The sequence below is a fragment of the Argopecten irradians genome, chromosome 4, assembly GCF_041381155.1.
Source record: "Argopecten irradians isolate NY chromosome 4, Ai_NY, whole genome shotgun sequence".
Lineage (NCBI taxonomy): Eukaryota > Metazoa > Mollusca > Bivalvia > Pectinida > Pectinidae > Argopecten > Argopecten irradians.
In genome coordinates, this window is record NC_091137.1 from 26,567,741 (window position 1) to 26,639,829 (window position 72,089).

General features: G+C 35.7%; 1 protein-coding gene across 1 annotated transcript; it reads left to right on the forward strand.

Annotated features, from left to right (window-relative positions):
• Window positions 1-21,014: 21,014 nt before the first annotated feature.
• LOC138321121 (NFX1-type zinc finger-containing protein 1-like) lies at window positions 21,015-50,202 on the forward strand. The gene is given in 5 exon segments (XM_069264565.1): window positions 21,015-21,198; window positions 33,992-35,971; window positions 35,973-40,257; window positions 41,511-41,587; window positions 41,846-50,202. Coding segments are annotated over 4 exon segments (7,125 nt in total). The 5' UTR covers window positions 21,015-21,198; window positions 33,992-34,072; the 3' UTR covers window positions 42,710-50,202.
• The last annotated feature ends 21,887 nt before the right edge of the window (window positions 50,203-72,089 follow it).

The window sequence follows — 72,089 nt, forward strand, 5'->3', positions numbered from 1 at the left end:
TTTGATAATAAGTAGGAATTAAATTTCGGAAATAACCCAATACTTTGTTAATCATATATAGCTACAATAGCAATACATTTTCTCCATATTGAACACTTTATAACCAATTATCATTTCCCCCTACTTTACATTCATTTTAAAGTTATTGTTGAGTGATACTATCTGGTGAATCATGGGCGTTATTTCATTTCAGGATACTTTCGTGACTTAGTCACTAAGTTCATTATAGCAAGGGTATTAGTTTACGCTATAGATCACTGAACATAATAATGGCAGTCGTCAACAGCCTTTTAAAAGTAAAACTTTGTTATTTAACAACAAATGATGACCGAGTAGAGAACATTACCTAATTGGTAAAGTGATATATAGCTGTGGATAGGTAAGGAAAATTATGCTGTTTGGTGTTTTGAAAACTATTGACAATATTAACATATTTGTTTTAAACACAAACAATGGAGGGATGATTAACTAAGAAAGTAAATAAACGCCGGCGATTGTTGTGTTTTTGAAAAGAAATATACATGTACAAAAAAAATAATGTTTTAATTGCTAAAGTAATTAGAAGCACTTAAATAAGATAAGATAAATACACTATTTTTAATTGGCCAATAACCAATGTTTAACCCCCTACAACGCAAAAACAATACCAATAATTGTTTTGTTTGTCATGTGAATATCACTATAATCGTCTTCCCTAATCTCAGAACTTTCTATTTCATTCCTTTGTGATAATGGTATTGTTAGAATTACAGATATGATAGAACTTGTCCAACGGACACGATATTAGCATGTAAAACTAACAAAATGACACTTCAAAGCATCCTATGGTTAAGTTTTAAATACAATGTATGTTTGAATTACTTAATTGACTTTAAAGCATTACCACAACAATTAAAAACAAAGTACTTATCTAGTAATTTATTTGCATTTTAAAACAATATAATTACCTATAAACACAAACATTTGTTTCACTAAATGTACACCTGGTATGAATATATCTATTGTGGACTGGTTCAATTACATATGCTATGATTCAGCATGTTAGCGCCGTGGTTTCAATCACATTGACTCGAACAAAAAAGGATATTTATTTGAAAGTTGATAAAATCATGCTCAACATTTTCTTTTATTATCCTTATAACTATGTGTTAGCCGTTAGCCAAAAATGAATAACAAGATAAACACATGTATTTCTTAGTGAAAGTTGATTTCGCAAGGTTATACCGTAAGATTTATAAAACTCATGGAAATTTTATTGTTTAGATTTCTATAGACTCTGGTGTGATCCTGAAAAATTCACACACGAAGTAATAGGTAAAAAAGGACATTCTGTTAGCCATATCACGAAGTTTTTATTTATTGCTCATATAAATTTTGTTTTCGTTATAATCGCGAAATGTGTGACCCGCGAAAACATCTATAATGTATATATATATAGGATCTTACATGAGTGTTCATTTCATATGAGATTATATGAAACGAGTCTAAGACGTTTTTACTTTTTCGAGCATTGCCGAGCAAAAGTTAAAACTTCGAGGCCAGTTTCATAAAATCTTCTACGAAATTAACACAAATTTAAGATACTTTTTAATCACATAACTACAAATACCTACATAACAAAGTGTTCCACATCAAAATGGATTTCAAAATCCAACAGAGACCGCCATTTTGTCCCGCCGTCATCGTTATCCTCACGTCACGTCATTTTCCCTGACTTCATTATATTGCTTTTGTCTGACGTCACAATGAATTCCCAACCAATGAAAATCGTTCCAGGTCATATTACGATAGTTATATACGCAAAAATATTACATGGAAATCACTGAATATCAGGCGGATTATGTGATAAATAAACGTATTGATGTCGTATATGTCTGAAATAATTTATATAGATACAAGTATAACAACATATACATGGGAAATATGTACTGTCAGTAAACTGTTCAATAAATTAGAAATAATAAGGATATCGCATAGAAAAGTGACAACAGTGATCATGATATCTTGAAGTATTATATAAAATCCAATTATTTTTTTACTGATATTTCAAATTACATTAATCAATTTTATTATAGGCTAACCTATTTATCCCGGTGTGATTATTACTCATGTACATTGGTCAGTAGCAATGGAGTAGGTATATATAACATTTTTGTTAAGTGCTATCATATACGAATGTAATTTAAGGTAGATTTATCAACGAAACTAGAACGCCGATGCATATTGTATCCAAATTTTATTTGATAACAAAATATTGTATGATTTATACCGAATAAGTGCGAGAAAAAAACCTAACGATTATTATGTCTTTCTGCCTGATTTAAGAATAAAAGTAATGGTACTGCAAAGATATAACATTATATGACTCACTGTTACAAATGAATATTCGGGATAACTACAATAATAAACCACATCATGACACAAACGTTAAATGTATTAGTCGTTGGTGTGATCAGTGATCCATTTTGCAAAATTCTTACAATGATTTTGTTACAACGCTGGAGAAGATTCTATCAGAAAACCAGTTAATATAGATTGAAATATTATTGTCGTAAAATCATCATTCAATGAAATGATTCAGTCTATAAAATTTCTTTATTCATTTCCATTGATACATGTGAATATGTAATGATAAAACTTTGTAAAATTAATGTTAAATCATCAAACATCACTAATAGAGAAAAATAAAGAAAAAAAGGAGATACAAAACTTTTGTTAATGCCTCCATCAGATCATACAAACTTTCCGTCCCCCAACAAAATAAACAATACATATATTGTGTTGGTTAACCCTTATCAAAAATATATGCGAGACTATTGCAAGAATGTTCTAAGTAAAAAAAAAAGCATATGCCTTACTAACAACGATTTTACGGAAGTTTTGCTCTTTACCCATGGTCGATTGGGGTCTCGGCCTAATCATAATATAATTCCTCCTTTTTGTGTTAAAGGTAACGCCTTTACCTGATCATACTGCGGTAGGTAAATTGGACCAGGTTAGAACCTCGAGAATATCCGTTTGGACGATGTGCTTTCAGCATAATCTATCGAAGGTTGAATAGTATGAGGATGAATTGTAAGATTCAGAGTTCAGATGTACGCATGTACAATTCGTGATCAATTAATAATTAAGTAAAACACAGAAAACAAAACGAAAAAGAATCGAAAATATATTGTTTCATTATTTAGATAGGCAAAATATAGTTATGCAATCGATGTTTTCGTTGCAAAATCGAAGCGATAAAAAATATAGATGACAGAGATGATAATCATATTATTGCTTCGGTTATGAAACCTCCTGAATATTTTAATTCATTGTGCGTCCTTCTATTGAATCATTAAAAAGATTAACTAGGTGAAGCCAAATGTATCATTTGTATATTTTCTTATTTCATTATTTCTTTACAAGGGTAAACTCGTTGGACATGTCATAGTACACTTCCTGGAAAATAATATATGTTTACTACAAGAAATACGTTAAGGAGTGGGATTTACAGGCTGTTTATAAAAAAATATATAAACTAATATTTCAACTGTAATATTTTACCTTAGAAGGAAATGAAAGACAAAAATGTTGGTAGCCATTTATCGTAGATTTATAGATTAAGACATTTGTTGAATAAAATATTTCTTTTATCTTCGGAAAATTTGATGATGGATGTTAATACTTTTACTACACTGCCTGTAACCATGGTATGATTCTTGGATGATTGAATGCAGTATTGTGTGCCAGCGTAATCCAAATCGTAATAAAAAAACCAAGGTAACATATTGTCAACCTTTTTCTCAGGTCTTTAACACATTTTAGTGAAAGTGTACCTTTTAACATAATACAAATTGCTTTATAACGACTAAAAATGATCAGCAAATACGTGACTTCATATTGACTTGATTTGATTTTTTTCTATTAAAGGAATACCATTTACCTACCGCACTGCCGTTCCCTGGGGGTCATCTCGTCAAAATTGTTAAACGATGGGACCAGTTGTCCTAGCAGGCGAGGTGAAGGTATCAAACGCTTTGTATTGAAAACTACAGCAATGTTGTAACGCTATTTGATACAAGAGAATGAGGATGGTCTATCATTTATGGAAATTAAATTACATAAATACTGGTGCTATATGAAAATCCATGTTCAATAAATTGGTCCTCAATTCAGCATTTCCTTTTTCAATCATGCAATTTTCTAATATATAACGTTGTTATCGTCAGGTAGAAAGCCAATCGCTCATCTGTTAAATGGTTAGCATTAAAAACCATTTATGCAATAAATATGTATAATTGAGATACACAAGTCTTCCTTTTGGTTTATTTGCCAAGCATTCTATACATGTTGGTGCAAATTGTCATGACTCATTCACATTCTATGAAATCTCATTGTAATGTTCACCAAGTCACCTTTCGCTGGCGTGAAAACACAAGTCGACGTTAGGAATTCATTACTAGTCGATACAGATTAACAGAGGTTGAAATGGATAGCTTATCGATCTCCTTTTATTCAATACAATACAGATTTAAAGGAAATAGCTTTCTTTAGAAATCAACTAAATTAATTCCAGGCGAACCCTGAAACAGCTTATGGTATCTTGACCTATTCGTGAAGATATATTAATAACTTGGCCAGATTTGTATCTCATTGATACATATCGATGATTTCATTGACAAAATCACTCGCCGTTAACCATTTACATACATAACAGACATAACTCTACCCATTTTGATATTGTTATTTAAGTGTAAGAAAAATATATGAAAAAATAACATAGATTTTACTTTTTTTGTTGGAAACTTTATTAACTAAATGTTTCCTTTATTTCAATTTTGATCCTAAAAACGTATACCTATTGTTGTGATGACACCATACCAATTTATTCAGAATTCATTATTAGTAGTACATGTAAGCATTAAAGTTATATGTGCCGTATTTTTCATACTCACGAATCAAGATGAGCTTTTAATATGTTATTCATCACCAGAAATTACCAACATTTTTTAAAATTACAGTGCTTTCAATGCATAGGTTTTAATTTTACATGTACAAATAAGAACTGAAAATGATTTTTGGCAGTACTGCCAAAAATCATTTATTTATATCAATAGTGACGTAAAATGAGTACATACGCTGAGACCATGAAGCCAAATTGTGGTCTACAATTTCATTACACATTTTTACAATGTTTTTAGTAATTGTTAAGTGACTTCTGCAGGTATGTTTTCATTTAAACATATTTAAGGCATAAAAACAACAATTTTACAGTACAAAATTTCTGTGTTATAACTAACGACTATAAGTCATCTGAAGCCATTTGAATGATTTTTACAGCTTTATTCATCAAACCTTATGGTTTTTAATAAATTGATGATGAAAAAATAGCATGTCAAAATTATCGCCCAGTTACGGCACATATAACTTTAACAGACAAAAAAAAGAAAGAACGTCAAATAAAACGGTTATGCGATTCTTATGAAACCGTTTCTGTATACCTTAAATATCTTCAATCAGATATATCGTGCCAATTGCGTTATTGTATTACGGTTAAAATATTGTCGCGGGAATGATATTTTGGTAATTCCGGTGAGTGTTGTAAAAAAATTATTCGTAAAATAACACCTGATAAATAAATCATATGTGCTCTTATAGTCGTGTCGCGATTTTTTAATTCGCTAAAATTTACTTGTCTCATTTTATGTCATTTTGAACATTTTTAGCGAATCAAAATTTTAGAACTTTCTACCCACAAAAACAACCAGGTATACAATAGGAATTGCGATACACTAATCGTTATTTAACATTGTAACAAACAAGTATCAGTTTAAAAATAACTAAACAGGGTAGCGATGGTTACAGCATTGACATCCTTGTATGGAATACATGACATACACGACTACTTTGATAAACCGGCTGCATTTACCGCCCCAGTACAACTATCAAATATATGTTTTCAGCCGATTAAGCTATGCCAGTGTATATCCGTAATTATGTTGACAGCATTATACGTTTCATATGTCCATTAAGACATCAGTGATGTTATAATTCTAGCTAAAGCGTGCGTGAACATTATATAGGCCATTAATGCTTTCGGCTAGCTAGTGGCAAATTTCCTGCTGTTTCCGCCTTTTAAACGAAAACGATGTCGCAGTTGAATGGTTCGTGGTTTTATCAAATATCCGACCGGTATTACTACACTTAATCCCAGTACTAGGGCGGAAATTCTTTATACGAAACTGCGGCATTGGTTTGGACAAGATAATTGAGAAGATCTTTGCAACAAAAAGTATAATTGTTAGTGGGAGATGGTTGTAATTATCGGAGTGAGAAAGGTCTGATTAAGGAATGTCAAGCCACGCTCTTTAAGGATAAATATAAAAGTAACCAAATGTGAGTCGATCATATTAGATATTGTCTTGAATGCTGATTCCTGATTTGCATAAATATATTGGAAAATGTGCTTTTATAACTAGTTGTGCTTGTACAGAATACTTTAGTTTAGATTACCGCGTGGGTTCGGTAATTTGATATTGCAACCTTGATCTTGTTTAAATTATCGTTATATTATAGTTCTAGCCAAGCATTTGTGGTGAGATTTTGACCATCCAATTAAATCCCTATACAGTTAATACTAAATGTTAGGTAAAGGAAAATGCTCAAAGTACGTAATATATGTAAAACATAACTTATTGTCTATGTTAAAGTGAATAGTCGGGCAAAGAAATCCAGTCTAAATGCGTTCATTGGCCTTCTAAAAGTTCTCACATATTAGTACGACGGTCAAGCTCTGCTTAGTTTCCCAGTTCTGACCATTAAAGTAAAGAAAAGTTGAAAGCATTGAAAGCGAGGCTGCGTGGAAATGTAACCACGGACATAGTGAGCCGGGAGGACGTTTTAGAATGTCCATACTTTAAATTAATTTCTTCGTACGCAGACAGATTTTGACGAGAGATATTATTTTTCCATTTCATAAGAAATTATACTGCATACATTCACACCATTTTTACCGACTTTAGCCATCCTTGCCCGACTGTTCACTTTAATTGTAATGTTTCTTAAATGTGTCCTGCTGGTAGAGCGTAATATTTTTACCTCTTACCCACATAATATTGCATCAACAAAAAGGCGACTAAAACTAGTATCTGATCATTTTCTGTCGCCTTCCATATGAGTATTCTCCTTTGTGAAGGTTCTGTCCCCTTGACGAGACAAACAATAGCCTGTGAATCTGTTGGCTTCTACTCCTGATTTGTGGTCAGCATTAATGGAGAGGAACGATCGGTTTGTCTGTCGTCAGAAGATATGAGTAAATGAAGTATGCTTATTTCAGTCGTAGTGCACTACAACGCCTTACGTGACCGGAGGGCAGGAACTGCATGACCGCTGGTTTTTCTGTCGGTACACCTACTTTCCTCCACCTTAAATCTGAACGTGTTGTCTTGTATAGTGGATTTTGTTTTCTTTTTATTAGTGCTATATCACTGAAGCACGCCGTCGCCGGAACCCAACAATGCACCACCCTTAATGTTGTATTTCTTGCAATTTTCACCGTCACATACTTTTATAAAACATACATTGTGTGAAAATGGATGCTTATATATGATGCTAATATGGTGGTTCAGATACATAAAAGCACCAATATGCCTTATCATTGACATAGTGGTAAATGTCGCATGAAATAAAACACGTTTTGAAAGAACCGTAACAGTCAACGCCATGTTTTTAACTTTCGGGTAATATAGGAAAACGATGGTGCTTACAGTTATTGTATTCGAAACTGTAACCGCTGGTGTTGATTTGGATACACTCACACACACACACATCTTCTCATACACACTCTCTCACAACAAACCAATAATTTAGAAACAGGCGAAATTGTATTTTACAAGTATATTCTAAATTAGGCTTACCTTCATTTAAATGTTTGGCGAATTTGTGAAATAAGAATAACCAACATTGCAATATGATTATGTTTGAATCAGAAATGTTTAATACAAATTGTTCAAATAGTGATATGGTTATTCACAAAGCGACAATTTTCAAAGCAAGATGAAAATAATTTCTTATTAAGCAAACTTGACGAAACTTTATGATTTTTTTTCAATATTCCATTCTTAACAAGATAATCACGGTTTTAGCAGTAGAGGGAGAATGAAAATTTCACTGATCATGTGATTAAGCTAATAACCGACTGAACAACAGGGCTCACAGTGTTAATTTCTGACGATAGTTTTAAAAAACAATGTTTGTCAATAAAACTAAAGGCGGTTATTATACTTTCATATTATAGTAGGGACGTAAGACATTCATTTTATAATACATGGCATCAGCATGTATTAATTAAAACATGTGAATTTGCGGACACCAAACCCACGATACACTACAGTATCAATATCATCGTTTTGTTTCACTCTCTGTGACAGACGTCCTTGTATATCTGACAGCTATAGATAACGTTACAACAGATAATCAGCCTACATGGGTAAACACTGAAGCGTGTGGAAATTAACAAAAAGACGGAATACCAGGCGTGAAAAGGAGCACAATCGTCTAATTACTGTATTGTTATTTAAGTACTCTGACTCAGTGTTAACGTTTTATAAATAAAGACAAACAGATATGAACAATTTTGATAAACACACAAGACAATGGACCACAAATAGATAATTATATATCAGTTAACGTGCGTCCATGAAACATACTACAATTTAAACAATATAACATTTTTTATCATTGTGTGTGTAAGAGTAATTATAATGCCTTAACATCATGGTCATCACTTTCACTGACTCATCGTGGGAGATAATACAGAGACATGTTAAGAACTGACCTTAACGCCTGTCGATTACTGAAAGTTGTCACTAAACAAGCTTTCTCTCTAAAATATTTTGAAAATGGGACCATATTCTATAAACTATAGTTAGTCTCAGTTATTTCAACTATAATTTAGAATGATAATGATTCGGTCAATATCAAATAAAAAAATATATATATACAATATAATACAACAAAGGGGCCTGTATCGCTCACCTGGTTTAATTCAGTAAAAACAAACACGTACATGTATCTTGTATTCCAGTTATGGATTCAATTAATTTACATGTCTCATTTAAATGAAAATATAAAGCATTTGAAGTTGATATACATATAATATTATACATTTTATGAACTCGTATCGTTCAGAAAAGAAGTCTGGCCAAATTTGTTCTACCAGCAGCACGTTCACGAGATACAGAAAAACATATTCCATACTTTTTGGCATTTAGGTGATATAAATTTATTATATTATTCCAAACTGTACCGTGTGCATGCTTATTATTGATTCCAATATGAGAAAATTCGAGAGGAAATCATTTCAATAGAAAAAAATGTAAAAAATAAATAAATAGGTAATACATGGAAATCGTGTAGAATATTAAATTAACGGTTCTTTGGCGGCCTCATGTATAGCACTCCAATCACTTACATTAAAACATATTTCGTCGTTATAGAAATCTACGACATACGTGAAACACTTCTTTTCATTTGCAGTTTTTAATCGTCTGAATTAAATTTAATATTAATAGATTGCCTTATACGCGATCTCTGAATGCTAGTAATAGGGCGGGTGTTATGAGTTAATGAAGAGGTGATTGTATCGGATGTCGCCTGTTGTCAACCTTTCCTGGTTAGTGTGTGACACAAACCAAAGCACATCAGAAATAAACAGGTCTAAATTTTTCATAACACTGATCTAATTTATGCAGTACTAATTGGCTTCGCTAATGTTAATGAATTGGCATATTTTAGGGATCACCGCAGAAACATGTTTTTAAAACCAAAAACAATTACTACTTTACCTTTAAAGTATTTCACGCTTGAGCGCCCCAGATATTGGCGTTGACATTTGTTTCCGGTTCGTTGGTTATAAGTATTATAGATACCATTGTTCTAAAATCTGGTATTATGGCCAAAGATAGCATCAACACATTGATATTATAAAAAAACACATCTAGAAACAATATGGGGTTTATTGCACAACTGTTGCGAAGGTTCTACATCAATTATTATTTGCTCATGAATACAAGACGGAATGTGTAAACAGGTTCAAGTCTCTTAGGGATACCTTCCAATTTTATGGTTTAAAATATATTTCAATGCATTGATCCATAACGTCTTGAATGATTTGTGATATTTATTTATAGGTGATTATGGTAATACATAAAACACATGGTTGGTTTTATTTTGTAATGAGAACGCCTGTCGACGGCGACTTTGGGACATCTTTCCTGATGTACTAGGTGCACACGAATCCCATGAGTAGTGAAATTGTTCAACCCTACTTCATAAAATATATATTTCAATTGATATACGCGTTTTGCCATAAACAGCTAGTACTTTATCTTGTTTTGTAAAGGTATAAAATGGCAGCCAAATAATCCTTTCAAATGACATTGTCCTATCACTACTAATAAATCTTACGATGACTGCTTAGATAAACGTATACCAGTAAATATCGCTGTTGTATCGGATGGGAGCGTACGGATGATCTTACTGTGGAGGAAACTGGAGTACATGGGAAAAACGGTCGGGAAATTATTACACACCAGTTAACGTAAAGAACAAACAATGGCTGACTAGGTATCCGATATACTAAACGTGAAGCAAAACAAACATCGAATCAAAAAGAATTTGAAAATGCTTCATGAAAAGAACACGTTTCCACTGTAACACATCACACAGGTTGTAATAATATCTTCTACGGTAATATCAAAATATTTTAATCTTGGACATGTATATGTTACATTGGGCCCAGCATTTCACTGATATGGCTTCAAATATTTTAAAGGGACAATTAAGTGAGGCTAATTCGTTACATAACCACGAAGCAAAATATGACATAAATGTATTGTTCCACATTCCTTATGAAACATATGACAAGAAATAGTGACAAATTCCACAACATTGTTAAGTATTTTAATTAATATCATTGAAATTCCGAATTTTTAATAAATACAATGAAGCAGGTATTACATGTACGCAGTACCTTTACCCGATTCAAAGTCACTTACGTTTACAAATGAAATACATAACCACTGAGGAGTTGATGAAATTTTTTTAGACAATAACATGCATCTAATAATGTTGACACAACTGTAACATCGTTTTGAGTAGTTCTATACAAACAATTCTTTACAACACAGGCAAGGGTCAGGGTTCGGCATACAAGGCTATGTGTAATGGCGATTGAACATTTCACATACATTTGACTACAGTGGGCTTTTCTGACATATCACAGTTAAACTAACTAATCTAATTTCCATTAGAACTGGTTTGTTTCCGAAATATGTGCAAGTTTTAATGTACTGTTAGACCGAATTTTCCATTTAAACATTTTTATAAAACAAATAAATTTCTGAAATTATGTCTTTTCCTTAATACATTATATGATATTATTATTTTACACTAACATACATAAGGCATAAAAACAAAGTGCATACATTCTTTAGTGTAACTAATGTTCAAATGTATTATGCATGTTTGTGCGTCCATTTGAATGATTTTCATTTCAAACCTGGTGGTTTTCAAAAGTTTACTAAAAAATAGTATGTCAAAACTTAACAAAAAAGAACAAGAGTAGCTTCATTGCTTTTTTAAAGATTGTTTTAGAAAACGTTATCAGGATGGGTAAGTAAAAGAACACAAGACTCAGTGACGTAGTTATCCACAGTTACCCAAAACCAGAAGGTGCCGTCCTGATACGTAAATTAGACTACACTAGGCCACTTGTGTCGGGAAGGACTGATGTGGAAATCCATGTGATATTTAAAGCAGCAAATAATCCTAAGATGTTTTGGAATGGATTGGCGTTCACCAGGAAACACGCAAGTTGATAGGTCTGATTGTTATACAAACAGGCAGGGCGAACTCTTTCGTGTTTGGAGGTAATTTAAATGATTGATGACAGCTGCTACTATGGTGATCCCAAAAATGAACACAGAAGAGAAATAGTTAATTAAAAGCCGATTGGGAAATTAAAACACCTTAATTATCTAATATAAACGTATGAATAGCGCTTAAGAATTGCCCGTCATTCAATTCATTTTCCTTCCTCAAATGACAATTAGACGCCGCCAAGTTCTTTTGATATCAGATTAATTGCTCGCTGGTGTTTCTAGGGAGAAACGATGCAGGGTGAAGGGAGTCCAGTAGTACAGATGGTTTACATGGCCCGGACTGCTGCACGAACATCAGACACGGAACCAACAACTTACAGAAGTACTCGGCATTATTTGGGGTCGGATTAACTGTATTCTGATAGGAAAGTGTTGAATAAAGGTTGTCTATATTTCTTTAGGTTAACACACCAGCATTGCACTATAATGTCTCATACATTAGCAGACAAAATGAGATAAAAATACAAAATTGCGGACTCAAGAAGTGCGTGAAAGGAAGGAAGAAATTAATGGTGACCCCTAAATGCTTCCTTGTTGCATGTACTTCTTCAGAAGACGATAGAATAAACGTGCAAGGCATTGGTGTGTACCTTAACATAACATCATTATATTTTAACACGGTTGCAAAACAAAACTACGTATCATACGTGCGTATAACCAAATACAATATCACTTTGCAAGACCACACAATGCATAATACTGATTATGATAAAGAAATTTTGGATCACCAAAGCTTGATTTTCATATCTCCTTTTCCTACACATCAAATAAATAGTCAGTACCATTTAAGTCCGTGGCAAGTTTTGTCAATGGAGGTAAGCCTAAGGTCATGGAGAAAACCATCGACCTACGTCTCTTCACCAATTTCATTACCTTTATCTTGAATTCACTCAGCAGCAGGTCTGTATAACGGTCGAAGACAAAGATTACTTATACAAATTCCTTCTTTTTGTTGGGGGGGGGGGGCAGAGACAAAGTTCATTATTTCGGTTTCAATTAATCTGCACGAATATATGTAAGCGAAAACATATCAATACGTTTAAATTTTGATTTGTTTGTTTGTTTGAATAATTAAATAAACGTCCTATTAACTATTAACGTCCAATGTATGCGGTGGGTTGTGTGTATGATGTGCAGGGGTGTGTTTTGGGAAACTTTTGGGAAACTGCGGTATATTCGTGTTGTATCTTCCTGTATAGTGGAATTCTTGTCCTTTTTATAGGCATACAAATAATTAGACAATAGATGCATGGCGCTAAAATTACATCGGAACAGTGCAAAGCTGACTTCACAAAAATGTCAGCACGCACAAATACTCTGTACAGTACCCATCAAGTGAGAGGAGGTAGCATTACATTGATAGGGGAGTGGAGACAATGATATCGAATGGGAGATAGAAGTCACGCAATATAATACTGTTGTCAATCATAATTTTAATCCCACTATAAACCGTTAAATATGACAAAATTCTCAAGATTTACACAGAAGTTGGGTGACAATTCATACAGATATTACTCAAAATGACGCGATCATTACTTTACCGCAATGCTCTTAAAGAATGGAACTGAAATCGGAGCGCAGGATAAAGCGTGGCATTTTAATTTCCAGACGCATCCATGTAGAAATAACTCATAATTACCCTATTTGTTTACAGTTTATTTTATGACCCTTATCATTTAAAAACACTGCGAGGCTGGCGTAATTCAAGGTCTCTCACACTTGTTCAGTATCAAAAGCCAATATGGCGTCGGCAAGGGGTCAAGCGTTGAACCGAAACTGGATTAAATGTACAGAAAAATTTCCGCTTTCATCAAGTTCCATTTTCTATCGGAATTGGACGCGAACCAATTCTATCAAGCTATCGTTTGAAGCTATTATTGGAGAGATTTAGCATCATCGAATTTTGGAAAACGAATGATTTAAACGAGTAATATGGAAAGAATGGTGCCATAGGCATTTCCGTGATTGCATGAAGAGAAGATTGATAATTTTGAAATGTGACAATGAATATGAAAAACGGTGTTTTATGTGCACTTTATAAATAACTATCGCTGGGAGATGTTACCAGCACGTCGTGTTAGTCATGATACCGGCAGTTCTTCACAATATGTAAATAGCAACCTCCAGACATTATGTATAACTGTTCAACAACATATACGATCAAATTAAAATTGTTATCAAAACCTCCTATTTTAGATTCGAACAATAATTACAGACTTGCGAAAGACGTAGAAACAATGATCGTTTTCCTTGTGTATATTTCTTCAAAAAGTACACAGATAAATGGTCCACCAACTGTCACAAACTCGTGTTTCGTTTGAAGAATCAAAATAGAGGATCAAAATAGACTCTTGACAAAGGTACAACTGACTAATTACCACATGGGCGTATAAAAAGACTCGCTCACTCTCTTGACCAGGGTATACTGATCCAGAGGATTAGATGTTTCTTATTCACAATACAACAGTAAAATCCTGTCTAGGGTAGACTAAATATTTGTTTCAGATTTTGGGAAGACTTAAAATAAGGGTAAATGCAATCACCGAAAGACGAGAGATGAGGTTAGATTTAATCTACTTTTTACAGACGTCGAGAGGAGCTTAGTGATTTCTGTTTAGAAATAGAGGTACAAAACCGCCATTCACGAGTTATGAACGAGATTGGAAGACTAGACATTTCTGTTAATGCACTTGTTAAAGACTACCCGACATTAAGTTTCTTTAATATTAAACTCCTAGTACTGATCTACATTCCAAAATAATCGTCAGAATAAAACCTTATCCTACAGTTCTTGAGCTTTTTCACACTTGAAAAGTATATCATATTTCTCTACACTGCTGACGAATTCCTATAAAGCTAATATATATCTTGTCATTAATTGATTTTATCATCTCCATTTGCCGCTAGGACGTTCGAATTTTACCTACGCCCTAAAAGGCGACTAAATCCAGGATATCAAATTTTCTCTTCTTCTTTCTGACTTTCTCCGCTCTAACTTCACACTTGACTTCAAGTTTGGTCTCAGTTGAGCGCTCGCCCCTGTTAGTTAGGCCCTCGCTTCTGTCCCCTTGGCTACCCACCATAGTTTATAAAAGTAGTCGTTTCTGCTTGCTTAACGCTCAGCAATAAAGGAATGGGATGACTGACTTATCTTTTGTCAGTATACTGTGTGGTATGCCTTTTTGGGAGCATGTTTGAGTGAGATAGCACTATCAAAAAAGGGCAAAAGCTTCAATATAACAAGGAGACAACAACACCAATATACCACAGCATCCCAAACACAGACATCCACACTCTGCAAGCACATATGACAGGCCGTGCTTAAATGACCCTGTCTGTGAAAAAGGAGATTTAAGTGCCACTTTTATCCCCTGAGGTGTGTCTTGGTCAGGGGACAGAACACGATGACTTTCAAACGGGGGACAGCGCTAAGCTCACCACCAGACGAAGAGTACAAATGATAAACTTTCATATTTAGTCGCCTTTTCAGTATTTTCCTGCAGAGGTAAATTTAATTGAAATGCATATCCTTAATCTTACACTGTGTTCTATCAGTACCCCAATTACATTGTGCAGGTGTTATTATATCCATGTCTTACTTTAATATCTATTTAAGGATTGAATCTTGCTTTGGTCGATTTTATGGGGCCATAAGGTGATGGATTGAGTGCCTCTTGAAACAAATTGAATGAACTGCGAAGCAGCAACTCATTTTTAAAATTAATAACAAAGTGCAAATATTACAATTTGTCACACATTTATTTAGAAACAATTATCTAATCAGTGTAATCCAAATGAAAAATAAAAACAGTAAGATAAATTTAGATATCATTGCAGAATTCGTCCGCCAAAGCTGCGGAAGGATAATGTCTAGATTGTGTGATACGGTTGTCTGCCGCTTCGATTCAAAATTGGAGAGTCACCGTAACATGATTGGAACAGAAAGGTTCTAGTGGTTTATGTAACCTTAAGCCTTAATACAAGTTAAACAGCTGATTAAAGGTAAATCAATATTCATTGACTTTCATATAGCTTTATCTATGGTCGTTTTGTCTTCATCACGGGCTTTTTACAGAGACGGTCTTAGTTTTGACATACGTCACACAGGGGCATGGCACATTTTATTCTTCTTCGGTACCGCAATGTTGCTCGATTCGAACGATAAACATCGATCAGTAAAACGATAAAAGGACAGAAATTGATCCGTTAGACACACTCAAATCATAACTTAACCTTAAAAAGTGTATAATATACCTGATGATTAAGCGCATCGTGCTTGTCTTTTATTATGAAACAGTCTCGCTAGAACACAGCTTAACGAAAGGTTAATTGAACTAATATTATTATTGCTTTGTTAAAGAAACAAGTTTCCTTGAAAATTTCATATAGTTTGCGCCACATTTTTACAATGTACTGACATCTGAGTATCATTACCGCGTTGCATGTATATACATAATGCGTAATTAAACCAGTAATGAACAATGTGAATATATGTTTTCTAGATATCATTGTCATTGTCCCTGGTCTCGTATCCCCAGTTAATTAGTATAACACACTGGACGATGTTTTACCGCTGTAGTATACCATGTTAGCTATGGTATTCTCTGTCTCTACCATGCTACATGTATTAACCCTAACTGGCTTCTTTTGAGGAGAGTTTGTTTGATGTCATTGTGTGTATACATCTTATAGATAATAAGTCATACCAGGGGACTAACAAAACAAAATGTACCTATTTGTTCATTTAGCTACAATTTACTCCAATAAGAAGGAGTGAGATTTTAAAGGTTGTTACGTTTTCAAAACGATAATAAACATTCCACGTTTGGTATTCATAGAAAAATAATTGACAAATACTCTACAGAATCAGTTTCTCTAGCTCATTTATGTTAATTATTGCTGGTCATTAAGAAAATTGTGTTGATGAGTTAATTACGGTTTTCATATTTGTTAACAAGGCTAAATACCTAAAGGTCTTATTTGTGTAAGTGTTCAAACAAAGCAAAGTAGAACTACACGTCCCCTGGGGACTTGTCATATACATTGTGATTGTTATAAAATGTTCATTATAAAAATCAAAACTTAATAAGACATTAAGGCAAATTCCTTCATTTGGTCGCAATGATTATACAGATTTAAGTTATAAATTACTTCGAAACGTCGAGTTGTGAGTTTTAAAAAAATTACGACATTTCATAATTTCACAAAGTCTTGTCTGTTGTCCTATTCAAGGGCAGGATCATGAAAGGACGGCCTCTCATGTATGTAGTGTGTTGCGTGTGTGAAGTGCGAGTGTGTGTTTTGGGAGACTGCAGGATGTTCACGAATTCATGTAAAAGTCAATCTTATAAGATGTGTAAGATACTAAGAAAAAATTAATCATTCGACCGAGGCCGATTACATGTGATGTAGTAAGTCCACATCTCACTCATTGTTTTTTTTTGTTTTTGTTTTTTTTTTTTTTCAGTTAGACGTCAATCTTTATTTTCGCTCTGATACAACATATATATACGTGAAAACTTTGATAACTTTGTTAAAATGTGTTACAGATACGGTTGTCTAGCATTACTTTGATTACTTAAATTGTATATTAGTATGGTTTGAATTACTTCTTTGTCCCCTATATATAGAAGAAAATGTAGCTAAACAAAGGTTTTTAAGCGTTGGTTACATTAGGTATAACATGGAAAGAAAAATATATAAGATAAGTATTAGAAGAAAAATCACGATGATCCATTGTTTAGTTTTGTTTATCCTACATAACAAGAATGAACGGGTCACGGGGAGGTAACTCTTACAAACATAACTAGTGATGTTTGGTATGTCTGTATACCTTTAGTATGTATTTATTATGTTATTATTTTTTGATAATACTGATGATACTGGTTGTCGTTTCTCATTGTAGCAATAATCACTAAAGTAAAGATAAAGGTTTGTTAATTACCAAACAATTATAATTTGTAAGAACGATATATATTAATCGCATACCTTAGTCTAATATTGGGCACTAATAATCACTTGCGTGTTTTGTAGATAGACATGCAAGTTATTATTAATGTCATTCAAATGATCATATTTGGAGTTTGGTGTTTGATGTACATTTGGATATACATCCATATTGGTGTTGATTTTACATTAGTAAAAACCATGTTCAGCGTTTCATCATTTGACGTCTTTTCAAATAAAAGTGTATCCGCGTTTGATGTCGGGTTACTAGGTGTAACACGGCCATTATAAAATCCAATATCACTTAATGATAATGCTGTATAATGCATGTGATGTTGATTGCTGTTTGTGAATCAAATAAGATAAGTGCCATGGGAGGCACGCTAATTTGAAAAGAAAACATCTTTTAAGATGTCTATTTGCTTATATGAACCAGACATATAATATTAATGTAGCAATTAATTTCTAATCGTTTCTTTCATTTTCATTGTTTTGTCCCCCTTTTTGTCTCTTTATATTTATGAGTTTATCTGGATCAACTGTAAAAATTATATTCCTGGGAAGTTTCTATCCTCCAATATAATGGTATTTAATTAGTTCAGATTTAGGTTTGATGTTATCAACAATTTTAACACCTAGTCTCAATAAGGTTTATTTACTTATAAAGTATATTCAGAATTTTCCCCTACTGACTAAGTTTTTTAATTCCTTACACTTTATAAACACGTCTATGTAATAGAAGTTGACTAATACAGTGCTTCGATTGCGTATGAAATTTTGAGATGGCCGTCGCCAAGCAGTACAGCGTCAGAATGGCCATTCGTACACAGTAGTATATGGCACTGATCATATAACCGATTAGAACGAATATACGTACATGTACCTAATCTACTATACCTTTCCATGTAAATTCCCTTCAGAAAGACCATCATATGTATTATGTAAGAAAGGTAATACCTCGATGAGAATTTGATATTTTATGTTGTTCAGTTTTATTGCCTAGCAGGTAAGCTATATCAAACAAGTACGATAAAATGCAAACAATTTCTTTGCTCCAGTAGCAGTAATAGGCATCAATTGTAGCTCTAAAGACGACAATGTTTTCTGTCTTAAAGTCTTTTGGGCTACAAGTTTGCAGCTAATAGCCGATATAATCAGCAACTATGTGACAGGAGGTCACTATACATGATATGTATGTATAAAAGGTACATAGCGTGATATTACATAACAATCTATACAAGTGATTTTCAGAAAAACAGTTTTTCAAGATTTAAAAACTATATATTTATTTGCCTTTTTTCAAAACAGTTAGGCCTTTCATTTTGATAACACTCCTTATAATAGAAATACTAGTATATAAAAATTTGACATGTTATTTTTGTTCAATTATCTATAAAACCATAAGGGTTATTGAATAAAGAGGTGAAAATTATTTGAATGGTCAGAAAATTATGTATGATGTATTGTAAACGTTAGTTACAACATAGACTTTGTGCACTATAAAATATGCCTTATATGTGTTGAGATAGAGATATGCTACAGTAATCACTTTGCAATTACTAATAACACTTTAAAATGTGAAATGAACCACAATTTGCTTCCTGGTCTGATTGTATGTACTCATTTCGCTGCACTGTGCATGTAAATATAAAGATTTTTGGCAGTTCCACTCTTATGCGTACTTTAAAGATAAAAACCCATGCATTGAAAGTATCGTAATTCTCACACTATTGGTAATTTTTGATGATAAATTTTGATCAAAATTACACATTACACATTTTAACATGTAATTATCCTAATACTGATAGACGCTTTAGGTGATTTAAAATCAAAATCATCAAAACACATTTGGCTAAGCAAGTTACAGTAGAATACACTGCAACATTCGAGGAATTTTGGTGTTTTTTTTATTATATAAATACACATTTTACAAAAATAACACATACAAAGTGCATGCATGACATTGAAAAGATGTTTAAATGATGTCCAAAGTGCTGGCACCTCATTTGTTACTGGAGTCCCGAATCTCGAATACGGTGCTGGCACCAAAGTCATTATTCAAACTGAATAACTAAATACGATGTAAGATGGTGTTTTACGGCTTTCAAGTGTTTAGATGAATTCGATATATGTTTTACTGAATAATGAATAAAATGCTGGCACCACATTTGTCACTGGAGTCCCGAATCTCGAATACGGTGCTGACACCAAAGTCATTATTCAAACTGAATAACTAAATACGATGTAAGATGGTGTTTTACGGCTTTCAAGTGTTTAGATGAATTCGATATATGTTTTACTGAATAATGAATAAAATGCTGGCAACACATTTGTCACTGGAGTCCCGAATCTCGAATACGGTGCTGACACCGGATTCATTATTCAAACTCACAAGAATTTATCGAGGTATGAAGTTTTTTTGTGGTTGTGAAATTATGTTTCGATCTGTTTTTTATGTTTCGAAATTGTTACTGATGTGTTCATTTTGAATCCCGAATAAGGTGCTGGCACCGGTTCGTTATTCGAATCCCGAATCCAGAATACGGTTCTAACTTGATGTTGCCCTCTAGGCAACTCTATAGATGTACGTACTGAAGACAATACACATGTTTACATCCTTAAGCAAACTAGAAGTAATGAAAACAGTATTTTGTGAGAGATATATTTATCAGTTAAAGACACAAATATGTGCAAAAAGCATTAGATTATTATGTATGTTCTTTTTGACTCGTCTTACATCTATTCAAAACAAAAACAACAACAAAAGAGAGGAAAAAAATACCAACCATAGACTGAAAACCTTAGGGATTTTGATAAGCGCTCCATTCACTTAATTTAAGTTGAAAACCAAACAACAAAATTTCATCATGTTCATCTCCAATAACTTATAACTTTTTATTAACTTTTTGAAACCTAGTCTACATTAAATTCGTTAAAAGCATATACCGCGGTATCTATCTTGGTACTATGTGTATACAGTCAAGATCGCGTATCTGGACTGTTGTATGGGAGATAACTCGTACATAATACGTCATTTAATGTGTATTACTGTGAATCCTATATATAGGATTGTCTATTTTCTGAAAACGTACTGCTGATCGCGAAATTATTAAAACGAAAATGAAAGTAGATTTACCGGGAAGCTGGTGGAAATACCAAAAAGGAAGTTATAACAAAGAACTCTGACTTTGAACAACATGAAGAATGACCATGGTTAGTATGGTGCATGTCTTTGGCTGAACTTTGGCTGAAAACTGCATCAAAAGGAAGCCTGTCTTGGCTTGTGAAGATGCCTGTTGAATGTCATGGCTCGTAGTAGATTGGAGAGGTAAGTAAAACTGTAAATTGAATATTTCTTGTTAAAAAGTGGCTAAAAGCTTAAAGGATAGTGGGGTTCATGCGTAAGTGTCTCTAGTGGTATCCATGGATACACATATGTTAACCTATATTGCGTTTGTGTCTGTGGCACAGGCGCACGGTTTCTTTAATGCATATACTATACTCTCTATGACAATAATACAGATGTATGATTTGTTTAATTGTTAAAAAAGTGTCTTCACGTAGTTTGTAAGTTAAAGTGTACACGGAATGGTTTGGTATATAAGGCTTGATAAATGCGTCATTGGATAAAATTTAGAATGGCGAAAGTACGAGTTTCATAGCGATTACGGTATTAGAGATAATGCGCCGTTTCTCTAGAACACACCTGAAGCCCCAAGCCACTGACCCCGATTCAGGACCCCTGACCTGTGACGTCACGAGGACAACGGGATCGACTCTACTCGCATAAATAAATCGATTTTGAAGACACAAATAGCTGTGTACATGTCCGATACCTATTTAATATTATCCTCAATCACAGATATGAGTTGGGAATATGCTTGGAAATAGGGATTTATACCATACATATATTGATGTACCTGTTGTAGATAAATATTATATACAATAAAATGTACATAATAATCCATGCACGTTGTATATCCGCGGTGTTTGGGAACGTATATACATGAATATTATATCAAGGACGTATATGTTCTTGATTATGTTACCCAAAACTCAACTCGGGTCGTCTAATGTCTACTGGTCAAATAAATCCTTGAACCCACTTTACAAAATTCTGACTTTTTCATAAAACCTGCCCATACGACTTAAGCTATGATTCTAAACAGAATTATTTGCGTATGTGCTAATGCATCTACTAATTGTGTTATGTCTGAAATCGATCGTGTGACTTACATGTAATACACATTAAATACCATTGTACCAGTAAATATGTTTGTCATTTAATTCTACTGTGAGTTGGTGAATTTAATTCCATATACATGTACCAAGTTTTGAGAACTGTAACACATATTTAGAATTTAGATGGAGTGATATTTTCTGGTCTAATTGTTTTTTGACGAAATACATTCAGCTTTCATATATATGTATACGTAATACAGTACATCCGACGACTTATTGACATTTCGCTCAAGTTGATTCATTAGTGTCTTTACTAGAACAATAAATCATGCACGGGTCAGACGAACTGAAGATGTCTATGTCTAATCCAAATATCAGATATCAAGTTTCAAAATCAGAATACTTTCAATGTCGTGCCGCGTTAATCTCTATACCTGTATACTGCAGTAACTAAAACGCGTGATCAACCCTGGCTAATGAGGGGATTACGTAAGAAAGGTGATTAGTGACCTGTCACGCTTTGTTGATTAGCACACGTCACGTGTCAAAATATCGGTCCACAGGTAAGTAAGCGATAGGCCATCATGTTATTGTTGTATCATGTCATATTTGTAAACACTTATAAATTTTTGGTTTAAAAATAAAAGTAAAATATACCGTTTGTACGTAACATATAACAAGTGTATCAAGCACTACATGTATATACTTCAGAAACACCCATGTATACATTTGTACATCATAAATGTTTCTGGTTACATGTATATGTATTTTTATAACAAAAACTGCAAAATTATTTACAAATGGCATGTCGAGAATGAACAATGCAAATATAATGCATAATATCAGAATTTTCATATATCTGATAGTTACTAGATTTCGGAAATCCAATTCTTTGTGAATTTTGGTCAATATCGATCATTATTATGATACCAAAAATAATAATCTATATGATCAATAAATCTACTGTTGAAGATTGTTTAAATAACACGTGTCGACATAACTTAAAAGAGAAGAGAAACACGTTATAGCTTTACATGAATTTTATATTATAAGTTCAAACTCTCAAATTTTGTTTTATTGCCCCCCCCCCCCCAATTTATGTCTATGATGGCTACGTGTATTGAACTATAAAATACATTCAACACATTTTCTTTTTTGTTATGTTGGTTCTTGAAATTCATAGCAGCAAGGATTTATAAGTGACTTGATAGCAGTGATTTTTTATTTATACATAAACATATTCAAATGGATAATTATATGACCATCATTTTCCGAATTTGTCTCTTTTAAGATTACATAGTGAAAATTGAATATTCCCGAAGTTTGATAATTTAGTAATTTGTTGAAACAGAGAATAGATCTCTAGTAAAAATGTACCGAGTCGTGCATATATAAAAGTTTACACAAGGTACACAAGGTGATGCCTTTAGACTGATTATAAATATGTATTTTAGCCTTATTTCAGTTGCAATATTTCCTAATATAATATGATCAAATCGTCATCATAACTGTATATATATTTGTCAAATTATCGTAGCCCCATTTCAGGAATATATATATTCAATTCAATTCATTTTATTCCGTGGACCTTACGGTCCATAAGTACAAATTACATCATGTAAAATATACAATTGATATAACAAATGAGATGGAGAGTGATTTATATAATAGATAATAAATTTCCAGCCAAATGTCTCAACTTTTTAACTTTTCTGTCCTTTTCTTAATAGCAAAATGAATAAATTTACCAGTATTTTGTAATTCTTTAACGTTGTTAACGCTTAATAATTTAACTAATTTAAAAACACTTGGTCTTCTGTAATAATATTTCTTAATATACTTTTGGCGTAAATCAACATAAAATGGACATTGTAATAGAAAGTGATATTTATCTTCAAGTTCATTTAAATCACATCATGTACACAATCTGTTCTCTCGTGGGATATTTTGTTTTCTACCCTTTTCAATATTCAGATAATGTGCCGAAATTCTTATTTTGGTTAAACATTTTTTATATACAGTGTCAATAGGCTTTCTTAAATAAAATTGTAAACAAAAATTATCATTTAAATGTTTATACAGTATACCTCGTGTTGTATTACCTATATTGTTGATAACCTCTTGTCTATATACCTCATTAATTCTATTTTCAATAATATTAAATGTATAACAGTCAACGTATCTATCATTCCAGAGGTATGCTAATCCAATTTTTGCTAGTTCATTTTTAATGTTAATTGACCACTCATCATTAGTTTCAATTCTAGTATCTAAACATTCTTTTAAAATACAGTTGGAAGTACCTTTTAGTTTTATCCAATACTTCAAAATTTTAATTTTTCTGGTTATATACAAAGGCAACCTTCCTAGTTCTAAATAGACAAAATCATTACAAGTTGTTTTATTTACTCCAAGAACATTTTTGCAAAAGTTAATGTGCACCTTTTCTACCTCAGGAGCTTTATGATGTCCCCAAATTTCACTTGCATATCCCAGTATACTATTAATATATGTATCAAAAATAGAACACTGAGTCGAAATATTAAATGCATGATTTTTCAACTTACTACATATGGAAAAATAAGCTTTTCTTCCTTGATTTGCAACATGAATTTGCGTTTTCTTAAATTGTATGTTAAATTGTAAATTATATGTCCACCTTTGTGCTATAACCCCACTCCCAAACATGTACAGCTCACACTGCCGTTGTCCTCGTGACGTCAGATCCTGTTATTTCCCAAATCAGGGTGCGCGGCCGATACCCTGATTAGCAGTCGGACTCGTTATACAGGTGAAAATCGAGTATTTCGGAGGGCGGTATCTCGGTACTGAAGCAGCCGATTTTGATGCGGTTTTCAACATTCTTGTCAGAAGATCAGACAGAATAACATATCAAAATATAAGTTTCTGTTCCGTGTACACTTGAATACATGTGTAACAGGAGAGAAAAACATGTAGCGGCCAGATAGGGATTTGAACCCGGGGCCTGCGAACACTATTTGATTGATACCGACTAATTGAGCTACTAGGGCCCAGTTGTTCAGAACGTGTTTAGGATAATAACAGTTTAACGACGGATTCAAATCCAGATAAAATAATTTCAGGTAAAACGAACTTTAAAAAAACGAAACTTTACTTAATTGCTGAGTTGAGTGAAGATATAATCACATGTTGTACAGGAAATGAGAAATGAAAATTTCACTAATCACGTGATTAAGCTAATCATGCTTTGAACAACCAGGCCCTGGTCATTATCCTCGGTACCCCCGGGGTTACTATCACTGACGTTACATCAATCCCGGGACTATGTCATAGTGAAACTGAAGGCAACATACGACACAGGTTATTTAAGCAGAATGTACATCAAATGAATCGAATAACGGTACGATCCGCGTGGCTTTGAATTCGGGCGTCGGTTTATCTGGAAAGAAAGTATCTGCAGGCCTATGATTGGTCACGTTTTTTCTAGTAACCCATGGAGCATCGAGGATTCATGGTCACTGATAATCAACCTAGTCCAAATTCGTCACACATATAAACACTTGAATAAAGTGTCTCACATGAGTATTGAGTATATAGTTTAATATAAGTTCAATAATTTTATATCCCATGCGTAATTAAGTGATTGGAATACATAAAGGTATTGTGTTTGAAAAAGTATGACCTACATAGCAACAGTGTGAGATTTCATTTCTCATTTACAGCCAAACCCGAATTGTGTTGGAAATGGTCGTTTGGGACCATATAACAGTGGTTTTATTATGGTTTTAGCCCCTGTTTAAACTAGAGATTTTTTTGTATGCCTATATATCACTTCTTAGGTGTACTTGAACATAACTTAGTTGCTAGAAAGTGAGTCCGTCTTAAACTTAGATATTATTGTTGACTCTTAGATAGTTGTGTTGTTTGTAGATTTTGACAAACTATGCAAAACATTCTAGCAGAAGTATAGGTAGTGATTCGAGTGAACCATATATCGATGGCAAATGGCGGCTATAGATTATAACATGCAAATATGGCATATGTGTGGCGTCCCAATTAATACCAATGTACATATTTGTGACGGCGACTGACAAAATGGGCCCAGATGAGGAAAAATCACATTTTCATTTTTTTACATTTTTAAATACTTTATGGTGTGTAGATCACGTTTACAAAATATTAAAGTCGTAGGATGAAGCATTTCAGAGATATGCGATTTTAAATGAGGCAACATGTACATTTTTAGCGACGTCAGATCATCACGTCATGATCATTGACGTCATGTCACAAGGCTGCCAATGATGTTATATAAAAACATGTGCATATGGCTATGCTTTGGACTGGTCTTTAATACTGTACTTGCAATTTATTAACAAATTTTTGCTTTAGCTCTATCAGTGTTACATGTAACTACATTAATTAATCTGTGACACGTAAATTTATAAATCTAATTCTACGATTTGACGGGATGACACGCAAAATATTCGTGTGTACTTTAATTTTGAGGTTTAAAACTTTCAAATGTTTTCGTGTGTAGATATAGTTCGCCAATGATACCATTAAGACATCAAATTTTGGGTTTTTTATATTCATGGTCCACAGCAACCGCCAAAAGAACAACTTCATGAGGAAAATTCCATGCAATGATATTAATTTGTATGTTCGTATTCAAAATTTCACGAAAACCGAAGATCAGTGCATTTGATTAAAGTGTATATGCTTTCAGATTCTTTTAACTAGAATGTTGGTATACGAATAGCACTAATGGGGCGACCGACGAGATATATTTATGTAACAAATAAATCAAATAATATTACATTTATGCATGAACAGATATTATCTACATGCACACACATGCGTATGCGCTCATGTGCTAAGACGAAGTAATGTAAACAAAACCGTCAAAAATTAAATTGAATGTAGATCAAATGATCAAATAAAAAAGACATATGCATGGGATATCATATTCAGGTCAGATAAGGTTTTCAAAGCATACACTTCATATGTATGATTATATAGACGAACTACACAGGAGAGCTGACCATGTACTAGTGAATCGAGCCCGAACCCTCCGCCCTCTTTGCGATCACACTTGGAAACCAGAGTGTACATGTCTAAACACCCGTCGCGTAGGCTGATTACGTTGGTAAACAGTCCCTATGTTTCTTTCCGTATAACCGGAATAATGTCGTTCTATCTCATCCGCAATACGGCATATAATATCTAAAATAGCTCCATCTTGGTTTTATATCAGTGTTTCGTAATCTGATTGTAGTGTGCTGGTTTGTTAACTGCTTCAATAGCCCATGCATGCAAGCAATCGGGATCGAGCAAAGACTTGTCATAATACATAAGTATATACATTTTTTATAGCACTCAGGGAATGGTGGTGGGAAAGGGGTGGTTATGGTAAACAACGGTAATTCAGTTCAATTATTGTGGTGTTTCTTTTCTAGATTAACACTTAAAGCACTGAAACGATGTATGTCTTAAACTGGGTTTTTTTATGTTAAATGTGTGTTTTGAGTCGAATATTAACATATGTTAAACTATGAATCAGGAAGTGTTCGCAGTTCAATCTCCCAATGACCTAGCCACATTTTTTATTTTACATTTTGTATATCATGTAGATAGACAGACGCCTCTATTGTACATGCATACATACTGCTGAATTTAGTAATACTGACCCAATATGGCACATAAATCAAAAAAAAATTGTTGATGGAGTGATCGAATTTAAGAAACGAGTAATCGCATATACATTTCAGACCGTTCCTTTCTATATATCAGCTAGATAACTCAAGAACTAAACCTAATTGTTAGAGTTCTACTTTATTAAATATATTTGGAGAACGTAAAGAAAATGTGCTGTAGACAGGGTCTTTAGATATTGCAATCAACGCGATTGAAAAGAAAAAGACGCAAAGCATGTTTCAAACAGAGGATTCTGAGAATTAGTAACAGTTTATATCAATTTGAACCCACCACAGTGCCAAAAGATCACTAAAGAGGTATAATAGTCTAGATCAAGTTTCGCCGTTTAAACCAAAATATGGACATCCTGGTACACAGATACAAATTGATATAATTCTCAGACCCCTGAGTTCCTGAGACAGTTTTTTTCTCCATAAAGCTCCTAAGACATTAAGGGGATTTAAAATTTCCAGATGGTATAAAGAACTGTAGATGAACTGAGAAATAATGCTTCACCCTAAGATTTCAGCATTGATTAGTGAATTAACTAGACCGGGTGGGGTTGGTGTGCGGGATCCTCACAAAACTGTACAAATGTATATAAATTATCTTCGTCGCTTGACAACTCCCTACACCATGTACTGTATAATGTCATCAGAATTAATTCTTTGGTCACAATGGTCGGCCGGTATCTGGAGATAGGGGGTAATCGGGAGTACACCGCTGGTTTTTGGCCATTTTCCCACATCGGGCAATACCGGTAAAAAATTTGTCCGACATGATTTACATAAAAAAGGACGATGCGGTAATCGTACGGCGTCTGTTTCCACAGATTTTTTTTTTTTTTTTGGGGGGGGGGGGGGGGGGGGGGGGGTCGACGAGGCAGTAACTATCGACCTAACATATATATTGCTAATCGGCCGATTATCATATGATGGACGGGCGATAACCGGCCTATTCACCGGACATCGTACGAATATCGCCCGAGTATCTAATGGACAACGAATTTCTAAGGAGAGTTGTACCAGGCCCGGCCCACAGGGCCATGTATAGTTTCTATATGAAAAATAGCCAGAAATACATATAAAAATAGTGTTATTTTATATGTATTTCTGGTTATTTTTCATATAGAAACTATACATGGCCCTGTGCCCGGCCGAATGTCGGGCGATGTGATTGCCGCTTGATTCCCAGCCGGGTATCGGACTAAGACATTAAGGGGATTTAAAATTTCCAGATGGTATAAAGAACTGTAGATGAACTGAGAAATAATGCTTCACCCTAAGATTTCAGCATTGATTAGTGAATTAACTAGACCGGGTGGGGTTGGTGTGCGGGATCCTCACAAAACTGTACAAATGTATATAAATTATCTTCGTCGCTTGACAACTCCCTACACCATGTACTGTATAATGTCATCAGAATTAATTCTTTGGTCACAATGGTCGGCCGGTATCTGGAGATAGGGGGTAATCGGGAGTACACCGCTGGTTTTTGGCCATTTTCCCACATCGGGCAATACCGGTAAAAAATTTGTCCGACATGATTTACATAAAAAGGACGATGCGGTAATCGTACGGCGTCTGTTTCCACAGATTTTTTTTTTTTTTTTTTGGGGGGGGGGGGGGGGGGGGGGGGGGTCGACGAGGCAGTAACTATCGACCTAACATATATATTGCTAATCGGCCGATTATCATATGATGGACGGGCGATAACCGGCCTATTCACCGGACATCGTACGAATATCGCCCGAGTATCTAATGGACAACGAATTTCTAAGGAGAGTTGTACCAGGCCCGGCCCACAGGGCCATGTATAGTTTCTATATGAAAAATAGCCAGAAATACATATAAAAAATAGTGTTATTTTATATGTATTTCTGGTTATTTTTCATATAGAAACTATACATGGCCCTGTGCCCGGCCGAATGTCGGGCGATGTGATTGCCGCTTGATTCCCAGCCGGGTATCGGACGATGCTTAAACGATAAGTGAAGGATATGTGGTCGATTATGAAATTCAACGGGACACCGGAGATATTTTAACTTCGAATTGAAACTTTTAGGGCACCGGCGGCCATGTCTGACCAGTGTCCGGCCGGAGACCAGGCAAAAATGACTAAAATTTATGCCGGGAATATATACATTGTACGTACATCTTAGCCTAACCGGAAGGGGCTGTTACCAAAGCATAAGCACTGAAATATACGGACGTCCACTATAAATACCGTATTAAAGTCACATGATTCGTTTCTAAATGTTAACCGGACGATGTATTCCTTGTTATTATCATCGTCGCATAGTCCGGCAAGAAAACTTATTCTCGTACAAGATTAAAGATTATCCACAGGTGTTCTATAGATCATATCTCCCCTCTCTCTCTACTAGAATTGCATATCTATACATGTAAAGAGAAAAAAATATTTATAGAGCCAAACGCCTGTGTTTCATCTACAGAATTCAATTATCGGCTGATGAAATCTGCATCCTTGTCCTCTAAGATTTCTGAAGAAATATTTCTAACACATTTTTCTTGCCTTTACTTTGTCATTAAAACAACATCCCATTGTTTGCATTTTAAGTTTCCGCACTCATGATATTTTTGATACATGCATATTATTATGTATATCAACGTATTCAGTATAATTTCAGTGACTTTTACGGCTTTGATTTTCTACATTATATTTCAAATATGTAACGACATATTGCAAAATATTATTAACTTACGAAAGAACAAAGCCTTCGGAAGTTCCATTATATCCGTCGAGAAACAATATTGCACCAAGTGTATATAAGATAAAAAAATGTTGAACTGTATTATTAAATTTATTTCTAAATATTTTTGAATGGATCCCATGACATGTGGCATATTGGAATTTCAGTCGAATAACTGCATTAACAACTGATTGAGATAAATCAGGATTTTTTCACTCTTAACTTTGATTAATTTCCATGAATTCATTAATTGTCATCTCTACAAACGAAGAGAAAAACAATCTCAAGATTTTTTTCTTATGTGCTTAATATTTATATTTTTAATAGAAAGTACATACATGTATATATTGATCACCCGACACTCACCAGTCTACCCTTCATATTATATATTGATATTGTACAGGTAGTTAAATTTATACATAAAATGCGGGCTTAATGAACCGTAGTTTATTGAAAGTTTCCGCAAACACACGTGGTGACGTCGGCAAAAATTGTGCGTAACTTTATAACGTCATTTATTCCGACGTCATAATCGCCGCATCTGGGCCCATTTTGTCAGTCGCCGTCACATTTATTGTATATAATATTATTTGAACAAAGTGGGGATTAATTAAAAAAAAACTTGTTTAATTTAACTTTAAGAGTTTATAAGCGCATTTCCATAAACCTGCATGTTTCGCCCCAAATACAGCTGTTGAACATTTTACCTTAAAATTAGTCTTCGTTTCATGTTCCGTGTTCCTCAAAGTATAAAAAAGAAGTATTTGTGATGATAAAAATCACTTCCTATATTCAATATTTACATCATATAATCCATTTTCCTAACAAGTCTCAAAAAGGACTCGATGTGTATGTCTTTGTTTAGTCGAATCCGGTCAAACCAGCGCCCTGGTACATGCTATAGACACTAGTAACATAATGGCATTGTTATTTGGTGACAGAAAAATGAATCGACCCTGTGGACTTACTAAGCTGAAATGTAAATTTTTTATTTTGCATATTTTGCCAAAATTTACAAACAACACAACAATCAACAGTACATACATATAAGGTTAGGCATGAGGCATATACACTTATTTATCAAATTATTTTCAAGTATACCTAAGAAGTGATATATAGGAATACAAAAATCACTAGTTTAAGCAGGGTCTAAAACCTGGTCTATACACATAGGTGGTCGTTAATTAAAACAGGTTTAAATTTCACAAAACCTGTGTCAATCATGAAGGTAAGAAAAGTACAATAGGTAAATTGAAGGAGAAGGTTCCTGTTACATATCCCCGGTTCCTGTGATTTGTGGTATTCACATTTGAACACGAATACTCTACATTGTTAAATGATATATAACTCAAATTACCAGACGAGGTGTTTCTTTCTTTCAGGTTAACATATTGCATTTTGCCGAGACCTGTTTGAGTGGTATTAAATAATAAGAAAAAGACAAAAACACAGTACACGTTGAACGTTAGAATTGTATCCACTGTCCTATTGGATGATCTTACCTTTCTCTTCCTTCTCACAACTTTCGTGTTCCTAACATCTCCCTTCACACCGCCTAACTTTTGTAGACTTGTGAGGAAGGCTATGGGTTCTTTCCCTTGGCCAAAACACATCTTAATAGTAGATAAAAGAGTTAAAAAAAGACCAGAAAAAAAGCATTTAATGCCCAGACATGTTATACATCTGAATGCTGCCAAGGTTGGGGCCTTGGGATCAGCCTTCAAAAATATAAACAAATGTCTCCACACAGGAGGGCTCTCATTCACCACACGACTTATATACACATGTACCACAGACATTTGGCTATATAGACATATATATGTGTGTGTGTGTTTCTATAGAGCCAAATGCCGGCATGTACTAGATGACTCATCACATTAATTCTATTAACATAGACATTTATCACAAAACAACATCACTTTCACTCAATCTTCCATAGTTTTTTATGATTAATGGATAGATAAACAAATTGAAATTTAACAACTGTACTAGAAAAAACAGATCAGCATATAAATGTAGTCTTACTAGATAAAAATCATCTAATGTTTCTCATCATATCTAACGTCATTGTACCCAAATTGATACTGTTCCCAAATTGATACCCTAATTGAAAAAAATACCTAAAACATTTGTGTTGTTAAAGTTTACCTCATTTCTCAGTGATGATATCAAAGATACATCATTTATTGATAATTACGCTTCGTTTTATGTAACTATTTCTGTTATTTTCTCTGAAAGATAACTTTGAAATCGATAACTCTGTCTGAAATGTGTTAATCCCTAGAAATGTGTCCATGCGACAATTACTATTTGTACTATATTAGTTTTTTTAAAGCGTAAGGTTTCCTCAAAGAGAATTTTATTAAATAATGAAATTCAAGATATAAACACATAACAGAAATAGAAAAAATATAGTTGCCTTACATTATTTTTTTATCTAATCGCGTGCAAAATGCTCTTTGTACAGCGTTATTTCTCCATCTTGTTTTTTACAAAAACTGTTACTAGATTCAAGTATCTTGTAACTTGATTGATTTATAGTAATGTTTGTAGTTTTTTAACATTGATTTTTTTTACAATCATTTAAAATAATTGATAGTGGTCTTATGACATATACACCACAATGGAGCTATATAGGCTTAGGTGAATGCCACAAAAACTGAATTTAAATCATTGAAATATCATACAGGTCATTACATGGTCTTACGGGGGTACTGAATTAGCGCAGGTTCTGTTGTGAAAACACTTGTACAATTTTTACAGTAAAATGTATAGTTGTATTCAGTATAACTCAGTTTAATAAACACAACTGCATCCCCTTTAGAAAATAAGATTACAAAAATCTATATACATTGATTTTTCTTAATTTTATAAAAATTTTCTTGCTGGGTATCAATTTGGGTACACATCATGTGACAAAACTAGAAATTTCGACACATGCTATTAATCGTTCTAACAGTAAAAATAAACACTGTAATAACAAAAACAAAGCATCAAAATAAAGTTTGTATGCTCTTTTTGAAAACAAAACAGAAAAAAGTGAAGCACACCAAGCAACAAATGTCATATAAGAGAAATCTGAGTGTATTGGTATCAATTTGGGTACAATGACGTTACAGTATGTATATATTTGTAGACAATAGATTTATTTATTCTGTTTTAAATATTAAATATTTGTTGGATGTCCTGCAATGTTAAAGTAAATTCCTGTATGTTGTTTTGTTTTTGGGCATTTGTTTTATGTATTTTGTGCATTTTTCAAATGTATAGTAGGAAAGATAGTAGATAAAAGTTATAGATTCTGCTCCTACTTAATGCTCAGCATAAAAAGAGTGGTTTGCGTATGGTGTGCATGTTGTCAGTATAATGTGACTGGATGCAGTATGCTATTCGGTATTTTCAGCGGGATGCTTCAGTGAAATACCACTATAAACAGGAGCAAGGTTATCTATGTTATGCTAATTGTAACTAAGATATGATTATGGAAACATCATATATTAAGAGATATATTTGTGTGTCCATGATCAAAATATTAAATTTGTGTTTACAGGTATCAGTTTCTGGAGCTGCCTCGCCGTCTAGCGGACAACGAACTGTGTGCCATATCGTAAGTAGTTAATACTCTTACACAATGGCGGCGTCCAAACAAACTGCCATTTTTACCAGCAGTCAACTACAAGAGTTCCTTGCTGAATCTACGACATGTGAAGATTTACTTGACTCCTTAGTTCACGAAGAGAGACGTCGAACTGAGACGACTCTTAGTCGACCAGGCCATGCCCCCGACTTCGTCATTCAGATGGTGGCGGTCCTACTCAAAGCGACGCATAGTAAAGATGTACCCGACGTTATAGACTTGTTGACTGTCCTTGTCAGTTCAAACTTCTTTATGCGGGATCTTGTATCGACATCCTCGGCGTTAGCTAGTAGTATTGATGAAGAAATGAGGCTTAGTTTAATGGAGAACCTAGTGAAAATACTAAAACAAGTATCCGACCGCCTTCCTAGTTCGTTTACAAACGCATTTGGTCTGATAATAATTCTTCAGAAAAGGACAGAAGAAATGTTGCTAACAGCGGAAGGGGAACACCGAATCGCTATTGTCAGATTGTCTGACACTCTAGGTGAAATGCGAGATAGCGTAATGAAGAGAATGGTAACGCATTCCGCTGACAATCCACGGTTACCGTTCGAGAAGCAGGCCGCACCTGATGATTTTCGAAAAATTCCTATCCTGCCAAGAGTCTCTGATATCTTTTTGGGATCCCGTGGTGCGTTTCTGCGCAAGAACAAGGCACGCGGTGCCTACGAAAGTCTCAAGCATTACCTGGATGTCCAGTTCCGTCTTTACCGAGAAGATTGCATTAGTCCATTACGTGAGGGTATAACACAGTATGTACAGGAGGTCAGCGCCGGTCATAACGTTAAAAGACTACAGGACGGCCGTTTGTACAAAAATGTCTCTATTGAATATGAGAAGCATAACGTAGTTGAAGGCCAACAGTACACTGTAACACTTGATCCTGCACACGCGAAAAGAATCAAATGGAAGTCAAGTCGAAGACTTCTTTATGGATCTCTGCTTTGTCTGTCGACTGATGATTTCCATACGATGGTCTTTGCAGTTGTTGCTGAGTCTGAAAGGGATGAACTTATGAAAAATCATAGTTTTAAAATTGTTTTCCCATCTGAAGTTGGTGAGGTAAGGCTACCTCGGAATGCTAAGTTCACTATGGTGGAATCAACGGCTTACTTCGAAGCGTACAGGCATGTTCTGGTTGGCCTTCAGAGGCTGGGGGATGGGAAATTGCCCTTTGAAAAGTATATAGTCCGGTGTATGACAGATGTCGATCGCCCGCTATATCTGAAGGATGATAACATCACTTACGACTTAGAACCCATAGTCTTGGAAAGCTTCATATTTGGGTATCGGTCACGTAGGTTACTTAATGTAAAAGTCAACGACCCTGTTAGTCATTGGCCGTCGGCTGAACAGCTACATCTTGACCAGTCCCAGTTTGAAGCCTTCCATGCTGCTCTTACACAAGAGTTTGTCCTCATACAGGGGCCTCCGGGTACTGGAAAAACACACGTCGGCCTTCAGATCGCCAAAGCCCTCCTTCATAACAAGGATGTATGGCAAGATGATCGAAGCATGTCACATAAACCAAAGGAACAAATGCTGGTTGTATGTTATACAAATCACGCCCTAGATCAATTCATGGAAGGTATCGTCCAATTTCTTGACAAAAAAACAAAAGACATTTGGTGTAATGAGATTGTGCGCGTTGGAGGGAGATCTGAAAACGAATCGATGGAAGAGTTTTCGTTAAAAAAGCGTCGTCATCGTTATTCATGGGATGGAATGCAAACACACGAAACAAAATTAGACCAATTGTACATTTCTATAACAAGGCAACATAAACAGATTTCATTCAGCGCATACAGTCTTTGTCATCTTCAGGATACAATTCTCGACATTGAGTTGTTACGGCCATTTATGCTCGAACATCACTGTGAGTTCTTTAGATAACGACGATAAACTCTATCCTTCTGAGAAACTCTATAAATGGCTGGAAGCTGACAAGGAAAATTTACTTCGAAGAACTGGCAATGCTTATAAAAAGAGTTCTTACGGAGTGGCGACGGGATCAGCTTTTAACGAGAAAACTGAAACTCCTTGTCAAGCAAGTGCAGAGTACGAAGACGACGAAGCGAAAAAAGTAGAAGATGATAGACGGATAGAAGACGATGACTTTGGTACTCAATTCCAGGGGAACATTGGTCTCGACATCAATAAACAAACTGAAGACATTTTATTTGAAATCAGAACAAATCAACAAGTTGACGAAAATTTTCAATTATTGTTACAACGGGAGGCAAAAATGATACTATCCAAGTTGAAATCCGAGAACAGATTGCATGAACAAGATGTTGCAGGAATTCAGGGTAGTTTACGCAAACTACAACGAGGGCGCCGCTGGAATTTGTATCGATACTGGGTAAACCTATATAAACAACATCATAATAATCATATTGGTGATTTGGAACAAGAGTACTATGAATCAATCAAGGCCTACGAAAAAGAGAAAAAAGAAGTGGATGCTGAAATATTACGAAACTCTACCGTGATTGGTATGACAACTACAGGGGCAGCGAGGTACCAGGATGTTCTCACGGAAATCGGGCCACGGATCGTTATCGTAGAGGAGGCCGCAGAAGTCTTGGAAGCACATATTGTCACTGCGCTCAGTCCGCAATGCGAGCATCTCATTCTAATAGGAGACCACAAGCAACTTGAACCGAAACCGTCGGTTATCCAGCTGGCACTGAAGTACAACCTATCACTTTCTATGTTTGAAAGAATGCTGAACAATGGCATAAAAAACCACTGCCTTCAACGACAACACAGAATGCGACCGGAAATATCTACACTTGTTCGGGATATATATGATGTCCTAGATGACAACGAAAATGTTCATCAATACGAACATATCAGGGGCGTTCGAAAAGACGTGTTCTTCATCAATCACAACCAAGCTGAGAACTATGCTGACGATATCAGGAGCTATTCCAATAAACATGAGGCTCAATATATTGCTAATCTTTGCAGATATTTACTGAAGCAAGGATACAAAGGTTCACAAATAACAGTTTTGGCTGCGTACACAGGTCAAATGTTCTGCATCCGAGACTGTATGCCTAGACACGAATTCGAAGGCGTAAGGACAGTTGCTATAGACAACTTCCAGGGAGAAGAAAATGACATAATTCTATTGTCAATTGTACGCAGTAACAATGAAGGCAAGATCGGCTTTCTGTCAAGAGAGAATAGGATATGTGTGGCGTTATCTCGTGCAAAGAAAGGATTGTATGTCATCGGGAATTTTAACATGTTTAAAGCTGGGAATAGACGCTGGGCTGATGTTGTTCAAAAGGTCAAATTGGCAGGTCAATTTGGAAAGTCTCTGCCACTATACTGTCAAAACCATCCAAACGCTGAAGGAATACAAGCAGAAGACGCTTCTGATTTCACGAAATCGCCAGATGGAGGATGTCAATTAAAATGTGACTTCCGGTTGTCCTGTGGACATGCGTGCAGACTCCACTGTCACCCTGTCGACAAAGAACATACCAAATATGTGTGCAAGCGACCATGTGCAAAAACGTGCGAAAATGATCACATTTGTCAAAAGATATGTCATTTTGACAGGAATTGTGAGTGTCCAGTGGTTATGACAAAAGTCCTACCATGTGGACATAGCGGCGTAATGAAATGTTGTGAATCAGCACAAGAATTCCGATGTGATACCGTTGTAGAACGTGAGCTTGGGTGTGGGCATTTGGTTAATCTAAAATGCCATGTCGATACTAAAACATACAAATGTGGGGTAATCGTTACTAGAATACTGGAGCCATGCTCACATGAGGCAGAAATAGCATGCTATGTAAATCCAGAGAAGTACAAATGCCGTGTTATGGTGACGCGGACTCTAGAGTCTTGTGGACATGAAGCCGAGATGGAGTGCTGCATTGACGTCCATTCATACCAATGTAACGTAAACGTACATCGTATTCTATCCAAGTGTGGCCATGAGGCTGAAATGAAGTGTTACAAAAATCCTGCCGATGTTCGGTGTGACAAACTGTTAACGAAAACCCACGAAAAATGTGGACACAGCTATGATGTCATTTGCAACCGGTTCGACCGTTTCTACAATCTACGTAGATGTGAAGAGAAAATCACTAAATCATGGGAATGCTCACATACTGAGGTAATGAAATGCTACGAATCTGGTTACGCAAGATGCCGAGACAAATGTTCGAAACGTTGCGACCAAAATCACGAATGTCCAAGGAGATGTCATTACCCTTCGAGCTGTGAATGTGAAGTGAAAGTGGTAAAGATTATACCGAAATGTGGACATGAGCAGGAAACCCCATGTTACAAAGACCCTGCGAAAGAAAGTTGCCGGCAAATGGTCATGAAGCGTCTAAAGGATTGTAATCATGAAAAAAATATGGAATGCTCGGAGGATCCTTCTTCATACAAATATAGAGAGTCTTGTAAAGTTATCGTGTCAAAGATAGTTCCGAAGTGCCAACATTCACAAATGATGAAGTGTTCCAAACCACCCAGTTTGTTCCGATGTAAAGAAATCGTCGAAAAACCTCACCCAAGATGTAGGCATACTATTCAAATAGAATGCTATAATTCTCCAAATCGGTACACAGAATGTGGTACGATCGTCAGTAAACCATTGCCTTGTGGACATAATAGGGACATAAAATGTTCTGAACAATATAGTAACTTCTCAGGATTAATTCAAAGAAGGTCAACAAAGAGGTTTCAATGTAATGAGGAAGTTAAGTACACTTTGACGAAATGTGGACACACAGTCACAATCCCCTGTCATGTCAAAACGGAACTAGATACACTGGAAGAAGAACGTGTCATGTATAAAACACCAATTACGATACTATCGACGCTTCCTACGTGTAAAGTACTTGTGAACAAAACATTTTCATGCGGACATTCCACAAATGTCGAATGCCATTTGGCGGCAAAGAAAACATGTTCCTCGAACTGTTTAACAAAAATGTCTTGTGGGCACGATTGTCCCAGAAAATGCACTGAGTGCTTCGACACTCTGACGCATGGTGAATGTAAGGAGTCCTGTGGTAAACGTCAAATATGCGGACATACATGCAGCAGTAAAACATGTGGATCATGTAAGCATTGTTATAAAAGGTGCGAAAACCTGTGTCCCCATCGGCGTTGTGAACACCCGTGCTTTCGTGAATGTATCCCATGCAAACAGAAATGCCCTATACAATGTCCACATCGTAGTTGTTCCCGTTTGTGTTATGAGGAATGTGACAAACCCCCGTGTAAACAGCCATGTCCGAAACTCTTGAAATGTAAACACCCTTGCATGGGATACTGTGGTGACCCTTGTCCGAACCTGTGTCTTGTCTGTGACCCAACGAAGTGGTCGGAGTTAGACGATGAATGGCTTTCCGTTGGTGACGTCCGTATTGTACGTCTTGAAGACTGTGGCCATGAACATGTTGCTACACACTTAGAAGAATCGTTTGAACAAGGAAACTCCACCTTAAGTCTATTGTGCTGTCCAGCATGCAAAAACGTTATCAGATGGCATCCACGATACAACAACCGCTTGAAAAAACAACAGCAAAACGTTGCGGCTATGAAAATGATAATAACGATGGGGTCAGAAGAAGAATATTTGTACCCGACCATATGTGGAGGTGTGGAAGAGGCTCGGTCATATTTAAAGCAATTGAACACTTTCTGGTTTTTGCAAAACAAACTCAACGAATATCAGAAATTCCTAGAGAAAACCTACACTTGGGGTGTATCAACCACTCTCCGCCTCACGCAATTTCTTGATAATCTAAAGTTCTCAGTAGATATACGGCATCAAGATCGATTCTGCATCAATCAGGCGTTTATCAAATTGTCTGCCATATGGCTTCTACACATAGCTAAAGGTCGTAAAACAGACCATCTGTCATCCGACTCTGAGGAAGAAATCTTTGATGAACCTGATGATGATGGTTTGGAGGAGAGCGAAAACAAAGTAAAAGCGAATGCAGTATCAAATGCAGCTTTACTAGACGCTGACACCTTCATCAGGAATTCTGAAACGTTTGGTCGTAATGAGCTGGAAAAAGTACAAGAAACGTTGGGTTTACATCCGTCAGACCAATCTGAAGTCAAACAGGCCATTACCTTCCCCTCTCTCCAGGCTATCGGTATTCACATAGATGATTGGGTCATATGTCCTAAAGGTAAGTGCATCAAATGTACTGTAAACTTGAATGTTTTTGCAAAGACTATTTTCTCTTTCAAACCGTTTCAGATATCATACTTTCGTTCTGGGATTCTGTAGTGTACTTATTTACATGTGACGAGTTGAATTTGTTGATATGGTTTTTGAGCGTAGATATATATTCTCGGATATTTCATTACATAGGTTATTCCTTGTTTCTTGATGAATAACAATTTTATTTGATCGAGGTAGTGGAAATTTGAAAAATATAAAAGTTTCCATCTCATGTGATCAAATATAACTGTTTTTTCATCTAGGAACAAAGATTATTATATTCATTATATTTTTACATCTCTGTCCTAAGTCTAGACAAGGTCTATTGATATTAGTAAATCTGTTTCAATCTGCCGCGATACCTGTTTACCTTCTTTAATCTTTCCGCGCTTACTGATTAAGTTCCACATGTGAGGTGCATACTGCAAAGAAAATTAACGTAAAATAATAATATGCCCGTACAACGTACTATTACTATTATATTTTTGGTTTGATATTTAAAAATTAACGTATTCCCGCCAATATGATAAATTCACTCTATATGCTGTGTTTGGATTGGTCGATATAGAGTGAAAATATCGAAACTGATATTTTCACTCGGGTGAAAAATACCAAAATACCACATATATTCTCACCATAAAACCTTATATTTCTCTGCAAAAAACGTAATAAAACTAAAAACTCACAAATGCGCATGCCGCGAAAAATGTAGGCCAGAAATATGTGATATCCTATCAACTCAATTTCTACCATTTGAACAGCACAGACATAGCAGAAATTATACTCATCATTTGAACAATAATTGGTTGTTAATCGTGTGTATATATATATTTAGGGATTGGATTTCGCTTTTATGTTAACCATGCTTGTATGGAGCAATTCCTCTAAGAATATATTCTATGGGGCGCGTTAGCGCCCTAAATTGGATATATACTTCGAGGAATTGCTCCATACTATACAATAATTTTACTTTTGGTGCATGTACAATCAGTACTTCATTCCATATAGGTTATAGTGCCATAGATTTTTCTTGGGACGCAATTGTATACTGAATAACTTTTGTCACTGAAGAAAAATGTGGATTCGTCTGCTCTTGTTTTGAAGAAATACAGTTTGTCAGCAGTGTAGGATTTTTAAGCGTTGACTGTACTTGTCACGTTAAAACAATACTGGTCTTATATTTTGTAATATGTCATATTTGCGTCTTCTATTTAAAAGGTCATATTGGATCTACTTTCTTCAACAAGAAGAAATGCTTTCAATGTGAAACAGGGATTCCATTGGCTTCAACCTATGTAAGTAAAATATATACTTTACATAAGTTGGGACTGTTATTTAGTTTTACTTTTCAACGAGTAATTGCAGGCATATGTTTGATAGACAACATAGTATAATCGGCGTCGAAACTGTTTATAGCATTTGGATTGGTACATAATCCTTGTAAACTACATTTACGCTGAAAACGTAATGACGTAATATTATCATTAAGAACGATTTCATCAAAACATTTGTTTAGTTTTCAGATCATTTTAATAATAGTTCTTTACAAACAGGAAACTTTCTGGAAGAAATGGCGAAACGATTATGAGGAGTCTCAAAATCGTGCAAACATTGGACGTGGTTCTAAACGAAACAAGCGTGGCAAGAAGGGAGGTGGACGAGGTGGGCGTGGATTAGGTGAAAATGACTCCGAAACAGTTGGTAATAATGATGTTGAACAAATACTGCCATATGGAATGGTTTATATGAAATCGCCACACCAGAAATCGTTTCAACAAAGAGAAAGGGGGAGGGGAGAACGTGCTGGTACCAGAGGCTGGTTACCTCCGGGATGGCCAAACCAGACCACCAGAGGACGAGGAGGGTATAGTATGGGTGGGTTAGGTAGAGAACAGTGGAGCAGTGACGATAAACAAGGTGATACCCAAGGTGGCATTGGGTTCGTCCAGGGCCAAAACAGCAGGGGTCGAGGAGGGTACAGGGTTGGTGACTTCGGTACAGGAAGATGGGATGGTAATGGTATATCGGATGATAGGCGAGATGGATTCGGGTCAGGAGGCGGAAATGGTGCAATGAGTCATGGAATGGGTGCAAGTGACGAGAGGATGAGAAGCGGGAAAGGAAATGCACGGGATGGAGCAGGTAGAAATACCACTAGAATGACTAACAGATCGAGTGGATTTTGGGAGTCAGCAACATCACCCACGGGGGCTGAGGGTTATGGAGGGGAAAATGCTAGAGTACGAGGCGGTAGATGGGGAGAGCTAGACGGAAGGCCAGATCAAGGGCAACGCGATAGGGAACAGGGGAATCGAAGAAGGTTGGGAAGACGCGGTCAAAGCCTTTGTGATTACGAATTACAATTTCAATTCACAGGTGGATTTGGGCGGGGACGCGTTAGAGACAGAAATAAGTGACGATAAGTTTGCTTCTCTATGAAAAGTTCAGAATTCCAAACGCATATTGTGCAATATGCAATGGTATATATGAGGTGATATGTATCATTTCCAAGTTGTGTTTCGGAAAGTCAATACAAACATACATGTATATGATAAATCTGGCTGAATTGAGTGTCAGAAGTGACACAAGTGTGTAAATAAAGAAAGCAATCAAGTAATTGATTAGGTAATCATAGATTGTGTAATATTTTGTAACTATCTGCGTAACTGAAATTTAGACTTACATATAATACTAGTATTTGAGACATGTATTAGTACAGACTTTTGCTCTTGTTATATGCTATGCCTTATGCAAATTTACATCTTTTGATTGGTTTGCGTACCCTGACGGTATGAGTCTCGACAGTGTCCTATACAATTTATCTTGCAAGAGAGTTTTTGCTGAGAAAACTAGTCCCGTTAGTGAACCTTTTGGCATATTAAGATTATAAAGATTATTTCCTTTTGTACAATATGTATGTGTAAACCAACCTATTGCCGCGATTCATCACGATTTTACTTTCATTTGAAAGCTATATATGTACTTGTGGTTGAAAACGTTTCCACGGCGATATATTATCAACAACGAAATACTGTAAACCAACTTTTTTTCACGGCAACAAAATTACGCGATTTCAAATCAAGTTCGCGGCGATTAACATTCGCGAATATAAATATTGAATGGAAATATCTTTCAATATAATTACAGGTGTGTGTATTTTTTCGTGGAGATAAACTTTCGAGAATTTACCGCTATCGCGAAATTCGCGAAAGTAAAATGAAAGACAAATGGTTTACAGTACGCAAACTCGCTTACAACATTAAGTCTGTTTACGGTCTGTGGTAATCTATTATGTACACGTTTGTTGTACATATTAATTGGAATGAAGTGCCTTCAGAACATCAGTTAATATGGTCCGTCCCGATTTAAATAATGTTGGTTTTTGTAAATACTATCATACTTATCACCTTGTTATAATGTTTATATATTTTGATTATATACTTGTTTTTGTACTTTAATTATATTGCCTACCTAAAGGTAGACTGTTATATGATCTATATTGTACTTACCTGGGTGGTTTGTTCATATTTCAGTTCTATAGATTATCAATACATTGGGTATATCATCATTCAAATAAGTATTTGAGGAAATAGTCACTCAAGGAAATCGATCGAAGATATGAATAACTGCTGATAGACATTTCTGCTTCTGTTTCATCTTGATGACCGAGATACCAATGGTATCGGTTGTCTTATAGGGTGATATTTTGTATAGTTTTCTTTCTAAACAAACATTTTATTAACGTTATTTTTTTGTTGATTTTATTTTTCCGTATGTTTCCTAGAATAGAAAACACTTTCACATAATCTATTATATACATCATATTAATATGTACATGTATAGATTGTTGTGGATATATACCTATTAAAGTAGAAATAAGAAATCAGTGCACCAATTAGAATGTTTTATTGATATATCTTGATATAAAGAGTGTGATTGAGAACGGGTTTTAGTAAGAGAGAAAGCTTTATATTAATATCATATTATCTGATAAAAAATATACACCACTGTCAATCATTGTATTCACTTGTAAATAATTTTCATAAAATCGGATTGCCACGAAATTGATTAATTCAATTAAAGCTGCAGTAGATTTTTTGAGATCAAAATTGCGAAATTCTTTAACTGTGAAAATAACGCTAGGCATTGAAACGCAAAAACCAATTTGCGCGAAAGTTATATCATGGTCACAAAAACAGTTCTGAACATTTTAATGTAGGTGGCAAAATAGGATATTCAAATCTATCTTTTTAGATTTAAGTAAAAATATATTCTTTGTGAAGACATTTTCTTGACATGGTTATGTTCACATGTTATTCTACTCCATCGTTTTTCCGGATCCGGTGAAAGAAATATTTCTTCGTCTTACCCGGTGATAAACCGGAAGTTGAAAAACGTCATATGCAAATAAAGAAATAACCTGTGCAGCCCGTGCACGAGCTCGTGCTTCACGTGCGTGCTGAACTTTGACCTTATGATCATTGCAATCGGAATTCCACCTATCATCACATATTTTCGTTGATGTTTACCCGGTAAAAAGAGTTGTTTAACTGGTTTTCATAAATATTAGTTACTATGTCTATGACAGTGAATATTTCAAAATGATTTAGCTTCTTGTTTGTCACAGTGCAACAAAGTTTTTGGCGAAGTAAAATAGAAATCTACAACTTGATTTATTGATTTGCGTATTTGTAGTTTTTATCATAAGGCAGAAAAGAAAAAGAATTATTCCCTACCTAGAGAGTAGAACAGGGAAATCTCTTATATTTTTGACATTTACATAATAAGTAAACTATCCTTAATCGTATTGGTGCTGATTATGTATACATCCTAGATTAGAAACAATTTCACATATATACATCATATTAATATGTACATGTATATATTGTTGTGGATATATACCTATCTTTACATTGCGACAATGCAAGTTAAAATGCATTCATTAAAATGTCTATAACGTTATTCGACATTACAGTGCGTCTGTCCAGTTCTATCTCACCATAAAATCCTTTTTAACTTGCATTATCAGCTTTAGGAACTATGCAAAGCCGATGTTGTAATTGCATTGAAATTTTCTGTTCTTTATTTTAACGTTTTTGTGTTGTTATATTGAGACATTTATTATAGTGTATACTTTATCTACTGGCATATCATATTTATCAATTATGGACCTCCTTTGCTAAGGTTTATATAGTGTTGTAACGCGTAAAATTCAATAATGCATTATTTGATATTCTACCACCAAATGGACCTAATCAATGGTCCTTAATTTTTAGGTCACCTGAGACGAAATCTTAAGTGACCTGTTCGATTCGCCTTTTGTCCGTCGTTGTCCGTCGTCCGTCGAATGTCCGTAAACAATTTACATTTTCAACTTCTCCAATTCTGCTGATGCAAACTCAATGAAATTTTGCACAATCCTTCTAAGTTATAAGATCAATCAAAATGGTGAATTATATGGCCCCCACCGCCAGGAGGGTTGCAGGAGGAGCTATAAGGGGTAAAATTCTTTGAAAATTCTCTGAAATACTCTTCATAGAATAAAAGGTCTTATGGTCCTTTACAAAAAATTGAATTTCATAGCTTTATAGTTTCAGATTTTTCCCGAAGAGGGGGTCAAATTTACTATATTTTTTAAAGCAAAAACACATTTATGAGCATTATTTTTTCAATTTTCATAGGAACTGAATCAAACTTGGTTAGAATTATTAGCCAGAGATTTCATTTAACATCATATTCATATTCATAGATTTGATGGAATCAAATACATTTCATAGTCTAAAAAGTCATTTATTAAATCACTGACTGACTTCAAGGGCCTGATAGGCCAATATATAGTGTTTATATTTTTATTTCATTCTATATCCGAATTCAGTTGACGGTTAATGCCCATGGGCCTCTTATTATATTAGATATGATAATTATTTTAAGATGTTTGCTTCATGCTAAGTAATTAGTCGATTTGTTGTTTTGATTTGGACGTTCTGTCTCTTTTGTGCGGATTTGTATTCTGTGTACATAAAGTATGTCGACTTATTGTTTTGAGTTGGACGCTGTATCCCCTTTGTGCGGATTTGTATACTGTGTATATAAGATACATTGATTTATTTTTTTGAGTTGGACGCTGTATCCTCTTTGTGCGGATTTGTATACTGTGTACATAAGATACATTGATTTATTTTTTTGAGTTGGACGCTGTATTCCCTTTGTGCGGATTTGTATACTGTGTATATAAGATACATTGATTTATTTTTAGCTCACCTGGCCCGAAGGGCCGGTGAGCTTATGTCATGGCGCGGCGTCCGTCGTCCGTCGTCCGTCGGCGTCCGGCTGTCCGTCAACATTTCCTTTAAATCGCTACTAGTCATAGAGTTCTGCATGGATTGTAAGCAAATTTGGCCACAAACATCCTTGGGTGAAGGGGAACAGAACTTGTATAAATTTTGGCTCTGACCCCCCGGGGGCAGGAGGGGCGGGGCCCAATAGGGGAAATAGAGGTAAATCCTATAAATCGCTACTTGTCATAGAGTTCTGCATGGAATGTAACCAAATTTGGCCACAAACATCCTTGGGGGAAGGGGAACAGAACTTGTATAAATTTTGTCTCTGACCCCCCGGGGGCAGGAGGGGTGGGGCCCAATAGGGGAAATAGAGGTAAATCCTTTAAATCGCTACTATTCATAGAGTTCTGCATGGATTGTAACCAAATTTGGCCACAAACATCCTTGGGGGAAGGGGAACAGAACTTGTATAAATTTTGTCTCTGACCCCCCGGGGGCAGGAGGGGCGGGGCCCAATAGGGGAAATAGAGGTAAATCCTATAAATCGCTACTTGTCCTAGAGTTCTGCATGGATTGTAACCAAATTTGGCCACAAACATCCTTGGGGGAAGGGGAACAGAACTTGTATAAATTTTGGCTCTGACCCCCCGGGGGCAGGAGGGGTGGAGTCCAATAGGGGAAATAGAGGTAAATCATTTAAATCAGTACTAGTCATAGAGTTCTGCACGGATTCTAACCAAATTTGGCACATAAAACATCCTTGGTGGAAGGGGAACAGAACTTGTATAAATTTTGGCTCTGACCCCCCGGGGGCAGGAGAGGCGGGGCCCAATAGGGGAAATAGAGGTAAATCCTATAAATCGCTACTTGTCCTAGAGTTCTGCTTGGATTGTGACCAAATTTGGCCACAAACATCCTTGGGGGAAGGGGAACAGAACTTGTGTAAATTTTGGCTCTGACCCCCTGGGGCAGGAGAGGTGGGGCCCAATAGGGGATTTAGAGGTAAATATTCAAATTCCTTCAGAAAAGAAACAATGAACCTGTATTCAGAACATTATTTGGCATTGCAAACCAGGTGAGCGATACAGGCCCTCTGGGCCTCTTGTTTTGAGTTTAACGCTGTATCCCCTTTGTGCGGATTTGTATACCGTGTACATAAGATACATTGATTTAGTATTTTGAGTTGGACGCTGTATTCCCTTTGTGCGGTTTTGTATACTGTGTATATAAGATACATTGATTTATTTTTTTGAGTTGAACGCTGCATCCCCTTTGTGCGGATTTGTATACTGTGTACGTAAGGTACATTGATTTATTTTTTTGAGTTGGACGCTGTATTCCCTTTGTGCGGTTTTGTATACTGTGTATATAAGATACATTGATTTATTTTTTGAGTTGAACGCTGTATCCCCTTTGTGCGGATTTGTATACTGTGTATATCAAACACTATATTTTTATTAGTACACTGTACACCAACATATTTCACGAGTTATTAGCATTGTTAAGAGAATTGTTTCTGTGAACATGCTGACTGTAAAGTGCGATAATAAATCGCCTTGAGGAATCTTTAGGCGTGAAAACTCAAAATTGAGTTCTCATGAATATAAGTTGGTTTGTAGTGTGTAATGTAATGTATAACTAATTTTGATCTTTGATGTGATGAATTATGCTATTTTCAATTGTGTTTTAAGCTTTGGATGTCTTGGGCATCAAGTAAGTGCCATTGAATATAACGATGGTTTCCTGATATGGAATCATTGTATGATATGTAGATGTAACTACTGTCAGTTAATAATGCCATATATTGAACTACGTTTGTAAGTGATGGACTGACCGTAACCTACCATATACCATAAACGTACATATTTTAGCGGTTATCATATTTTAACGCATGCATTTCGCGGATGATACTTCGCGTTTAAATGCGACTGCGCTAATTGATACTTCCGCAAGTCTTATACATGTATATAGTAATTATTTGTGAATCCATCACTACGGAAACCTATTCAAAAACAATATTGTGCTGATTGTAGCTTGTGTTAAAATAAGTACGTTTACAGGTATATATTATGTGGAAATCCTAAAAACGACTCACTTCATTATTGTTTGTGTTTCTGACATAAATTTCCAACTACTTATCGTTTAAGAGGATAAGGCTTTTTATTCCCCGCGCTTAAATGTTCCCCGCCATTTATGTGAATTATGTGATAGCAATATGAAACCTAACAGAACTAAATGGATAGAGTGAGGTAAAGGGGAATAACAGTGTTATGCTTTGTTCGAAAATAAACATAGGTTATTATAATTGATAAATTATATATCATGGTGCATACTCGATATACCAGGGGTTACTATCACTGCTATGACATAATCTAGGGATGGATACAACGCCAGTGATAGTAACCCATAAGGTATCGAACATATTCATGGTGTCCTGACGAATTTAAACAACTTAAAGGAATTCCTTAACTTACAATTTACCGTAGGAAAGCATTACAGAAGTTTAGTAAAGCTCCAAAGTTTTTCTTAACTTATGTAATGCTTTCCTACGAAGAATTTAAAGTTAAGGAATACCTTAAAATTAAGAATGACCTGGTGACCTATATTGACATCAGGTATATTTTATCCTAATTCAGTTTGCATAGTTTATGTATAAGAATTCCTTTTTACATCTGTCACCTGTTAAGATTTTATGTTGTTGGCCAGATATCTTATCAGATAAAAAGATCAAACACATTTTGACCTTGGAAATAATTTCCATTTCACTCTCGATAAATGGCGGTTTTTTCAATTTTGCATAACACATAACTACATGTAACTACGTACGCGTACGATATCAAAGAGAAGCAGTGATTTCGGGAGAAATATCATGTTTTGTTTTAATTGTGAAATGGTATAGTTTAGTAGGTGACAAATGCCATTTTTGGTTTCTGGAGTGTCAACATCAAACCGATGTAGTGCTATTATAAAGTTTGCTGAGTGATGTATTTAGTTTTATAGAAATGATAAATGTAACGTGATTGTTATTAATTTAACCTTATCTTTATTTAATATTGATCATTTTAAACACAAAGTTATGAAAGAAAGATGATACATCTCTGACAAAGAATCATCGATAGTTATTTAGACAATAATTAGTATGACTCGTTATATTGTGTAACATCTACAACGAGAGGAAATATTTGATTTGCTGATGTGCTATCAGTATTTCATTCTGTATGAAATGTCAAAGGATATTAATTTCAATCTTTTAAACTTCAAAGATACATTAGAAGTTGAAACTTTTCAAGAACGGCATTAGCATACACTATGTGATTTTTTATGGAAAGAAATATCAATTTGTCTGAAATGGTTTTGAGAGATAATAATAACAATTTGTCGTAGATGTAGCAACTTCAAACATTAGTATGTTGTGGATATAAATCAATACTTGTTTATTATACCACATGGTAACAATTAATTAATCATGAATATACTTCGAAGATTTTCTTTTAGAACGTCTTATGTACATTTTAGACCAACCACGTGCATACTTTAATACTACGATGTAATATTTGCTTATTGGAAATTAATATGTTGATTTTATTCAAAGTATTCAAGACAATAAATTTGTTGCATGAAATGAGGAAGTACATAATTCATATTTATAAAACGTTTGCTTATATGTAACAATCTTATAACTTACATTGCGGACCAATCGTGGATATAAATCAATACTTGTTTATTATACCACATGGTAACAATTAATTAATCATGAATATACTTCGAAGATTTTCTTTTAGAACGTCTTATGTACATTTTAGACCAACCACGTGCATACTTTAATACTACGATGTAATATTTGCTTATTGGAAATTAATATGTTGATTTTATTCAAAGTATGCAAGACCATAAATTTGTTGCATGAAATGAGGAAATGCATAATGCATATTTATAAAACGTTTGCTTATATGTAACAATCTTATAACTTACATTTCGGACCAACCGCTGCGGAGACAATATCATATTTGTGTGCGTTATAATTAATTAATCATGAATATACTTCGAAGATTTTCTTTTAGAACGTCTTATGTACATTTTAGACCAACCACGTGCATACTTTAATACTACGATGTAATATTTGCTTATTGGAAATTAATATGTTGATTTTATTCAAAGTATGCAAGACCATAAATTTGTTGCATGAAATGAGGAAATGCATAATGCATATTTATAAAACGTTTGCTTATATGTAACAATCTTATAACTTACATTTCGGACCAACCGCTGCGGAGACAATATCATATTTGTGTGCGTTATACTTCATAAAATGATAGTATAATAGATAATAAATGCCTCTTAAGGTTAACTTATAAAACGTTTCATTTTGGACCACCACTGTGAAATAAATTCTGCTTGAGGAAACTGATTATACTCAAATCACCTTACAGTACAGTGGCGTAGGAAGATGAAACGTAATGGGGGGGCAAAGGTCCTCAATATTTTGTATTTTCCCTCCCCCGCCGCACCTACAGGAGGAGATTAATTCAACACACAACCATATATACTCTATATACTTTTTTCATATATCATTAAATATAATATTTGTACACATTTATAGACAGTGGGGTCGCTAAAAGGAAATTAACGAAAACTGGCCAAATTAGCGTGTGAGCGCCGAAGGCGCGAGATTTTGGGGTCTGGGGGTCGACCCCGGGAAAAATATTACGATTTAGAATGGCTGAGATGAATTTTACAGTGTATTTTGATGATTTTGCGAGCGCCCGAAAGCGCGAGATTTTGGTGTTATGGGGGTTCGGGGGTCTTTCCCGAGAAAAAAATATTACGATTTAGAATGGCTAAGATGAGTTTTTACAATGCATTTTGATGAATTTGCGAGCGTCCGAAGGCGCGAGATTTTGGAGTTTGGGGGGTCCGGGGGTCTCCCCCGGGAAAAAAATTACGATTTTATAATGTTTTAACGATGTATTTTAATGATATTAAAGCGTTCTTACCATGGTAATTTTTCGATTTAAAGTAACCTGCATTTAAAAATGATAATTGTGATAATTGTGTCGTCATATCATTGTGCAGCCCTGCTCGATCTGAACATACCGGCTTCACACCATCGGCACATTGTTTTGTAACTCAAAATAATAATGAATTAATTGTCTTGCTAAGACATATAAACAAAGTAATCTTTTAAGAGACATTTTTGAAATACAAATGCAGTACGTAGAATCCCTTAATGGACATTTTTAGTGTAGTTCATGTGTATTGAATTACTACTATTAAAGGTTTGAACATTATGTGCTTGAACGTTTTAGGAAATGCGCCGCGCAGCGGAAATTTTTTTAGAATGAAGTACGAAAATTGTGCAGGAGGACTCTTTTTTCTTTCAAATATGCATTTTTAGAACATTTCAGTCGGCGAAAATGGGGGGGCAAAAAGACATGTTTGCCCCCCCCCCCCCGTCCTGGGGAACGGGGGGGGGCAGTTGCCCCCCCTGCCCCCCCCCCCCCCCCCGCTTCCTACGCCCCTGCAGTATTACAAACGATTCTCTGTATTGTTACGAATACGTTTTATCTTGTGTGATGATTAGTTTCTAATAAAATTGAAATAAACTCTAAATTTTGTTTATCTTTATATCCAATTTATACACCTTTTGGTCCGACAATCTGTATGTTTACATGTGTGTTTTAGACAGGTACTGAGAACTTTACCGTTTTGATGTCTAAAAAGGCATCTTAATTATTCCGTAAACTAAATAATATACGTTATTTTCTCATCGCCTATACACAATGGTAGGGCACTGGGCAATTGGCTGGGGTGTGCTTCTTTGCTTTCTGAAAACTATAGCACACTTTATATGTAATGAATGCGTAATAAAACTTTAGAAAATTGGATACATGCCAGTGCCGAAGTTTTATATTTCTTCATTGAAATACATCTTCCGAATATTTTAACAACTGACGTGTTTGAAAGTGAAAGTGAACTCTGATTGATGTACTTGATAATTCCATGTCTTGTAAGTGTGAGTTGGTAAGCGAATTATTAGCATCAATGTGTTGCCATAAAGTTGATTCAAAATATTTTGTATTAGGCACAAAGCTACTTCTCGCTCTCCTCTCTGATTTAATCTTGAAATCTATATCTATGAGATATATGATTTCTGTAAATTTAACATAACAAAAAAAAAACTAAACAAATATTGATCACGTACAACTGTTTAAAATACTTCCTCTGTACAAAATACAAAAGCACTTTCATAACTTCCATAGGTAATTCCATGAGTGATAAGACACCTGAAGGTCAAACCTTGAACTTCTGTGTGACCGATATATTACACCTGTTTATATAGATATCCGTTCATGCTTGTGATATTACAAGATAATTTACCATAACTAGCTCAAAAATGCCAATATCACATTGCATTGTGAATATTAAGATATATGCATTCATCAGACTACACATCGATAAATGTGTCGGATTACTTTCGTTTTCCCTACACTTTACACTTGCATTGAAAAAAAAACGATTTTTTTCGATTATATATCTAACATCTATGCCTTGTATGCTCCATTAGTTCATGTCTTTACACAAATTCTGAAATTAACAAACATTAAGAAACATACATTAAAAGTACGAAAAATACCAATTATGATTTCGTAGTGAGAACATTAGTTGAAATATTCATACATATGATATGACTTTTTATCATAACACATGAACTCTCAGGTAAATGACTATATAATAGTTCTAACAAAAAGGAAAGAGATGCGCTTTAATTACAAACGAGTAGGTTTATGAAAACAGTATACATGTTTATATCCCTAAACAAAATAGAGGTAATGAAAGCATTGTTTTGGTAATATATCTATTTATGCATTGAGATCTTCTCATTTGGGACGCGTGTGGTGGATTGAATTTCTATATTGTCTTATTCTGAAGGATGAACTTGTTGTCAGTTCCCTCTTCAACATTTATTACTGTAGCACAGATGTCATCTGAGGCTCCAACAAAGTTCGTTCCTCTTTCTTATCTAAATTCTTGACCCGGTCCTCGCAGGGAAATGAACCGCCACAGTGCATTTATTGTTACCAAGCACGAAAACATTATGGCCCATCATTTGGAGTTCGCCTGGCTTCGACGGATAGCCACAGGCCATGGTCCAAGTGTATTCACCCAACATACCTAAATGTCGGACACGAAGCAGTTCTGTCTATAGGCAGTTCGGCCATCTATTCCGTTTTGCAAGACACACCTGTGAATAACACTGTTTTTTCCACCAGTGACCCAGTAGCCTGCAGCACATATGGATCCTTCAGCCAGGTACCGTCCCTGATGTTTCAAAATGAAGTCAGCAAGTTATGTGGTTAGTACTGCTGCACACAACTCAAGTCTAGGAATTGTGTAGCCATACCTAGATTCCAACTTTTTTATTTTCTTGATATGAAGCTCAACATGGAAGCTCAACATGTATAGTCTTGACAATAGTAAGTCATTTTCATGATGTACCTCGTCTATTCTTGAACCCCCATCTCGTGGTGTAGGTGGTTGTTGAAATGTTTGAACACTTGGATTAAGACTTGCATCGTTTTGAGAAATTGGCTGTGTGACAGTCGGTATGAGAGGTTAGTGCAAAATGGGGTTAGTAACTCCATCCTTGTCAAATGTTCTTTGCTGAATTGTGTAAGTGTATCGTCATATAAATGGCTCGCACTAGGGACATGATGATATCTATTGACATTACGAGGTGTGAGATGAAAGTTCAGCTGTGATTAGGGATCCCTTTATCGTTTAAAGACATCGACGTTACGTAGTCTGCTGTCCTTTTTCACAATTTCTTTAAAATCCATGTTCGGTGTGTTTGGAGGTAGTTCATCACTACCCTCGAATGACAATGAATCATTCATTGCTTTAAGTAAATTAAAATCTCAGCTTCACTGTAACCTGACCTTTTGCTTGTTGTTTTTATAAGAACTGAGCTAGCATTGGACTGCTTGGATGACGTGCTCGAACGTCCTATTGATGCGAAAATTGCCAAGATTTGCCAATATATCCAACAATTGCGATTTATCAGTATTATCTATGGCTACCTAGCTATTCTACATTACTCATATTTATGATTGTTACAAAATCTGTATAATCAACATGACTGTATATATATCTTCCAATACACTTGATAGCTGTAGTCAAAACCTGTTTGAAAAAATCATTATGAATTGCAAGTACATAATGTCTAACACCGAATAATATCAACCCCAGCGATTTTCGATACCGTTTCCATTTATAAAATTTGAGTTGATTACCAAACAAAATCCCATTATGTTCACCTCCAATTAACGATAACTTTTTAATAACTTTTTTTTGAAACCTAGCCTAGACTAAAGTCGACAGAAGTATATACCACGGTATTTACGATTTAGTATTTGTTATCTTATCACTATGAGTAGTCCCGGTCGAGTATCATGGGCTGTTGTATGGGAGATAACTCGTAAATAATACGTCATTGACTATGTATTACTACGAGACCTGTATATAGGACTTGTCTATTTCTAAACACATAATGCTGATCATGATGGTGTGTCTCGGCCAGGGGACAGAACCCAGAGCCTTCCTCACAGAGGCGAACGCTCAACTCGAGGCCAAAAGTGATGCGTTGCCAAGGGAGGCATTAGGAAAGATATAGTCAGTTAGAGAGAAGAAAAAAGATAAGATCCTAATTTTAGTCGCCTTTTACGATCATGCAATAGGGACATATAATACTCTGTATGACAACACTATACAGGGTGTCCAAAAACATGCCTCGTCTTTATCAGGTAATAAAATTTTGCAATACTAAACCATTTTTTAAAATTCAAAATGCTTTTTAGACTATGAGTATCCTAGTTTAACTTAATTTGGTACAATATTACTTACTGAATTATGATTACGTGTGATGACGTCATAATAGAAATTATGGCGTCATCTATGTTGTCACGATTCAGTGACTTTCCGTCAACATGAAGATTCAGGCTGAAATTATTGCACTCTGCTATGCGACCAGAAAATCACCTACTTAAGTGAATATAATCATACAAAAAATGGCCAAGTATCCATCTGTCCATCTCTAGGAAACAAATTTAAAGATTTCTATCAAAAATCGAATTCAGAATGCTATCGAAAAGAAAGTTGAACACCTCAAACACTGTTTTTGACTGAAAGTTTCAATTTTCTGAACAAATCGCTAAACTATCTAAATGTGACTTTCTCAATACAAATATTAAATATAAAATATCTTGCCAGGTTGTTATATATCGTTGTACAAAGCAGATCATTACCTTTCTTATAGTATCAAATTTATCAAATTTGTCCATCTATTGAAACACTTTTTACAAAGCGTCAAACTCGGGACATGTTTTTGGGACACCATGTACATGTATAATTTTGTGTAACCGTTTAGAAGGAATCTCGTGTAGTTTATAAGTAAATACATACACTGCCCTCCAATAGTTCTGTTACATGTGCAGTTTTGCAGATATACATAAAGTACAGAAATATGTAAACATTTTTAAAACAGGCATCAGTATATAATATTTATCAACTTATATTATCTTCTCTATCTCAATAATTGTTTTTTGGGAGTTTTCTTATAGATATAGATTGCCAGCCAATTTTAACATATGTAACAGAACTTTGGAGGGCAGTGTATGTAACAGGAGTGCAGCACATGTGGCTAGATCGGGATTCGAACCTGGGACCTCCGAACACTAGCCGAATGATACCGACTGAGCTATCTGGTCACCATCCTCGATACCCCCGGGGTTACTATAACTGACGTTATATCCACCCCTGGACTATGTCAAAGTAAAACTGAAGGCAACATGAGACACAGATAATTTCAGCAGAATTTGGTCCTTTGATGTACTAATAATCGAATAATGGCACGATCTGCTTGGCTTTGAATTTGGGCGTTGGTTTATCCGTAATCTTAAAAGGAAGTATCTGCAGGCCTGTGATTGGTTATTTTTTTCACCTGAGCTGCCTCCAGTTTTACTATGAGATAGTCCAGGAGTGGATAAAGCCTCTGGAGCAGTTTTGTCCTAGTTTTTATTCTGTGTAACCAGATAACAGCGAGTTATCTACTAAGTACACAAAACGTGCCAGAATTAGTTCGATTGGCGTATATGAAAAGGTATCAGGTATCAAGGACGTCTGGTCACTAATGATCAACAGAGTTAAACATAATGCCTTTTGTCACAACCTGTGTGAGTGGTATAAAATAATTCAATTTTAAAAAAGACGGCAACAACACGGGAGAATGTTAGAATTGTACCTGCTGTTCGATTACATTATTTTAAAATGCGATAAAATTTGAGAAACATTTTTCTTCTTTCTCACAACTTTCGTCTTCTTAACATCTCCCTCCACAGCGCCTCACTTTTGTAGACTTGAGATGTGAGGAAGGCCTTATGAGGAAGGCTATGGGTTCTTTCCTTTGGCCGGGATACTCCTTAATAATCGATAAAAGTTATAGATTCTGCTCCTACTTAATGCTCAACAGAAAGGGAGTGGAACGCGTCTTTTTTGCATGTTGTCAGTATAATGTGACTGGGTACGGTGTGCTATTCGGTATTTTCAGCGGTATGCTTCAGTGAAATGGCTATAAACTATAAACACTTTTACAAGAAGACGTTGTTGCTTTTTGCATTTATTTCATGCTACTTGCAACTAAGATATGGCAATGTGAATATTATAAATTAAAAGATATGTTTAATTGTGTGTCCATGGTATCAAAATATTAAATTTGTGTTTACAGGTATGAATATGAGTTACTGGACTGCCCCGCCGTCTAAGGGACAACGATTTGTGGGTCATATTGTAAGTAGTTAATACTGTTACTAAATGGCGATACCCAAACATGGTCTAACCTTTACCAGTAGTCAACTACACGAGTTCTTTGCTGAATCTACGACATGTGAAGATGTACTTGACTCCTTAGTTCACAAAGAAAGACGTCGAACTGAGGCGACTCTTAGTCGGCCAGGACATGCCCCAGACTACGTCGTTCAGATGGTGGCGGTCCTGCTCAAAGCGACGCAAAAAAAAGATGTACCCGGCGTTATAGACTTGTTGACTGTCCTTGTCGGTTCAAACTTCTTTAAGAGGGATATTGTGGCGATGTTCAGAAAAGGTCAGAAGAAATGTTACTAACAGCGGAAGGGGAACACCGAATCGCTATTGCCAGATTGTCTGACACTCTAGGTGAAATGCGAGATAATGTAACGAAGAGAATGGTAATGCATTCCGCTGACAATCCACGGTTACCGTTCGAGAAGCAGGCCTCACCTGATGATTTTCGAAAAATTCCTATCCTGCCAAGAGTCTCTGATATCTTTTTGGAATCCCGTGGTGCTTTTCTGCACAAGAACAAGGCACGCGGTGGCTACGAAAGTCTCCAACATTACCTTGATGTCCAGTTCCGTCTTTACCGAGACGATTGCATCAGTCCATTACGTGAGGGGATAACACAGTATGTTTGTTTGTTTGATTAATTAACGTCCTATTAACAGCTATGGTCATGTAAGGACGGCCTCCCATGTATGCGGCGTGTTGCATGTATTTTGTGCGATGTGCGTGTTTTGGGAGGCTGCAGTATATTCATGTTGAGTCTTCTTGTATAGTGGAACTGTTGCCCTTTTTATAGTGCTATATCACTGAAGCATGCCGCCGAAGACACCGAGCAACACTTTTGTTTGTTTGTTTGTTTGTTTGATTAATTAACGTCCTATTAACAGCTATGGTCATGTAAGGACGGCCTCCCATGTATGCGGTGTGTTGCGTGTATGTTGTGCGAGGTGCGTGTTTTGGGACACTGCGATAAATGCATGCTATGTCTTCTTGTATAGTGGAACTATTGCCCTTTTTATAGTGCTATATCACTTAAGTATGCCGCCGAAGACACCAAGCAACACACCCCACCCGGTCACATTATACTGACAACGGGCGAACCAGTCGTTCCACTCCCTGTTATGCTGAGCGTTAAGCAGGAACAGAAACTACCACTTTTATAGACTTTGGTGTGTCTCGGCCAGGGGACAGAACCCAGAGCCTTCCTCACAGAGGCGAACGCTCAACTCGAGGCCAAAAGTGATGCGTTGCCAAGGGAGGCGGCATTAGGAAAGATATAGTCAGTTAGAGAGAAGAGAAAAGTTAAGATCCTAAATTTAGTCGCCTTTTACGATCATGCAATATTGGTATTTGCAGTTGTTGCTGAGTCGGAAAGGGATATACTTATGAACACTCATAGTTTTAAAATTGTTTTCCCATCTGAAGGTGGTGAGGTAAGGCTACCTTTGAATGCTAAGTTTACTATGGTGGAATCAATGGCTTACTTCGAAGCTTACAGGCATGTACTGGTTGGTCTTCAGAGGCTCGAGGATGGGGAATTGCCCTTTGAAAAGTATATAGTCCGGTGTATGACTGATGTCGAACGCCCGCTATATCTGAAGGATGATAACATCACTTATTTGGAAATCAGTCGCGTAAGGCCCCATATTTGGAAAATCAGTCGCGTAAGGTATCTATCGTAAAAGTAAACGACCCTGTTAGTCATTGGCCGTCGGCTGAACAGCTACATCTTGACCAGTCCCAGTTTGAAGCATTCCATGCTGCGCTTACACAAGAGTTTGCCCTCATACAGGGGCCTCCGGGTACTGGAAAAACACACGTCGGTCTCCAGATCGCCAAAGCTCTACTTCATAACAAGGATGTATGGCAAGATGATCGAAACTGGTCACATAAACCAAAAAAACAAATGCTGGTTGTGTGTTATACAAATCACGCCCTAGATCAATTCATGGAAGGTATAGTCCAATTTCTTGACCAAAAAACAAAAGACATTTGTTGTAATGAAATTGTGCGGGTTGGAGGAAGATCTGGAAGCGAAGAAATCAATTGGTTAAGTGAGGCACCTCGTCAGCCAATACATTGTCTGGACTTTACACTGTAGCTGAAAGGTATAGTGTTTGTATAATATACCATGTATTTGATAAGTCTTAAACAAGATAAAAGCAGTAAATTCCTGGTATGCATGAATAATGTCGAATGACCTCGATTGTGTGAGGGCACAGTTGTGTATGTCCTCTTTTGGTTTTGGAATAACAAAACATTTTTGAACCTGAAAAAAAATTCTTAGAGATATAAAATTGACTAAATCGATCACTGGGTGTAGAGTTCAATATTTGTGTGTGTATACCTATGCTGATAGCTGCAAATTAAGTTTCTTCTAGCCATAGAAACGTCATATCAATAAAATAAAATTTAATCAATTCCAGTGGAAGTATTTGTGGAATAAATCGGATATGTACCGTCATCTACTAAAAATGGATACATGCCAATGTCGTATTTTTGTCCTTAGAATACATTTCCCGAATGCTTTAACACTGAAGTGTTTGAAAGTGAAAGTGAAAGTAACTTCATAGGTAATTCTGCGGTAATTCCAAGAGTCATAAGTCATCTGAAGGTCAAACCTTACACTTCTGTGTGACCGATATATTACACCTGTTTATATAGCAATCCGTCCATGTATGTGACATCACGAGATAATTTATCCTAACAAACTCAAGTTATAAAAATATTAATATCACTTTGCTTAAGATATATTCATTTATTAGGGAGACTAAACATCGATAAATATGTCGGTTTGCTTTCATTTTCCATATAGTTTACCTTTGAATCGGAAAAAATCGATTTTTTGAACATTTTTGAATTTCACGTGATCAATTGATTGATTGAATATATATTATTTTGTTATGGAGATATAACATAAAAATCTTAGTGTACTCTAAATAAACCGTAACAAGCAAAATTGAATTATATACTGAAATCGTTACAGACGATCAGAGATCTAACTACTTTGCCTTGTGAACCAGTATGGCTCTAAAAGTTCATCTCTTTATACAAACTATGAAAAACATCTAGTAACATACATTAAAAAAATAAGATAAAATACTAATGACTTTTGTAGTTAGAACAACATATGATATAGGTCAGATAATTAATTTTCATATTTTTTTCTTGTGATACGATATATTAGTTGTTATATGAAATATAAAAAAAATATTATCAAATACAAAATGGCCACGTTGGCACTATTGAAGATAAATATATTAATAATTGTCATGCGACGTTTTTTCCACCCTAGGCAACGGAACTGTAAGGGTACACTACAGTTTTTATGTTACAGGTCCAGTGGATAAATATTCTATCAATTAATCTTTATATGTCCTAAAATTCACTTCTGATTCCTAATAGATGGACTGACATTACATTGGTTATATTCTTGAGCTTTAAAACATTGTTTTCCTACGCAGTGCCATGTATTCCACCTATCAACATATTCTTAAATGGTGTTGGCCTAGGGTTATCACATTGGCCTCATCAACTAAATCCTTAAGTGTGTTTGACTGCATATTGTACCATCAGATCTGATCATTATAGAAATGCGTGTGTAGGTAAAATAAACACTTGCCAATTTATGAACTACATCGTACACTTAACAACCTTTTAATACATTTTTCCTTGTCAAAACGAAAGCAGATTTTAACATTCAAAGTGTGAGCGTTGCACGCATGACATCGTGATCTTCCTGGTAGAGAATCTTTTAGTTATGTTCCTTTGCCAAAAACGTGTTTTTTGTTTCATAAATACACAATAACCATGTATATCATCAAAAAATGTTCTAGTAGTTGAAAAGGTATATTGCCCAGCCGATCTGGAATAGAATCGTACAACTGTACATCGCTGTAAGTTACTCTGCCGTGTCGCATCAATAAAGATTGTGTATCAAGTTACAAAGCATGTCAGGTGAACCTAAATATATATATTTACATTTACTTGTCACTTCTACTATGTAAACTAACCAAGGCAAAGTGAAGTATATGACGGCATAAATGACACCTAAAACGTGACCATTATGACGTCATTAATGTTGATGTGGTGACGTCAACTGATCACCGACAAAATGGCTGTTCCACTTTGTGAATGAAATCGTCGTTGATAAACGCTTTTCCTGCTATAGCTTAACCAATGTTAATGCAGAGACCCTAAAATGAGTTGATAATGTAAATATAAGCATTAACCTATCTTCCTATGGCATATATGGTCAATATAGATGCCAGAGCTTTGCAGACAATAATCTCATAATGCGCTAGCGCGCATAATGAAGAGCTCTGGCATCTATATAGACCATAGATGCCATAGGAAGATATTTTAATGATTAAATAAATCTACGACGTTAAAACAAAAATCTAAAATCTTTAATGTGAATGTAGTGGTTGATGAATTACAGGCTGCTTATTTGTAAACTACGCTAAATATTCCTAGATCATACAACTATAAGTGTTTGATATGTCCGATTCTGGTTAGTTGTTGATTGTATCGTTATCCCAATCACCATTGTTGAGAATGGCATTACGGTTATTACACAGATCTGCAACATATTTGAAGATGCTTCACTTCCATGCCAGTTCGGCTGTATTTAATCTAAATGACCTTAAGGCGAACAGCAACTTATTAAACATAAACTGTTTTAATATGCATGTCGATATTTAATATAAAATCGATAAGTTAAGAGATTAAACACCTTGTATCTAGCTGTTTCCTTAAAGATGAATTAAATTTCTTTTTCCACTCATGTCATGATGTCATCAATCAATTCATTGTGCCTCCTGACTTTATGAATCGTAAGATCCGCATTTGTAACACCACAATATGTAACACTTTCCAATACACTTAATGTTCTCCTGTCTATCCAACCATTCCTTGCAGCATGATACAATCATTGTCAAATGTTTGCGTTAAGAAATAATAGCAATGGAATATTATATATAAGAAAACAAATCCATTCAAATCAGATGTGTTACCTATACCATACACATCTATGAAATGACACAACTCTTTTTCTTTCTTTCCTGACGACGTTTCTCAGCCTCTATTTGGTCGGCGAAGTATTTGATGGGCTCCAGATAGTACTGTTGCAGCCAGGACATCTTAAAGAACATGACCTGATTAACACTTCGGTTTTGTCCAGCGATCATGATACTTCTGCTGACCATAACTTTACTCTGGATTGCTTTGATCTGATAAAAAGCATTCCCGAGATCTCCACACATCTCATCGTCGGCGAATATACATTTTCCGAGAAGAATATCTGGCGAAAGGAGCGCGCAAAGCAAAATCAACTGGCTTGTCTCATCGGCAGTCAATCTGTAATAGTTCTGGTAATCTCGTAAACGCCTCAGGTTGGCTGAATCAGAACCATCTAAGTCTAGTATAGAGGCAATTGAATCCAAATAGTACATCAGTTTAGCCTTGTTGTTAGAAGGAACTGTCACCTGCTTGGTGATGTTCTCCACCTCCAACCTAGTCCGTCCAGCAAAGGCCGCCATGACAATTTACAAATTTCTATACAGGCAGGATACCAATGGAAATGCCCAAACCCCGGCCAGATTTACCTATTTATATTTACTTTTACGTATCACGTGATCATTTCGTGGAATTGATAAGGTTGTCTGATTTATTTCCTGGACTTCTTCAAAAACAAAAACAATCTACAAAAATATGTTCAAGGCAATTCACTGGTGATAAAGTGGCGTTGGGCTTGATTAAACTCTCCATTTGTCCTCACTGAAGAAAAGGATATGCCTTGACTTGTCTTTTACAATTTTTATACTTTTTTATAAAGATCGGCTTATTTGAGTTTGCAGATGCACTGATGTGTCATATGCAGTCAATGTTAAGTCGTCTTACGTCAATGCACCCGGTTCATAAACACAGAGATTGCACTAACCACCCGTGCGTATTAACTTATAACATGGAAGCACTTTAGCAATATCCTTCTGACTAAGCTAAATATCTGGTATTGGTTAATTATAAACCAATAGTCATGAACATGGGACAAGGGAGCATCGTCGATTAAAGTACTAGTCGATGATATCATTTATTAATCATTTTTCAATCGTTTAATACCTTCTCCGTAGTGGTAGGTTGGTTTATCAGTATACCTCAATAAATCTGGGGTACTAGTTAATTGGTCCGTGGGAAAGCTAGTCCGGTTTTCTCCTTAACCTGCTATGTCTTTCGTTGACCAAATGTGCAAATAAGGAGTCAAAATAGAGCTAGCGTAACTACATACCCGTATTACAGGTTTTTGTGTCCATGGTACTACTGACTTGGCCGTTAGTATAATGCTTTAGTTCGTTGTTCGGTATATTTTGCATTATGCTGTAGTTAAAGGGGACAATGTAGATGATATACATTAGTACAAAAAGGCAGAACACGAATTTACCGTTGCCTCCCAAAATACATATACACACGCAACGCATGGGGTACACCATCCTCGATATTCCAGGGGTTCCGATCACTTACGATCTCTACACCCCTGGACTATCTCATAGTAAAACTTGAGACAACAGAATAGAATAGATAATTTAGTCATTTGATGTACATCAAAAGAGCCGTATAACTGTACACTGTGGTTGACTGTGTGGCTTTGATGAGAGGCGTCGCTCTCTCTGTAGTCTTCAAAGGAAATCTTTGCTAGCCTGTGATTGGTTAAATGTTTTCCGCTGAGCTGCCTTCAATTTCACTATGAGATAGTCCAGGAGTGTAGAGATCGTAAGTGATCGGAACCCCTGGAGTATCGAGGATGGGGTTACATAAGAGGTCGTCTTTAAATAATCATAGGTAATGTAAGGATGTTAAGCCTGACAAAGTTCATTAACCATACCGCGGCAGATATTAAAATGTCTATATATAATCTGAAGATGACGTCACAAATATCAGCAAGTATGTAACCGCATTTGGCAAGTTTCCTTTTCTGATCAAGACACAAGTGTCATTCTGCGATAAAAATAACAGCTATCAAATGGCGAAATCTTAAGTACTACACAAGTATTACAATGAGGCATAGTATAATTATACCCCAGCCTCCAAAAACACATGAAGGACGTAGACGGTATTTTAAGTTGTCGTTCTTGTTTAATGAGTGTTAAGCGAAATTAAATAAAAATCAATATTGAGACCATTACATGTATATAATTGTTAATTCATAATTTCTCAAGACTTGATAAAAAGTTTTAAACATTCAGGGCGGATCTTTAGCCACTTGGATTAAAAATGAATGTTGTGGATGCATATAATCTGAATACATGCGAAACTCTTTAATGTATCGATAATGCTCAATTTTTAAGTGATTCAAAGAGCCAAGACGAAATAAGGTTTATTAGGTTTTAAAACTAAACGTTCACGAAGTAGAATACAAAGGTATTGGATGTTTATTAATATTATCTGTAGATAAAGAGACATGCACAGTAAATTACAATGCTTGCCTACAAAAATACTTTCAATCAAATATAATGCGGCAGGACAACTTGTACAGGTCTGGTGATAGAATCAGGAAGTCACTAATCGCAATAGCCTATCACCTTTCCAGTCGTTCCATGTGGTATAACTAAAGTAAATGGTATTAACTAGTCAAAATGTACCATTCGTTTTGATTAATTACCCAGTGTACAAGTAGACATATCCTACAAAATGATGCAGTCACTTTTATTAGCACGTCGTCTCTCGGCCTTTAGTCGCAGACGTCGTCTCTCAGCCGCCCGAGCCTCTCTGTTTTCCTCTTCCTCTTTTTCCCTGGCGAAGTATTTGATAGGTTCCAGATAGTTCTTTTCGAGCCAGGACATCGTGAAGAACATGACCTCGTTAACACTGCGGTTATGACCAGCGATCATTATGCTGCTACTGACCATTACTCTTGTTTGAACGGCTTTGATTTTATAGAAAGCGTTGGAGGACCCTCCACACATTTCTTCGTCATGAAAAATACATTTTCCAATGAGAATATCTGGAGAGAGAAGAGCACAAAGCAAGATCAGTTGGTTTGTTTCGTCTGCTGTCAAACGGTAATAATTTTCGTAATCTCGTAAGCGTCTCAGGTTACCAGCATCCGAGTTGTCTAGGTCTAGAATCGATGCAATAGAATTCAAATAGTACATCAGTTTTGCCTTGTGGTTGTTTGGCACTGACACACTACTACCGATCCTTTCCACTTCCAGCCTGGTCCGCCCAGCGATTGCAGCCATAGTTACTCAGACAGATGTCCAAACAGTTTTTGGTTTGTAGCTGATAATGTCCAGTATCCGGACAACACTACCGATTATCTACTAAACATGTCACATGGACACTTTTTCGTTGATCTACGTTTTTTATTGACTCGTCCGGATCACACCTGATAGATACGACCTGATAGATACGACATGTTGCATGTAGGAACGGGACCTGGTCCTAAAGTTGAATAGATACACTCGGGCATTGGAAATCGGAAAAGAGTCCATCTGTTTATTCATTTGTACTGTCGTCATGGGTTTATGATTCTGTTATTTATTACCATCCATATCATAAATTATGCTAGACTGGTCGATGTCATACAACCGTTGATATATTCCAAACCTTAAGGAGCATTTGAAGAAGAATGGCTTTTGCTATCAGAACAGCCTCATGGTTGGTGATGTCTCTGGCTTAGGCATGAAATATTTAGGGAGGATATCAAGAAACTTTTAGTGGTATGTATTATTATTGTGGTATGCACCAAAGTATTTGTACTTTGTAGTGAAATTAGTTCATGATTAGTTTATCTACTAGCTTAATAAATACACCAACCGGTGCGATAACAATGTTATAGTAGCATGTTATCATCATGAAAAATATGTCAGTCATCACTACATCCATCAAACAGAAAGTAGAGAGACCAACAAATATACAAGATAGAAAGAACACCTTCTGTTAAATTAATATTCAATCGAATGCTAGATTATGGAAAGTCAGGGACGAACGTTTTCTTATGAAATCATATATTGAATACATGCATCTTTTAGAAATACTGAAAGATTAATCAAACGTTGCTCGGTCTCCAATTACAGTCAGCGTTGATAAGCCTTATATTGCAGGATGTCATCGTCTGTTCTCATCCTTTCCTGTCAGCGTTTCCCTGTCTCTCTTTCTTTATTATGCGAAGACTTTAATGGGCTCTAGTTAGTGTTTATGGAGCCACGACATGGTAAAAACATTAACCTACATACGATTTTCTAAGAAAGGTTAATTCAATTGGTTTGTTTAGTCTAACGTCCTATTAACAGCCAGGGTCATTTAAGGACGTCCGAGGTTTCGATGGTGGACAAAAAAAAGAGAAAAACCAGCGACTAGTGGTCAGTACCTGGTAACTACCCATGAAGGGATTCGAAATGGCAACCAGGAGGTGGATGACTTGTGGTAATATATCGGAACATCTTAACTAATCAGTCATCGAGGCCACTAAAATCCAAGTCAAGGTCAATCCATTACTGAAATTGTGGCGTTAGGCTTGATCCAAATCATTAGTCGTCTTCTATGAAGAAATAGTATGCATGCAAGGATTTTTTTAGCAATTTCTTACATTGATAAACAATCATACCTGTCACTCGGAAAGCGGCAATAACAGATAAGTAGATATATCTGAAAGGGTTCTGATCAGATGCGTGATACTAATCATGATAATGATATCTATGCTATACAGTCAGTGAGTGCTAATTTGCCATAGGTGAATGCATCCGGTTCACTAATAGAAAGCTTTAACTTAACCCGCCGTGCGTGTAAGCTTCCAATACTAAAACTATCCTTTCTTCAAAGATAATTTCGTTTGTTTTAAGAATACTTTAACACAAATAAAGAAGCATTGGGGAGCGGTTTGATATTCATTTCCCGAATCATATAGCCAATATCTGCTGCTATTGTAGGTCAGTTCAGGTGTACCTCGTCCAACGCCTAGCCTTGCCTTACCATTATGACTAGATTTCAGTCAAGGAAACAAACATTTGGTACGTTAAACAATACGATATCTACCAATGAAATATGTGAAAAATGAAAATATTAGATGCATTCGTCATACATTTGATGTATGGTAAGATATTACATTTTCATTTATCAAAACCAGTAGCATACTATCTTGAGATAAGATATATTGCTTGTTGCAAGAAAATATCAAAGATGTGTATGAATTATGAAAAAATAGTCACGCTTATACAAATTATACTAATTAAACGTGTGTATCGTAATACCGTAGAGAAGATAGTGCCCAGAAATTTCGAATTTCACTGTATTATGATTTAATTACTATAATTAACTTGAAAAATTTAATAGAAATTTAACATAGAAAATAGAGTGTACTCTAAAAGCGGTTAATGCTTTAATCAAGGATTCACTCTAATTTGATGTGACAGGTCCATGACATAGATAATCTATTTAATTAGTCCTTATATTACTTGACGTCATATATAATTACCGGGTAGTTAGACTAACTCTGCAGACTTCTGCAGACTCTGCAGATAAGATGTCGTACATTATCCTTTTTTCCCCTTAGGTTTACCATACAATTTGTTCCGTAAAATAAATCCTTAAGTTAGCTCGAGTTAGCATGCTTACTATCAGATCTGAATATTAGACATACGTGTGTAGGTAAAATGGATCCTTGCTAAGTTATGAATTACAAAATATCCATTTCAAAACCTTCACGTTTTTCGTTGTCAAAACGAAAGTAGATAATACTACTCAATGTGTGAACGTTGCACGCATGAGGTAGATAATCTCATACTATAAGACTCTTTCATATGTGGATATGAAGGATAGGGATATTCTACCCGAGGGTCACAAAATGTAGTAAAACCCGAGGCTTGCCGAGGGTTTTGCTACATTTTGTGATCCCGAGGGTAGAATATCCCTATCCTTCATATCCACTTATGAAAGAGTATTTTTCTTTCATACCTCGATGTTTTATTGCAATTTTACAGCTATAAAATCCCGCCATTTCGAAATAAATTCGGAGAAATCGACGACTGGAAGTCATTTTTTTTGTTTGCATCTTTCATAATAATAAAACCAGTCATATTCGTGAACAAAAGGTTCAAATTCTACCGAGGAATTAGAGATTTTGTTGACGCCGTGACGTCATGAGGCTTTATTGCATGAGTAGCCATGCAATACAGCCTCAGGCGACATTAGTGTATTGCCCTAGATCAGCCAGTATTACACCCGTCCACCCGTAGGTATGAAAGAATTATGTATCTTTGTCCAAACAAAAATAGATTAAATATTGTAGATAGCTTAAGGAAATCTACGTCTGTAAAATTAGAGGTATGTCAAGGTATAAAAACGTGGTTTATTATACTATGAATATATGAAAACCACGTAAAACGTTCATCAAGAAATTTTCTAGTAATTGAAAAAGGTCTATTGTCTAGCCTATCTGGCATATATATATCGTACAACTGAACATCTCCTGAAGGTCCTCTGCCGAGTAGCACCAATAAAGATGGTTATGACATTTCCATTCATGTCAGGTAAAGCTAAAGCTACGACGTTAAAAACAAAAATCTTAAATATGAACATAGAAGTGGTTGGATTAGAGTCTTCTTATTTGTATACTGCACTCTAAAATATTTTGATCATATAACTTTAAAGTGTTTGACATGTTCGATTCTGATCAGTTGAGTTGGGAATATCATTTCTGTAATTTCACAATGATCTGCAAGATACCGAAGCCACTTCTTTCTTCGTTGCCGGTCTTGGTACACTTAAACTGAGAGAGGAACACCCATTTATTCATTCCATCTATTGAATTATGAAGCTAACCTCTTTACAGGGCTATTCACAATAAGCGGTATACGTATACGCATAAGTATACGGATACGTATTTGATGGGGAGCAATCATTATTTATATATATTTTTTCTAAATCTAAAATTAGACTAATAACATCGGAATTCATTTTGGTTGAATATGATTGCTTGTGAATTTCTGTATTATTCAATGTAGTATCTGGATAGCTACCTGCTTGAACTAGATTCAACTACCATTGCATGGCACGTGTGTATCTGGGTGAACTTACATGTACCCTAGTAGTGTGGTTCATTATGGTGGCTGACAATGTGTTGTCGCATGGCGTATTGTAACACTGATGATCTTCACTTAGCGCATTGTTGCATGACCCATTGTCGCATAGCGCACTGTTGCACTGTTGCATGGCAGGGTTGCAACTGGCCACAAAGTGCCATGCGCAGAGTGACAATACGCCATGCGACAGTGTGTTTATCACATGGAGCATTGTCGGACGACGTATTGGCGCACTGTCGCATTGCGCATCGTCGCTATTGTTCGTTTCGACACCAATGACTAGCGTACAGTTCCGCTCCTTTACGGTGATATACAAGTTCACCCAGGTACACACGTACATGCAATGATAGGGCATTCAAGGTCAAGCAGGTATATATCCAGATACTACATTGAACAATACACGCTAAAATATCTACAACCAATTAAATCCAACCAACACAAATTACGATATTATTAGTCTAAATACAGATTTATAAAACTGATACAATTTTACAAATGTAACAGGGCGAAAGTAGTGTGCCGCCAACCCAGGTTCGGTCTCCAGCGAAGCCTCTCAATCTCGTATAGCTTTCGCTTGGAGTGGTCTACGGCACCAAATGTAACAGGGAGAGAGCAGTGTGCCGCCAGCCGGGCTCCCGCCAGCCGGGCTCGAACCCGCGACCCCGGACTTACTGGTCCGCCGCTCTACCGACTGAGCTAAAGGGAAATTCCCCCTAGCGCGAAGCTAGAAGGCGACCGTATCACTATGTACAATTTTAACCTGCTACACTACTCCCACCTTTCAAACGTGTTCACCCCCGAACACAGACCAACCCAGGTTCCTTCTCCAACGAAGCCTCTCAATCTCGTGTAGCTTTGGCTTGGAGTGGTCTACGGCACCAAATGTAACAGGGCTACGCCAGCCGGGCTCGAACCCGCGACCCGGACTTACTGGTCCGCCGCTCTATCGACTGAGCTAAAGGGAAATTCCCCCTAGCGCGAAACTAGAAGGCGACCGTATCACTATGTACAATTATAACCTGCTACACAAATAATGATTGCTTCCTTTCAAATATTGGTATACTATTCGTATACGTACACCGCTTATTGCAAATAGCCCATATAGGAATAAGAACACAACACATACAGCTTACTATTTGAAATATAAACTGTTTTAATATAAGGTAGATAACTAATGTTAAATCGATAAGTAAAGAAATCAAACACCATATCTCTAGCTGTTTCCTTAAACACGAATTAGATTTTCTTTACTGCACTCATGTCATACTCTCATGAAACCTAATTAGTTCATTGTCCGTACAAAGCAACTCACTATGCAACATGTCGTTCTGAATCGTAGGATCCATGTTCGTTACGATCACAATGTGTAACACTATCCGATACAATTAGTGTCCACCTGTCCATCGATTCAATCCTTGCATAATGATAAATTATTGTTAAGATTTTGAGTCTACTAAGAAATAATAGCAATGATACAATGTATATAAGAAAAAATTGCATTCAAATCGACTGTGTAGTGTATACCATAGACATCTATGAAATGACACAGATCTCGTTCTCACTTTCCTGTGGACGTTTTCCAGCCTCTATTTGGTCGGCGAAGTATTTGATGGGCTCCAGATAGTACTGTTGAAGCCAAGGCATCTTAAAGAACATGACCTGGTCAACACTGCGGTTTTTTCCAGCAATCATGTTACATCTGCTGACATTAACTTTACTCTGGATAGCTTTGATTTGATAAGCATTCCCGAGATCTCCGCTCATTTCGTCTTCGGCGATTATACATTTTCCGAGAAGAATATCTGGCGAAAGGAGCGCACAGAGCAAAATCAACTGGCTTGTCTCATCGGCAGTCAATCTGTTATGGTTCTGGTAATCTCGTAAACGCCTCAGGTTGGCTGCATCGGAATCATCTAAGTCTAGTATGGAGGCAATGGAGTCCAAATAGTACATCAGTTTAGCTTTGTTGTTTGAAGGAACTGTCACCTGCTTGCTGATGTTCTCCACCTCCAGCCTAGTCCGTTCAGCAAAGGCCGCCATGACTGTTAACAAATTTCTATACAGGCAGGATATCAATGGAAATGCACAAATCCTGGCCACATTTACCTATTTATATTTACGTATCACGTGATCATTTTGTGTAATTACTAAGGTTATCTGATTATTTCCTGGCCTACCACATAAATTAACGCAAAATAAAAATCGTTGAAGGCAATCCACTCGTCAAATGGTGATGTTAAGCTTGATAAAAATCTTCAGTCGTCCTCTTTAAAAAAAGTGTTATGCTTGCAATGACTTGCTTTTTACTATTTCTTACTTTTTCGTTATAGAGATCGGCTTATCAGAATTTACAAATGCATTGTGTCTTTGTCAGGGTGTACACTGAAAACAATGGAGCAAATTGTATTATCTATCTAACACCATATACTTCATTTTTACTATTTCTTACTTTTTCTCTGTTACTTACAAAATGTCTAGTACCTCCACGAAAATATGGCATATGCAGTTAATGTTAATTCGTCTTTCTTGAATGCACCCGATTTATAAATACGGGGATTTTATTAATT